Source organism: Miscanthus floridulus, chromosome 3 (genome assembly GCF_019320115.1).
Source record: "Miscanthus floridulus cultivar M001 chromosome 3, ASM1932011v1, whole genome shotgun sequence".
NCBI classification, from domain to species: domain Eukaryota; kingdom Viridiplantae; phylum Streptophyta; class Magnoliopsida; order Poales; family Poaceae; genus Miscanthus; species Miscanthus floridulus.
Window position 1 is genome coordinate 13,247,521 of NC_089582.1, and position 72,089 is coordinate 13,319,609.

General features: G+C 46.8%; 2 protein-coding genes and 2 pseudogenes across 2 annotated transcripts; 3 read left to right on the forward strand and 1 right to left on the reverse strand.

The window, feature by feature from the left end:
* The first annotated feature begins 10,777 nt into the window (after positions 1–10,777).
* Positions 10,778–12,355, forward strand: LOC136547613 (uncharacterized; annotated as a pseudogene).
* Positions 12,356–19,203: 6,848 nt separating this feature from the next.
* On the forward strand, positions 19,204–21,394 carry LOC136545021 (uncharacterized; annotated as a pseudogene).
* A 3,138-nt stretch (positions 21,395–24,532) lies between these two features.
* On the forward strand, positions 24,533–26,080 carry LOC136543181 (uncharacterized). Its single transcript, XM_066535706.1, has one exon. It carries the CDS (start codon positions 24,533–24,535, stop codon positions 26,078–26,080), a length of 1,548 nt encoding a protein of 515 aa, XP_066391803.1.
* A 10,643-nt stretch (positions 26,081–36,723) lies between these two features.
* On the reverse strand, positions 36,724–37,274 carry LOC136543182 (uncharacterized mitochondrial protein AtMg00810-like). The gene is made up of 2 exons (XM_066535707.1): positions 37,133–37,274; positions 36,724–37,022 (listed from the first exon to the last, which is right to left on the reverse strand). The coding sequence occupies exons 1-2, from the start codon at positions 37,272–37,274 to the stop codon at positions 36,724–36,726; spliced, it is 441 nt and encodes a 146-aa protein (XP_066391804.1).
* Positions 37,275–72,089: the final 34,815 nt, after the last annotated feature.

A 72,089-nucleotide genomic window follows, 5' to 3' on the forward strand; every position in this document is an offset into this window, starting at 1 on the left:
AGAATATGCAAGCTGTGCTTGGTGTCCCCTAGTTTATTTTTCTTAAGGGGGGTAGCCAAGTGAAAGAATTTGCAAGATGAAGTGTCCTACATTCTAGTTTGCGCAGCAGAAGCGTGGTGGTACCCAAAGATATGAGAGAAACTTAGAGTTTCAATGGGATTTGGTTAAAGGTACAAGGAAGGTTTAACCAAGATCATCAAGATTTTGATAGAGCTACTAGAGAAGTTTTCAAGTCAGTTTGGATAAAGGAACTTCAGCTAAGTGTTGAAGGAGTCCAAGAAAAGGTTGAAGTAAAACATAAGTATTAGCTTTACCAGATCAGGACAAGAACTTTATATCCACTAGGATGCACTTTATCAAGGTGTGGAATGTGTTCTTATGCATGAAGAAAAGTAGTGGCTTGTTCATTAAGTCAACTAAGGAAGCGTGAGTTGAACTACCCAACATGTATCCGGAGTTATCCATTATGGAGCATGGAAGTAATATCTTCTTGGAAGTAAAAGTGACATATAGGAGGATCACAAGAATCTACAGGGCATCTTCACTAAGTTGGTCTTGATCTTGTGATATCCTTGTTGGAATGAAATTGATTATGACTTGGAAAAGTGCTATCACTTAGAGAAGCAGAAGTCGCGATCGATGCCCTTAGCAACGGAGAATCATGCTAAGAAGGTTCGGGTGACGCCAAGGACAAAGAATTGTATTCCAAGTTTGAGCAACTTGATCGGAATCATGAATGTTTTGAAGAATGGTGGTAAATTCTCCTTCTGACCAAGAGATTCGTCAGGCTCAGTCGGAAGATAAGTATTTTAAGGAAGAAAATTGGTATTATAGGAAAGGTGCCTAGTGATTGGAGATACCAGAGTATTGTTTGGAGCATTTGTCAAAAATCTTGGAATTAGTTACATGTATGCAAAGTAAGACGGAATTCTTATCAAGACGATGGAACTACACGATGAAGTAAAGAACAGTCAAGAGACGAAGTATCCCTATCTCCTAGTCGACGTCTTCCGAATCTCGAGGACGAGATTCATCTTAAGGGGGGTAGAATTGTAACACCCTAAATTTTGCAACTTTGGAAATAGAGTTAAAAAGATTTAATTTGGAATTTTTGTGTGCATGAAAACATAGGAAAATAAAAATTTTCATTAATTTAAAATTTATTATAAGGTAGAAACGTGTTTGTTGCATTCATGCCAGTCGCACCTTGTGTTTCTATGTGCAAAATGTGTGTTTTTATACGTTTAGGAGACGAATATCTATCTCTAGGAATTTTCCAGCTTCTTTCTAGAATTTAATTCCTACCTCCTTCACCTTAATCTTTATGTTCCAAGTTTCCAATAATATTTTTATGAGCTCCAAATACTTTATTTGGGTTCATCATGTTCCAAAGTGTCTCTAAGAATTTTCCCCAAATTTTCGGAGGTCTCGGAGTATTTTTCGTGGCTTAAATATCAATTCTGGACTTTTCTAGAATTATTTTATCCACGAAATGAATTAATTCCGAAAATAATAAATCTCTCATTTATCCCAACGCTCAAAGCCCATGTGCAATAATCTTAATAAATCATAAAGGCCCATGCATTTATTTACTAATAGGCTGTAATGATTATTTAGGCCCATTAGTAAATGTGGAGGGGGTAACATCAATTAGTACCATATCGCTAGTTGACGTGGTTGTGGGGAGTTTTTCTTCCTATATATATCAACCAACCCCTTGGGCAAAGCACACCAAAACTACCGTAAGGGGAGCCTCTAGTTTGGGAAATCCCTCGTGTAGTAAATTATATTTTTCTCATCCTTCTCTCGCCGTCGCCCGTTGCCGTCGCTGTCGCCGTTGCCGCCGCGCTGCTCAGCCCGGCCATGCCCCATCGTTGCCTTGACATGCTCATCATCTTCTCGAGATCAGCCGGTAAGACCCATCGTCGCTGTCTTTCGTTGTCTGAGAATAGTCCAGCACTTTCGGTGGCTCTCACCATATTTATCTCTCATCTACTCGGTTGCTTCTCGTTGTTTCTATCGCAGCAGGACAACAAATCGAGCTGCTCTTGTCCTGATGCAGTGCGCCTACTTGATCAAGCGCCCTACAAACTAGCATGCATGCCCTAGTTTGCCTCGCCCAGCAACGTTTCTATCTGTACATGACCAACATATATATATCTGAGAGCGAACATTGCTGGCTTGCTGCCGTCGCCGCTCTGCCGACATGCATCATGGTGAGAACTGCTGCTGATCTCCATCACGTGAGGAGAAGACCATATGACGCGCTCGACCGTCGCCACTCTTTGCGTCATGTTTGGCCCGGCCGCCCGACGTCACTGTACTTACACGTCTTTCCTGGTCACCATGGCTCGCTATGCTCTCCCTGCCCGAACAGGTGAGGAAGCCAGGCGTTTGCTGCTTGCGGAGCCCTAAGGTATGTGTTCCAACTAGCCAGCAAACCGTCATGCAGATGCCCTGCAAATCTTTCTAGCTGGACATCATGTTCCTATATTCATCTCTGGCAGTGCATGCAGACCATACATCGTTTCGGTAAGTTGCTGTGCCTGGCCTGCCGATCTACCATCAGTTGTTGCCTGTGCCGAGCAGAAGCATGCAAGCCGCGTCATGCAGGCCTGGAAAGCCATGTACGGTATGGGCTCTGATGTTTTGCCTATAATCAATTCCATGTACTGTATGGTCGTTTTGTTCAAATGATTAGCTATCGGCGTACGTATCCATTGGCCAAGCACTGCAGTCCACCGGAGCCCTTTGCTCTCTGCTGTCATCTTGGTCTCCATGTCTCATATATGAACAATAATCATCAACCGGCAGTGAGCCTACATGCCAATCTGCTAACTAGCTTGATGACGTCATATGAGGTCATGCATGAGTTTTGTGGCCGTTTTTCTTTAAGAAAACAAATCCAACAATACTATAGAAATACACCACTTACAATCAATAATGGATCTCCACCGTTTCTTCGTTCTAACTCCGATTTGATCCGTTCAACTTGCGTTAGGTTCGTAATTTCATAATCTACGTGTTTACACTACTGTTCAGTATGTTTTTAACTTTTAAAATTCGTGATTAGATTTAATCTAATATTTGACTAAAAGAAATCTTATTTAAATCATATCTTCTGCGTCTTAGATCCGTTTTAGTCCATTCAAGTTGCGTTAGATTCATAGCATCAAGATCTACGCGTTAGTAACGGTGTTTATCATGTCACTAATACTGGAATTTCATGGTTTGAATCATATCTTAAATAATAATTATGCAACTAGATTTTATAAATAGAATATGATTTGTTTCACTTTAGTTTTATAAATCAAATCTAAATTTGACTTAAATTATAATCTCTATAAAATATCTTATATATGTTTTTATACCATTAAGACACATGAAGCTAACAGTTTTATGAGTAAATCTATCGATAGTTGTATCATTTTAACCGTAGCTTCGATTAGCGTGTTTTTCGCGTCTATGTGTTCGTAGCGAGACGTAGATTCGTTTTATAAAGTTTTCATCTTGATTTTATGTTTGGTGTAATGTTCTGATTTAGTTCTATTGTTTGCTTCGTGTATGATTGTATGGATGCTTGTGTGGTGCTTTATGATTACGTCCCGTCGGTGAGATATACGTGGTGATCAAGAAGAAGAAGAACGTTGAAGATTAAAGCTTACCGAAGGATCGGTGTTTTAAGGCAAGTATAGCATGGGATCTTCCTTGTTGCCCTATACACCTTTAATCATATAATTCATACTGCATGTGTCTACCTTGACTGCCACTAAGGATATCCTAGTCTTTTGTACTTGTACCTTGATACCTTTGGGGTATTGCATTGGGTAGCTTTGCTAGCGCTCAATTAAAGACCATGATCTGGTAACTTGACTAATGGTATATGCAATAAACATTTAAAAGATGTTTTTTAGCAACATGGAATAAGGGGGCTAGAGCATTGGGCTGTTTTTATGGTGCTCTAGATTCCTCTCCCTAAGGACTTATCTGTAAGTGATCATCCGGGACTTACAGTACAGCTGTGAGGGCTACATGGCTCTGGCTTTAGCTCAGTATGAGGACATTTTCTAGCTTGTTAGTGGTTACCTATATGGCGCAAGAGGGGTGTGTTCCGGGTTGGATATAGTGCGGCCTCTGTCCGTCAGTGTATAGGCTGCGCGTCATTGTGCCTGTCGGAAGGGGAGCCCTACATTCGTAGGCCACAGAAACCTAGCGGCCCTAACTTGTTAGACGAACCTTTGAAAGGCTTCATAGTGAACCCTGCCGACCTTCCTTGGTAGTGGGTCAAGAGGTTGGCCGCCTCGGGCGAAAGGGTAAATCACGACTCACAGTGAAAGTGTACAACCTCTGCAGAGTGTAAAACTGGTATATCAGCCGTGCTCACGGTCATGAGCGGCCTTGGAACCCTTATGGAATAGATGATGGACACTGATGATATGGATGATGAAGATGCTCACTAATGGTTAATTGTTTATGCTATTCATTATTCATATTTACCTGATCATGTGTTTATGGGCTTGTGATAAACTTGTTGCTACTCAATTGCTAAAAGATGACTTATTAAAAGCTAATCGCAGTTAAACCAGTGTCAGCCTTTTGAGCCTCATGAACCCCATGTTATATTTGTTGAGTACGACATGTACTTACGCTTGCTTTATTTTACACATATTTGGAAAATCCCGGATGGGTACCAGATTGCTAGAGTTTGGAGGAATTAGGCTTGTGATCAACCAGTCAGTTGTCCCTGTGGATTTGGAGTCTTCGCCTGAAGATTGGAGTTGTCTTTCCGCTATCTATACTCTGAGGTTATATTCTTTATACTAATACGCTATGTATTTAAGCGTTGTCTTTTGATATTACCCTTATTTATAGCTATATGTGAGATTTGACTTCCTGGGCTCACATATGGTGTGTATCTGGTTTTGTTCTTAAAACCGGGTGCTACATGGACGTTCCATGATTATATTATTATGGATCTAATTGCATCGTACAAATAAATGAAAGATGCAACTGCACTGCAAATGTCGTTTTTGTCTGTAATCACATAGTACCATTACCTAATACAGTCGCTGAACTATTTTTTTTTTTGAAATGAATCAGGCAAGAGAGCTGCCGACTATATTAAAAAGAAGAAGAACCCAAACCGGGCTACAACAACAACAACCACAGTAAGCAATGAAACCTAAAAAACAACAGAAGCAACAAACTCAAATATCAACAATGGCCGGTAGGATTGAGACCTCAACACGCGTCGAGCGACATCACTAAAAACCACAACTAACCACCATGATGCAACAGCAACAAAAGGCGACAAAGCGACATGAAGATATATACACCATCGTCATTGCCTGCGCCATCATTTACCGAGGATGTACCACACCGAGTCAACTGCTACCACGCAGGGCAAACCACCATGATCTGCTGCAAGCCATGTAGCCGTCCTGCCATCACCTGCGCTTGCGCTGCCTATCGACGTTGTCCCGCACCGGACTAACCCTTGCCGTGCAAGGCTAGCCACTGCAGTCCGCTGCAAGTTGCCAAGCCAAAAGCATGAACAACTGCCTCTGGTCGTCGCCAAGCCGCCCACCACCCTTAGTAACCAAGCCACAGGAAGCCACCATGCCGCCATCATCTTGAGGTCACGCACACACGATCGTCTATCTCCCAACCACGGCCATGCGTTGGCAGATGTCAGAAGAGAAGCCCACCACACCGCACCAAAGAGGCCACCGCCATGCAGGACCCCTCGCCGAAGTACCGCTATTGCACCTTACACACCAAACGACCGAAACACCGCACCGGATCCTCGACCTCCAAGGCAACAAACGTGTGGGGCCTCGCCACATCCACCGCCGCACACCACTCCTCGGACACACCACCTTAAATCGCATGGGGGCCTCTCCACTCCCTATCAATGAAATATGGTCGACAGTCCACCAAAGGGTTTGCCCATGGTAGTAGATGGATTGGTGGAGGTGCGCGAGATACAAACTAGATGGTGACACAGGCGCAGAGACAGCGATTTAGATAGGTTTAGGCCATCAAGTCGACGTAACACCTTACATCCTATGTCTTTGGTGGATTGTATATTATGATAAGGTATCTAGGGATCTGCCGACTAGAGGACCCATGCCCCTCCTTATATACTCTGGAGGTGTAGGGTTACAAGGAAAATATCCTAGTCGATTACATGGCAAGTATTCTATTTAGATTACAATATCTATAGTATCCGATCAGATCTTCTAGGTGCCTTGCGGTGTACGACGATCAGTGCCATGCGCCGCAACTATTGATGTCATGGGCTGGACCGTCCCTGATGATGCGGCCCATGTCCCTTGCCATAGGTACCTTGGGTTATATCCCTACAGCTAGTCCCCGAGCGCCTTGTATCCGCTGAGCAACGTCATTCGGATCATGTCCGAGCAATTCGAAGTGAAGCCGACCAGTTTAACTGCCGATCTGACCAATTTAATTGGTGATCTGAGCAGTGAAAATAGGAGCCAACCAGTTTAACTGGCAATCCGACCAGTTTAACAGGTTAACAAGCCTCGGACTTAGCCAAGTTAGGCTTTCTAGAAGGATGTAAGGGGCTCAAGATAAAATTTGAAAAGTCTTCCCCTTAGGAGGAGTGTAGCCACTCAGACTCCGTTTGCGAGGTCGAATGGTTATCATCCATGACTTAATAAATAAGGAGGATAAATTAGGAAAAAGCACTACATTCACCGCCAGGTGAAGCGTAGCCACTTAGTCCCCGAGTCTGGTGGTAGGTGAATAATTCACATAGTGCCAGGGTCAAAGAAGAGAAGACTCCAGATGCTAGCCGGTCACAACCAGTTCCCAGCTTAGCTGAAAACCATGAATAAGAAAAATTAGCACATGCACCGCAAGGTGCAATGTACACACGGTAGTCCGAGCCTGCTAGAAGATTAAAAAAAGGAATCTTGTAGCAGGGTCAAAAAAATTAACAGAAGCTTGCCCACGTCATCTGCCATGTACTTATCAAGACCTCGGACGTGTTGTCTAAGATCAGCACCTTGATTCGAATAGCATAGAGCAACTTGATAGCACACCGATAAGACGTAGCGAAATCCGACCACCAAGGGAGTCCGCAGCTTAGCTGGCGACTATTACACGAAGAATCAGAACACCGAAGAGTCCCCAGCTTAGCTGGCGAGCTCCAGCATAGCTGACAATGAAGCCCAAGCGACGAACAATCCAACCAGCTGGTCGGCGAAGAAGCAAGAACCGAGTAGTCCAACCACCTAGTCGGCGGCGAAGTGAGCGCCGAGTAGAAGTGAGCGCCGAATAGTCCGGCCAACTAGTTGGCGCGAAGTCTATGAACCTAGCGGTCTGACCAGTTGATCGGAGGAGAAGTCCGAACGCCATGTGGTGCGACCATCCGGACGATGATCCTTTTGTCCTCCCCGGGTGATCCAGTCCCCGAGCATAAAAAATAACTCTTTGACTGAACCAGGACCCCTGCAAAATAAATATGTAGAATGGGTTGTACATGATGTATCTTGACGAGCAGTTGTAGATAAACATTATGCTTATTTGGAGTTTGTTCATATTTTAAATATGAGTAACTTCCTTCCAGTTGGTTTTGTATCGCATCACCAGCTCCGACTAGCCCATATCACATAGCGTAGAGTGCTTAGCACCCATTTACACGTAAGAGCATAGGCGTCGCCGAGGAGCCGCCGCCGACCACCCATAACGCAGAGGGCTAGCACTCGTGCACGTGTAGGTGTGAGATCAAGAACAGGGCCGCTTCTAGATAACGCAAATGAGAACATGGTTGGTCAGCGAGTTGATGAAGAATATCTTAAAGACATTGTAAACACTAAGTGTTGTTTTGGAGATGTATTTATATTTAATATAGACAGCCCCGACCAGTTAGTTTGTTGCTGAGCCCCCAGCCCCGGCTAGCCCGTAAACCATAACGCGGAGCGCTGGAGCTCGTGTACGTATAGGAAGACAAGCATCACCGAGGAGCCGCTGCCGACCACCCATAACGCAGAGGGCTGGCGCTCGTGCACGTATAGGGAGAAACCGGAGACAGAGCCGTCTCTTGAAAACACAAGCGTAAACATGGCTATTTGGGTAGCCGTTGAACCGAAAACGTGTCATCTTTAAGATGGTATACATGGAGTTCAGTACAATGATCCAAAGTTCGTCAAGGACGCCGACGAAGGCAAGTAATCCGGTTAGTTATGTATAGCCTATCCATACACTGCTAATGGACTTTATATGTAGAAAGTATTTTTTATTTAGCAGCTCAAACATGATTGATAGCCACCTCTTGATTGTTGTACCTTGATTTCCTTGATGACGTAGGCTTACTCGCTAGACATGAATGAATTATGCTCTGTTTAGGCGATTATCATATTACTATTATGCATAGAACCAGTTACCAAATGTACCTCTATTAATTGTTTTACAAATTTCAACTATTTTCAAAATAAAATGGGTTGAAATACTGTTATATTATAGGATATAAATGCATAGGCAGAGGCTGGAGTTTTTCATTCCAAATCCATGTATCAACCAAAGTTCAAGAAGGCGCTAGGCGCTTTGTAGGCGCTGACTCATAGCCTAGAGCCTAGGCTACCCTAGGCGTTTTAAGATGTTTTTCTAGGCATTTTGCCAATTTAGCACACAACATATATATTATATACATAGCAGAAATGCTTAATAAATTAGTTAAATAGAGACGTAGAGTAGCTGAATACAGTATATAAAAGAGAGGACCAGTAGATATACCAGAGTGGCTTACTGGCTTAGGCTTAATAATCAATAGACAGCTTGTTCCTAGTTCCTACAGCAAGGATTGACAGCCTGTAAATACTCAATAGATAGCAAGCAGTTCACAAAAAAAATAGAAAATAGCAAGTTGACATTAGCAATCACAGAAAACAGATACATACATGCAGATTCAGATTCAGTCATTCAGGCATGTGTATTCAGTCATTCCATTCAGATTCAGTATTCAGTCATTCAGATTCAGAGTTTCATTCAGAAGTTTAGATTCAGGGCAGGGGAGGGGAGCAGCGAGCAGGGGAGAGGAGCACTGGAGGGGATCAGCCAGCGGGGGAGGGGACTGACCTTGCCACTTGCGGGCTGCTGCTTAGGGGGGACACCGTCGGGGAGGTGTGCGCTGGCGGGAGGACGACGCCAGCGAGAGGACGAGACCGGCGGGAGGGGTGCGCTGGCGAGGACGAGCTTCCAGGCGGGAGGGGTGCGCCGGCAAGGACGAGCTTCTAGGCGGGTACGAGCATGACCGGCGGGAGCAGCTTCCAGGCAAGGAGGAGCGCGGCCTGCGTGAACACCTGCCCGGCGAGGAGGAGCGCGGTCAGCTAGGAGAGCTTCCCGGTAGGGTTCCAGGGAGGTGAGCGGCCGTCCGAGTGCCAACTGCACGCGATTCTTCTTTTCCCCTTCTCCCCCTCTTATCCCTTCCGCGCGAGGCTTCTTTCCCACGCTCGAAGCCAGCCATGCACGCGCGCGTCCGCAGGGGTGGAAATATTCGCGCGCTTGCCCGCGGCGTCTGCCTCCATGCCGCTTAGGGCGCCTCCGCGCCGCCGAATCGCCGCCGAGGCGCCGCCTTGAGCCACCGAGGCTCTGCGCCCGCCTAGAGCTCCCCCTACCCCATAGGCCAGGCGGGGACCGTCGCCTAGCGACTAGTCACGCCTAGGTGAGCGCCTGGCGTCGCCTTTTTGAACTTTGGTATCAACTCGATGTACTGCTCCTGGAATGCAATAAAATTTTCTGTTTCAAAAAAAGTATATAAATGCATAACTCTGCGTTTGGATAACGCGATAAAGGGAGGTGGGAATGGGAAATAGAGGGTGTCGGAAATCATCTCCTGCGTTTGATTTGATAGATGGGATAATAGCGACGGAGATGAAATAGATATGGTGGTCTCGTATGGCACCAATAGGGATGGGTTATGGGCAAGATATGGTTGGTGCTACGGAAAATGGGTTGACTCAAAATGGTGTTTGGCTAGTTATGGGTGGTCAAAGAGAAGGATGGACCAAGAGATGTGTTGATCGTATGGATCAGTGATTCCACTTGTGTCCATGGTTTTTGAGACATATCCTACATGTCATAGGACGACCCCATAATGTTTTAGTGACGTCATATTGCCTAGGCATCTAAGCATATCCCCGCTATATAGGACACCAAAGCCTCAAAAAACTATGCATGTGCATGTCAGATTCACATCTACTGAGAACCGGCCAAACGGATTAACAAATCCATAAATAAGTTAGTTATGGGGACTTAAAAGTACATTTTAAAAGTTTGAGGATAAAGAAGAGGGCACTATGAGAAAAGTTTCTGACCCTCAATGCATTTTGCTGTGTTCTCCACTGTGCACTATCCAACTCCACTATTGACTTGCATGTTCCCTTTTCCACTAGGAGATTTGGACGTCGCTGAGTTCTTTATTTAGGTGTTGTGCACACCAATTCCTCGACACCCGTCTCCATCATTCTTAACCTGTCTCCTGAATGATCATAGCCTGTCTAACTTATGGAGCTCGCTGTCTTTAATATATTTTCATCTAACATCACAGATGCATTTAACATCCAGAATACCTCTCTATAGTAAACAGGGTAAAACTGCCACAGCTTTCATGCAGTTGTGTAAATTTTTTATTGTGGTAAAACGTTCATATATCCTTTACCTGAAAACAAATACAAGGTTCATATATCTGAAAATGTTTCATATTGCTTTCTCCTGAGCAGGGAACGAGTGCTACATATGCTTGACCCTAATGGTGGCAGAGATGGTCAGTTCCGTGGTTGCCCAGGAGACAGTTAGCCAAATCCTATCTGGTCTAGTTCATTGGTATGCGGAATCAAATGATGCAAACAGAAACTTTGAGAGGTTAGAGATGGCACACATCAGGCTGGAGGCTGCTCTTGAGACATCTAACAAGTGGCAGATCACAGATGCATCTTTGCTGCATTGGCGCAAGAAGCTGAATCGTGTTGCCAAAGAGTGTGATGACATGCTGCACAAATTCAAGCAAAGGATCCATGAAGACGAGCAGGTGGAACAAGAGCTGATGAACTCCTCCCTCCATAGCCGGATTGCACGCGCTACTAAGTCATTCATTTTCTCTGCCTTCAGTGACAAAAATGAGCCGAGCAGATCCATGGTTCAAAGGTTCGAGTGGTTTGCAGATGGAGCCAGTGAATTTCTGAGATACGTTGAAGTTGGTGGCACACCACGCTGTCACATGCCATTCAAGTCTCTTAACAGGAACCTTTTTGCTGGCATGCATGGAGCTCCAGCATAAGATTGTTTGGGGAAATAAGTACCCTTCTTATCTGCTATGGCTGGTCCCTTCCATCACTCCGGATCATGGGGTACAAGCCTGCCTGAAATTCGTCCATAAACATGATAATGCACCGGAGAACAACTTCTTTCTTTGTGCAATGCTGCAGATATCTGACAGCACAGACAGAGTTGGGACAGTAGTGAACTGCCTGCAGCTCTTTCCTAATTGTTTCCAGCCTACAATTGAAACCATCAAGAAAGAGCTCACTCAGCTTCCTACACAGGACTTCTCATGGGTGCAAGAAGCACTGGGACAATCTCCACAGCTTCTGCACTCAGTGGTTTCGTCCAGACCCATTGTGTTGCAAGAAGCAAGTCAAGCAACAAGGTCTGCAGAATAATAAGCCTCGTTGCATTGGTCAACCAGACATGGTAGGAATTCCAGATGTTTCTCTGGATTCATTCTAATGCACTTGGAGTGTCAAGTCCCGGTATCCGAGCACAACTACAAGCAGCAGACCACAACCTCGCCATCTCGACGCAGAAGTTCTACGCAGGACTACTCTCCATATCTGAAAGCTGGGCTCCTCTTCACGCCCCATGGTTCTACGAAGCATAGGCTTCCTGAAGAAAAGAACTCTGCAGTAGTGACGGTCTACGATGAAGAACAGCACAATGTGCATACTGACATTACCTTGGACCAGATGAATGAGATCATGCTGCCAAAGGCAACAGATTATTTCTACCAGAACCCCGAGGCGACATCCTGCTGCTTTGGAAGTCTAGACATGGCACTGAGTACATTGAGTTCGAGAAGCCAAGGATGGAGGAGATGCCATGTGCAGAACGACGGGCAATTTCTAGGGCAGGTAGTAGGAAAAGGAAGCTGCAGGTGCAACAAGATCAGGTGCAGGTGCTGGCGAGCTGGAATCGCAAGGTGGCTTCCTTCCTCAATTCGTGGGTTGCACATGCACCTGTCCAGCTGCGAGGCTTGATCCTGGACTGGATTCAGAGAGGAAAGGAAAGTCAGCTAGTAGTGCCACCGCCGCCACTGCACCTGAAAATCTGAATCAATCATGTTTAAATTAGATTAAATCGTACCATAGGCTCCGGAAGGAGATTAGACAATCATGGGATTTTTTTTTGCTTCATGTACTTGTGTGCAATCCATGATCGCAACCTGCTGTAAACATTGTCTTTTATTTATTTGGTTCGACTGGCACACAACCGGAGACGGCTTCTTTGCCAAGTGTCTCAGACTTTGCCGAGTGTTTTTTATCAGGCACTCGGTAAAGAGGTTGTTTGCCGAGTGCCAGAGAGAAAGCACTCGGCGAACAAATGGCACTCGGCAAAGAGGTGGTTTGCCGAGTGCCGAACACTCGGTAAAGACCAGGTTTGCCGAGTGTCAAACAATAACACTCGGCAAAGGGCCGCCGCCGTTAACGGCCGGCAGCCGCTATTAATCCTTTGCCGAGTGTCTTCTCCTAACACTCGGCAATCCATGAAAGTTTTATTCATATGTATGGTATATATTTATCTTGTCTCACACATGCAATCTCTTCTCCTTTGTGCAAAATCAATCGGCGGCATCGAACGATCCTCATGCTTCAGCGAATCCTTCACCAAATCAGTGATGATACTTGTGGTTGTAATGATACTTCTATTTGCAATTGTGGTTGACGATGATGGAGCACTTGGATTGCTTGTGAACTTATTTGTGATATATTGTGAGACATGTGACGTTTGTGATATATATGTGGTGTTGGTGATATATATGAGATGTTCATGATATATATGTGATGTTGGTGATGTTTGTTATATATATCTTCTGTTTGTTTGGATGGGATGTAAAAAACAAATAAAAAAGACATCACTCGGCAAAACATCACATATTTGCCGAGTGCCACGGTCCAGGCACTCGGCAAAGGTCGCCACTTTGCCGAGTGTCGCCGACAAGACACTCGGCAAAGTGGCCACCTTTGCCGAGTGTCTAAGTCAATGGCGCTCGGCAAATCGGGTACCTTTACCGAGTGCTTGACCTTAACTCTCGGCAAAGCCGCCGTCACGGTGGCGCTCGCCGTCACGGCCACTTTTCTTTGCCGAGTGTTGGATTGGCACTCGGCAAAGCCTTTGCCGAGTGCCCGATAAAGTGCACTCGGCAAAGAGGTCTTTGCCGATAAACTGTTTACCGAGCGCCCTTTGCCGAGTGTAACACTCGGGAAAGGCTTTGCTGAGTGTATATCGGCCTTTGTCGAGTGCCTCAGGCACTCGGCAAAGAAGCCGCCTCCGGTAGTGGCAATAATTGTCAATTTGATGCCCTCTAACACCTGTGAGCTCTAGATACTTCCACTGTCTTGTTTTTTGAGAGTCAACCAATTTTAAATTTAATAAAGTTTCTCTATACATAATAGTATATTTTGCAGGAAATATAATTGGAAATATTAATGTTCACACTATGTTTTATAAGTGTAGTGAAACTTGAAATTTATTGATTGAATCCTTGAAAGGCAAGACAATTTTTCTAGGACGAAGGGGGTAAGAGAATTTTTTTATTACACAGTACAACACAGACACTCATAAAGTACGCACACTCACCCTACCCCTATAAACATCTTCGAAGACTGAGATGGCAAATCCTCGAGATTGATGAAGTCACCACAGATGCCTTGTTGTCGATGGGAACATCGCCTACCAATGAAAACACAATGCCGTGAAATTATGAAATATTCGCTCCCACACAGGGATGAAAACGGATAGGATACGAACAGGTATCACTGATATTATATTTGTTTTCATATTTCTTTTCGAATTCGGATTCAGACACGGATAGCTATCAGATACATATACGAATACAGATTATCTCAGTTACGAATGCAAATATTGATTATCGAATACGGTATGAATCGGATTCGAAGAATGTTGGAAACAAATATCTATTCGGATAATGAGTAAAAGCAACATTTATATATATCATAGTTGCGTTACCCATTACACCACTCTCTGAGTACAAAACCCATCTAGATTAACCCTGAAGAGTAAAGCAACAAATAAGAGATAAGATACATATCTATTACCTAATAATAAAGAGGCAAAATTTCCATCACTTTTTCGGTTCCATTATTTTGGTCTGGCCCTCCCAAACAAATTAACTATGTGAATGTCCAAACTGTTTCTATTTGTATGTCTACAACCGTCCTATATGTTTTATATATGCCTAGCTTGGACACCTGAATAGCTACGAATTCTAATCCAAATAGGTTTCTTCGATTCTGAGTAAGCTGAATAGAAATCTTAATTCAAATAGAAACAGAAATAAAAATAAATAAAAGTAGTGTATCTTTTTCCGGTATTAAATCACAAAGAGTCCCGGTCCTTTTTCGATTTATTTATCCTAAATATTTTTTTTATCACTATCCTACATATTTAAGTATGGAGAGTCTGTTTCTTTGTACTAGCCCTGTTCATTTGTGACAAAAGCGCAAACCAGACCGGAACCAACCCTGATGAAACCGTGGCAGTTGAGCTTACGTGGGTTGGGTTGGTTCCGCTCTTAACCCAGTAAAGTCATGCAGAAAACGAGCGGGCTGCAGGTAGAACCCAAAAGTCCCCCCAAACCGCACAGCCCCGTGCTTCCCTCCCGCGACTTGCGACGTCCATGTTTACGCTCCAATAAAGCTCGTTTATTACTGAATCGAGCTTCCTGCTGCGATTTGAGTCCTTCCGCACCAAATCGAGCCTCTATTGTTTGAATAAGGTCCGTCACTACAAGCATTGAACTTTAATTTTTTTTCTCCACGAGATCGATTTTGATCAACGCTAATCGAGCATGCCACAACGTGAATCCAGCCACCATCGATGGAATCGAGTTCGTTGCAGCTTGAATCGACATTCAAGAACAAGTTATTGATGCAGTTTTCATTTCATTAAGAACAAAACTTATAAGAACCTGGTTGAACTGTTGGTCTACCTAATCAAATGCGAACTAATATCTTGAGGTGCTTGTTGTTAGTTCATTCGTCTTAATAAATTTGTGTCTCGACAGTATGAATACACAAAGTGTAACCCCTGATGAGTCTTGCAACGTGGAAACTAGAGAGAGGTCTCCCGTCATAATTATCGGTGGGCGGACAAGTACTTGACATATCAATAACTAACTCCTCGTCAACTTGAACTAAAGATTAAATAATAGATTTTTATGGATCCTCAAAGAAAGTCACAAAACTTAATATTTAACTGCACCAAAGCATGCATAGTATGAAATTGAAGTTATGATATATTTATAGCTTCTCGTTTTCCGTTGCAATCTAACAACTTATTTTCTCCTGTTGTAACGCACGGGTACATCAGCTACTACAAAACATAAAGGGCATACGTTGGTAACGGTGGGTAAGCGATAATTGATTGGGAAGACTAAACTACGTAATAGACATAACTTGCACTATAAAATATTTTTATATTATTTTTCATTATTTATCTTGGAAAACAAAATTAAAAAACACATGTGCTCGGGCCAAACACTATTGGTCCGCATGAAAAAACTAGCAGCAACGGCTTGCTGCAGTTTGCACTCCGCAACGCAAGAAGAATTTTGTCCCACCTTGCTAGCAGAGCGAAGGTCTAGTGTCCAGGTATGGGGTGGGGCAGCACACAAAGACACATGGCCTTTGTTCACCTAACACGTGGAACGAAGCTGAGATTGAGAATATTAATTAAATCGAAAATGTACTTTGCCGCCTATAGGCCAGATACTATTCGCCATGGACAGGTCCCCGGAATATCCAGGAATATCCAATATCCACTGGATAATTATGATATTACATACCCAGATATTCGATATATCCGCATAACGTATCTGATTTTTATCTGTCTGTATCTGAAAAGAATCCGAATACCTGAATAAATATCTAAATAGGCATTTATATTTATTCGGTTTGATAAATATCCGTACCATGTGCATCTCTATCCACAGAGAGTTAAATCCAGGACCTACTGAGACTCTTATAACCTCTAGGGTACATGTCCTTTCGTGGGAGTAACAGAATTTAAGTTACCTCATCTCAGTTTTTTTTGCTGAGAAAGCAAAATAAACAAAATTTAGATGTGAGAAAAAATAGACATGATTTTTAAAGAGATATTTGTAGGCAAATTGTTGTAACAGTGCTCGAGGTTAATAATCTTTTTTAAAACAGGAGATTAATAAGAACTTACAATTAGATTCCGAATGTCTTTTCTGGCTTACTTTGAGAACATACAAGGCAGAAGTGACATTTATAATCTCGATGAATGCTCTGCTTTTTTTTGATAAAGGGAGGATTTTATTAAATCACAATCTTTACATCAAGTAGATACAAGAATTGTGATCCCACTCTCGGCTTCTGTGAAAAGCGCACAGAGACTGAGCAAAAATTAAAACAATAGGGAAGCCTGGCACACCAACGATAATCGATTCTAAGACTAGATCATCACCCATGTGCACGGGAGAAAAACACCATGACCGCTTGTGTAAGTGTTGCAATGCCGCCGCATCCAAAGCCTGCGCAAAGAACTTATGAAGGATAACCCGTATGCCACGCCGAGAAGGCGCAGACTGTGACCCGGCCCAGGCTAGCTCGGCACTCACCCCATCGTCTGGAAAAGTTTCAGACTCTGGGCCGCATGGCCCTGGTGGGCTGGGGTCGGCGAAGAGAACAGCGGCGAAGGTGGTCAGCCAGACAGAGTGGCGGCTGCAGCTACGGCGCGCCACTGTGGAGAAGGAGGGCGAGCAGCCGGAGTTGGATGACAGAGGCCCAGCCTATGTATATATGTTGAGCTCTTCTCCCACCTCGAGCAGGCGCTCTCGAGGTACGTTTTGCTCCCCGCCTCACAGCCACAAGCATGCACAGCCTATATGTATATACGTTGAGCTCCGCCTCCACGGCTCCTCTGCCTGCTACTCAGCATTCAGAGTGCCTCTTACGGTAGTCAGCTTAACCAAACTAAACTCCATGAACTAAACAAGGGTTTGTTTGGCTACATCCTAATCTACTCCCATCCATACGGGTGAGAGAGATTTATATTTTAAAACATAGTTATTTTTCTACAGTACTTTAATTGTACCTAATCTATGTGAATTGAGATGTATTAGAGTGCAGCAAATGCAAACGAGCCCTAAGGGATGAGAAGACATTGGAAAATGGGGCAGAGAGGATATGTAGCGAGTCATTCAGGCAGCAGTAGACTAGTGGTGCCACGAAAATAAATTTACAATGGCTTGAATGTTGGCCTCATCTACTATAAAATGCACACTGACACTGACACTGACACTGACAAGCGGCTAAGACTTTTCCAAGTTCGTTGTCCACTGCCGAACGAGACTTGTCAAAGGAAAATTCAAAGTCAAATAAGTCTGTTGAGTGTTGGGGAAAAAGTTAAGTCTTCTGCATGGACTTGCTACTTGCTCGATTTTTATTATTTCTAAAAATCTTATTTACTTTTTTTAATCACTTTTTTGTTCTGTCAGTATATTCATCTGTAAACTGACAGGGAAATTGTCTTTCACATTTTCCAGTCGGTATTTCATATTTTCTATTGATTTCTCACCCATAAGGAAATTTCGGTATCCGGTAGTGTTAGAAAAAGTTCCATTCAATTTTTATTTTGATTCCTAACCATTTTGACTGTGCCAGATAACATAGCATGGCAAAAACACTTTGTCATGACACGTGCATTGGCATGGCAAAAATATGTTGCACACTGAACATGTAAGAAGTGTCTACTGCCGCATATTAACACCGAAAGCTTGCCACGCCATTTTGGACCCGTGTGGTAAGGCTACCATTCTACCTTTATAGAAATCACATCTTCTTCATAAGGTGTGGAATGAAAATTATTTTTATTGGAAAATTTCTCCTCATGGGATCCACACAACTTTCTAGTTTTCAGTTTTACATGAGGAGTCGTTAAGATACTTGAAAAATTTATAAAAACTTTCAGCACATATTAAGCATGTAAAGGGACTTGTTATCTTAGAAAAATCATCTGACAGAAATGGAGCTGGATGAAGTTAAGATTTGTATAAAATTGTAGCTCTCCAGAAGATCTACAACAATTTAGTTTTGAGTTTTCATTTTAAATTGTTAAAATGCTTAAATATTTGATACAAACTTTCAAAGGCATATTAGTCACGTACTAAAGTTTCACACCTTAGAAGAATAATATCTTTTCCATATCAGATAGACATGAAATTCATATGAAAATTATAACTTTCAGTGTATGATATGTATTCCAAGTGTAGTTCACCGCTTTGAACTTTGTGAAGGATGGGCTCTATCATGTATATGCTGCAACAAGAATAAACGTATGGTTGGTTGAACTTTTATAATTTTAACTAACTGATAGTGATCTGTTTAACCAAATTACACGGCATGAACCAAGGGGAGTGAGAATACAAGGAAAAATGGGACAAAGTAAAAATGTAGTGAGCCATTCAGGCATCAGTCAACTAGCGTGCCAAGAAAATAAACTTACAAAGACTTGAATGTTGGCCTCATCTACTATAAATTACAACTGACAGCAGGTTCTTTCTCGACTGCTGAGTGTTGACCAAGACTTGAAGCTTATCTTGTTTTACCCGCAAGACCAGGACATCTTCAAAGTTCCTGGTCCACTGCTGTGTAGAGGAAACATTTCTCCAAGATGCATTTCATTTTCTTTCCCAGTCTTCAGTTGTCACACCATGTTCATTTCACTAGAGACTCTCATCGTTGACTTATGTGAAATAAGTCTTCCTGAGGGACTTCCCTTACCTTACCTCTTCTTCCCTTGTAATTGTTGAGAACAAATCCTCCACTCCCCTTGCATCGTACTTGTTGCCCTCCTCTTCTCCCCTGCTCCCAGTCATTGACATCACTGTAAGTTCTTGTCTTGCCTCACTGTATGATCTTCTACCCTGAAGATAACTCTATACACACAGGATTACCTGCCCATGTGATTCAGTAAGAGGTAGGTTCTTACAAGTGCTAAGCTAATCTTCGCTAGTGATCCAATGTTCATATATTTAGTCTCTCATGTATATTGTTATATGTTGAATTTCCTGAGCTGGATCCTTGAATCCTAATGGCAGAGATTGTCAGTTCGGCAGTTGTCCAAGAGACTGTTAGCCAAGTCCCTCTCCTTGGCCACTCTATTATCTTCTAAAGTTCTGACCATATTTTACTCGACACTTCAAATATAATATTCAGAATATCTCTCTGTACCCAAGAAAGCCGTCCTCAGTTTTCATACAATTTGGTCGAGGTAGATTCTTCCATCCACACTTACATAATCTTTGCTTCGTATCCAAGTTAACATATCTATTCTTTTATGCACACTGCTATATATATTTTTTTCTTACTAGGGAAGGAGTGCTACAGAAGCTTGAATCTCAATGGTGGAGATGGTCAGTTCTGCGGTTATCCAGGAGTCAATTAGCCAAATTATATCTGGTCTGGTTCAAAAATATGAGGAGAAAGTGGAAACAAATGCAATCAGAAACATAGAGAGGCTAGAGATGGCACACATCAGGCTTGAGGCTGCTCTTGAGACATCAGAAAAGTGGCAGATCACTGACGCATCCTTGTTGCATTGGCGTAAGAAGCTGAAGCGTGCTGCTCAAGATTGTGGCGACACACACTCCACAAAGGCAAACAAAGAATCCTCGAAGAAGAAAAGATGGAACAGGAGGTAATGAATTCCTCCTTTCCCAAGGGGATCGCACATGCTACCAAGTCATTTGTTTTCTCCATCTTTAACCGCGACAACAAGGAGTTGAGCAGATCAGTTGTTAAACAATTTGAGTGGTATGCAGATGGAGCTAATGAATTCCTAAGATTCATAGAGTTTGGTGGCACACCATACTATCACATCATGCCTTTTGGCTCCCTTATCAAGAACCTTTTTGCAGGCAAAGAACTACACCATAAAATCGTTCGGGGTAACAATCCTTCGATACTACTATGGTTGGCGCCCTTTAGAACTGCAGAGCATGGAACAGAGGCTATCATGGTATTTATAAAAAAAGAAGGCACTGCACCAGAGGGTAATATCCACTTTAGTATGATAGTACAGCTTTCAGAGAGTACAGACATAGTTGGAATTGCAGTTAAGAGCTTGCAGTTGTTTGCCCCTCATGTCAAGTCTACAGTTGAAAATATTACCAAAGAACTTACTCAACTACCTACTCAAGACCTATCATGGGTGCCATTTGTTTATTCATACCAGAAAGAACATTGGGGTAATCTTCATAGCCTTGCGACTCAGTGGTTTCGCCCAAACCCGTTATGTTGCAAGCATCATGATCAGCATTGTGCTCAACCTTTTAACAACCAAGACATGGCAGGAATATCAGATGCTTTGCTAGAACCACTAATTGAATTTAATTTGCAGTGGCAAGTCTCACGGACTGTTTATAGGAAACGTAAGGCCTCTCTGTCTGGAGGTATAATGTCTCTGCAAGATTCTCCATATGTGAAAGCTGGAATTATGTTTTCACCCCATGGGTCTTCTGTAGACATGATACCAGAGAACAAAACTTCTGAAGCAAGGGAGATAGTTGGTGGAGATCAACATCTCTTGCATACAGACATTACCTTGCAACAACTAGGAGAGATCATGCTACCAGAGGCCATTGATTACTTCTGCCAGAATGCTGAAGCGACAGTGTACCAAATGGTTTGGAAGTCCAAGCATGGGGATGCACGCATTCAGGTTGAAAGGCCAAGCATGAGAACATTGAGAACAAGCATGCGAACACGGAGAACTATTGGGTATCCTACAAGAATAAAGCTATTTCAAGGACAGGAAGAGGAGCTTTGGAGCCGGACACATATGATCGCTCACTTGCTCGACTTATGGAGTAACCATGCACCCATCCAACTGCAAAGGCCGGTCATGGACTGGATGCAAAAAGAAAGGGAAATTAAGCTTGCAGAAAGAAAAGGAAAATCTTTCAGAAAAGATATCCTCAATGCTAGAGTTAGTACAGTATAAAGGTTTCATAGTTACATGAAAGTAGTCTTTATTCTGTTAGTAATGAAGTACTGAAGCACTATGTTGTATGTTAGGAAATTATGCAACTGTAGGACATCACATTTTCTTAGTCCCAATTTCTGTATTGATGTTATGTGTGTGTTTCACACAAATTAAGCATTTTCTGGGGATTACTAAATTACGTGGGAAACAATAATGCAATGCATTTGTAAGCCGAGACTTACATGGCACTTGTAATTTTTTTCAATGTTAATTTCATCTATCTCACTAAGAGCATCCGTATGAAATTTAGAAAACAAACCAAAAAAAAAAGCTCATGTAGACTCTCTAAACCACTCTCCATCATCCCGCTCTCCAAAACCACCCTTCTGGCTCTCCAATTTTGGAGAGGCTACATCACTTCCTAAATGCAATACATGGTAGTTTTCTCATGTTTTTTTACCTAAGGAAAATTGTGATAAATTATTAGAATATAGAGAACAAAAAATAGAGAGTTTGTTGGAGACACGAGAGATATACAAAAAGAAAAATTCATTGAATGGCTCACTAAATAGAGATATATAAAGAGAAAAATTCATCGACAGTTTTGGCATCAACGCCTACAATGACTTGCCGCCATCATCAAGCTCGAGGGGCTATGTCAACTCCATCGGCACCATGGTCTAGTACACCTTTGTCAACCATTTCGACTCGAGGGGCTCATCGACAACATTGGCCTTAACACCTACTTCCACCCTACTTCCACTACTATTACTACGTCGACTATGCCAAGCACGACTGAGGATTCGTTCATGAGCACCGGCCAAGAGGGACTCAGGGACCATACCGGAGGGCCAGCCGCTCTGGTGGGTGAAGCTTTTTGCCTGACGCTTGTGAGAATGACTCGGAGACGAAGGCCTCTGTGTGAGAAGGCCTTAGAGACAAAGGCCTTCATGCTGAGAAGGCCTAAGAGACGAAGACCTCCATACCAAGAAGATACCAAAAGACGAAGACCACCATACCGAGAAGATACCAAATACGAATGCCTCAGAGATGAAGACCCGCGCGCCGAGACGATCTCGGAGGAGAAGGTCCTGAAGGCGAAGGCCTGCGTGCCGAGCAAAGCCAATAAACCATGTCACAGAAGTGGAAGAAGGAGCCAAAGACCAAAGATGAAGACATCCGAAAGGTTGAGGCACTTGGAGCTACTTGATGCCTAAGGAATTAGAACATGTATAGGCAAGATCCGTGTGCGTGCTCTTTTCTCCATGCCCTTTTTTCCCACATGGTTTCCGGGATAGAGATTTTAGTGAGGCGCTCATGTGTAGGTTGCGAAGGGCGGTCCTCGCAACCCAGGTTCCAGTTGTATTGTGCCTCTTCTTATATGATCATCTACTACATCATGTAGTATTGGCAATAGCCTATTAGCTGAGGGGCTACTGTTGGCGGAGCCCATATGACTTATGGGCTGATTCCCCCCTAAAAGAGGCCCAACAGGAGTTAGTGTAGTAGCTTCGAAATCCTCGCCCGCCAAGGGGCCAGAAATGGAGTTGGATGAAGTTAAGATTTGTATAAAATTGTAGCTCTCCAGAAGATCTACAACAATTTAGTTTTGAGTTTTCAATTTAAATTGTTAAAATGCTTAAATATTTGATATAAACTTTCAAAGGCATATTAGTCACATACTAAAGTTTCACGCCTTAGAAGAATAATATCTTTTCCATATCAGATAGACATGAAATTCATATGAAAATTATAACTTTCAATGTATGATATGTATTCCAAGTGTAGTTCACCGCTTTGAACTTTGTGAGGGATGGGCTCTATCATATATATGCTGCAACAAGAATAAACGTATGGTTGGTTGAACTTTTATAATTTTAACTAACTGATAGTGATCTGTTTAACCAAATTACACGGCATGAACCAAGGGGAGTGAGAATACAAGGAAAAATGGGACAAAGTAAAAATGTAGTGAGCCATTCAGGCATCAGTCAACTAGCGTGCCAAGAAAATAAAGTTACAAAGACTCGAATGTTATCTACTATAAATTACAACCGACAGCAGGTTCTTTCTCGACTGCTGAGTGTTGACCAAGACTTGAAGCTTATCTTGTTTTACCCGCAAGACCAGGACATCTTCAAAGTTCCTGGTCCACTGCTTTTTTTTTTTTTGAATAAGGAAAGCTTTATTAATTTCAAGATCGTTACATCAAGATGATACAAAGACCTTGAAACACTTCCGGCCTCTGTATAACAAGGATACACACAGCCTTATAAAAGATCTTAAAACAAAAAGGCACACTAATAACGCTCAATCCGAAGACTAGACTACCACCCATGTGCCCGGGTAAAAAATTCCTTGGCCACCTGCGCCAAATGTTGAGATGCCGCTACAACCAAACCTTGCGAAGTTGGCTTCTGTAGGACAGCCCATGTACGAAGCCAGTGAATAATCGAGTATATAACCTGTAAAGGAAAAGAAGTGCATTTCTTCTCAAAAACTAGGTCATTCCTACATAACCAAAGCGACCAACACGTAGCTGCTGCTCCTAACAAAGCTAATGACTTCAGATCTTTACTAAGACCACAGAGCCAAGACCCAAACATGTTTGAAACACTATGTGGTTGAGACAAGCCTGAAGCCGCACGAATAATAGACCAAACAGCACGAGCGAAACGACACTCAAAAAACAGGTGCTTAATTGTTTCATCTTTGTGACAAAAGCAACACTGTTTACTACCATGCCAATTACGTTTAGCTAAGTTATCTTTGGTTAACACTACGCCTCTACGTAGGTACCACAGAAAAACCTTGATCTTCAAAGGAGCTTACCTCCAAGATGCATTTCATTTTCTTTCCCAGTCTTCAGTTGTCACACCATGTTCATTTCACTGGAGACTCTCGTCGTTGACTTATGTGAAATAAGTCTTCCTGAGGGACTTCCCTTACCTTACCTCTTCTTCCCTCGTAATTGTTGAGAACAAATCCTCCACTCCCCTTGCATCGTACTTGTTGCCCTCCTCTTCTCCCCTGCTCCCAGTCATTGACATCACTGTAAGTTCTTGTCTTGCCTCACTGTGTGATCTTCTACCCTGAAGATAACTCTATACACACAGGATTACCTGCCCATGTGATTCAGTAATAGGTAGGTTCTTACAAGTGCTAAGCTAATCTTCGCTAGTGATCCATTGTTCATATATTTAGTCTCTCATGTATATTGTTATATGTTGAATTTCCTGAGCAGGATCCTTGAATCCTAATGGCAGAGATTGTCAGTTCGGCAGTTGTCCAAGAGACAGTTAGCCAAGTCCTCTCTAATCTGGTTCGAAAATATGAGGAGAAAGATGAATCAAACAAGGACAGAAATTTGGAGAGGCTAGAGATGGCACACACCAGGCTGGAGGCTGTTCTTGAGACATCTGATAGGTGGCAGATCACTGACGCCTCCTTGTTGCGTTGGCGCTCGAAGTTGAAGCGAGTTGCCCAAGAGTGTGATGATACGCTGCACAACTGCAAACACAGGATCCTAGAAGATGAAGAGACAGAAAAGGAGGTGAGAAAATCCTCGTTTCCTAAACGTATAGCACATACTACAAGGTCATTTGTTTCCTCCATCTTTAGACCCAACAAAGACGGGTTGAACAGTTCCATTGCTAGAAGGTTTGAATGGTTTGCAGATGGTGCTATTGAGTTTCTAAGGTTTGTTGAGCTTGGTGGCACGCCATGTCATTACATGCCCTTTCACCCTCTTAACAGGCACCTTCTGGCAGGCAAGAAACTACAGCATAGAATCATTCAGCCAAACAAGTCCCCTCTGTTTCTACTGCTGGCGCCGTTTAATACTTCACAGTATGGAATAGAGGCTAGACTAGTCATTATTCAGAAAGATGGTAATGTAGGAGAGGATGGATTTTTACTTACTTTAATGCTACAGCTTTCAGAGAGTACCGACATAGTTGGCATTGCAATGAAGTGCCTACAGCTTTTTGCACCTCTTTTCAAGTCTACAGTTGAAACCATTAGGGGAAAACTTATGCAACTACCCACAGAAGACTTCTCGTGGGTGCCAAATGTGGATACACCCCAGAAAGAACACTGGGACAAAATTTTCAGTTTGGGCACACAATGGTTTCGCCCAAACCCGTTATGTTGCAAGCACCATCATCAGCACAAGCTCGGTCATGATAGCAAGTTAGACATATTGGGATTACGAGATGTGTCTCTAGAACCAGTTATTTCCGTAAATCTTCAATGCCATGTCCCACTATCGAGGTGCAACAAATATAGGGCCTTACTATCTGAATTCAAAAATTCCCTAGAATATTCTCCTTATCTGAAAGCTAGAATCCTTTTTGCACCCCATGGATATTTAGAAGATATCCTGCCTGTGGATACTAGTAGAGAGATAGTGCCAATCTACAGCGAAGAGCAACATTGCTTTCATACAGACTTCACCTTGGGACAACTGGAAGAGATAATGCTGCCCAAGGCAATTGATTACTTTTACAAGAATGGCAATGCGACAGTCTACAAAATGCTTTGGAGGCCTAAGCATGGCATTGCATACGTTCATGTTGAGAAGGCAAGCATCTTCATGCCAAGCACACATAGAATGATGCAGCGAAAAGATGAGGAGTCCAGGAATTGGTCATATGGGGTCTCTCACTGTGCCAACTTATGGGCTACTCATGCACCCATCTGGCTGAGGAGATCAATCAAGGACTGGATTCAGAAAGAAATGGAAAGGCAGTCAGTAAGAGCACTACCTACAGAAGTTATAAATCATATAACACGGATCGGTCAGTGAAACAACTATAGACAAAAAGCAGCAGAAGGGATGTCCTTGGTGTTGGAGTATGATCCGAATTCTAACATTAGCGCCTTGTTTAGTTGGTGTCCAACTTCTAAAAAGTTGCTACAGTACCTGTTACCTCGAATGTTTGCGGCCCGTGCATGAAGCATTAAATATAGACGAAAATAAAAACTAATTGCACAGTTTGGTGGGAAATTACGAGACGAACGTTTTGAACCTAATTAGTCCATATTTGAACATTATTTGCCAAATAAAAACGAACGTGCTACAGTAACCCCAAAATCCAAATTTCGTGAACTAAACAAGGGCTAGGTGGGGCAGGGTGTACTTGGTGTTGGAGTATGATCCGAATTCTAACATTAGGCGGGGCAGAGGGCCCCCGGTTCGGGTGATGTTATTAGCGGATTTGTTTTCATATTTGACTACAGTGTGTTCACTCTCTATTGGATTCAGGTTCTTTGTCTAGTGCCTAAGGCACTCGGTAAAAGCCAAATTGTATTCGGCAAAGCCTTTGTCGAGTACGGCACTCGACAAAGAATACACGGTAAAAAATTGATCGGCAAAGCCCTCTTTGATGAATGTCTTTTATCGGGCACTCGACAAAGAAAAGTAACCATTATGACGCCAGGCCCGTTGACGGTTGCTTTGCCAGAGTGTCAAAACTCCAGGCACTCGGCAAAGATTTTTTATGTTTTAAAAAAAAAATTCTTTACCGAGTGTCCTCCATCCGACCCTCGGTAAAGATATTTTATTTTTTTTTCTAAAAATTCTTTAAAGAGTGCCCCTGGCCGCCGCTCGCCTGGCGCCGAGAAGAGCCGTTGGGGTCACGACCTTGCAGGCCGCCGCCGGGGCCGGCCCCCGCTCGCCGCGCCGTTGCAAGCCACCGCTGGGGCCGAGCCGCCGCCACCGCCGGGACCGACCCCCCGCTCGCCGCGCCCTCGTGAACCGCCGCCTGGGCTGGGCTCCACTCGCTGAGCCCTCGCGAGCCACCGCTGGGGCCGAGCCACCACCGCTGGGGCCGGGCCCACGCTCGCCGCATCCTCGCAAGCCGCCGCAGGGGCTGAGCGCCGCCGCCGGGTGGAGGTGGAGGGCACCGCCGGAGGTTGAGGGCGCCGCCGCGCTGGAGGTGGATGGGGCCGGCCGGAGGTTGAGGACGCCGCCACGCTGGAGGTGTTTGGGGCAGGCTGGATGTGGAGGGCCGGCCGGAGGTTGAGGACGCCGCCGCGCTGGAGGTGTTTGGGGCCGGCTAGAGTGGAGGGAGAAGCGTCGCCGCGGGGTCGCGCGCGAGAGAGAGAGCGTGGCGTACACGGGGGCGTACGTGAGAGGGGGAAGGATATACTTCTCTGTGAAGAAGCACAGATGAAATGAACGGTCAAGATAATTCGCGTGGCCTTCGATCGGGCCGTCCATTCTTCCACGTTAGCGATCTAGGTGAAGAAGCACAGATGGATTCACGGGCGCTTTGGGTGAAAGGACGGCACAGTTTACCATGGCGCAGCGGTGTGGCGGCGATCCGTGTGGCTTGTGTGTGGCAGCCAAGCACGTGCCCACTAGAATCACGCCACGTCATAGCGGTTTTGGGAATCTGGGTGCGACGCTAGTTGTTTTGCCATCTAGGCACGGAGAACGGAGCGTAGTGGGTACTGGCGCTGCAGTAGCTGTCAGGCACGAGTGCGGGTGAAATTTTTTAGCGGGCTCGGCTGATTTACTGATGACCACCTCGTAAATAATTTTTTTTAATTTCTCTTTTTATCGAGGGCAGAATGCACTCGGCAAAGACATTAAAAAAAAATATTGAATCTTTGTCAAGCGTCAGGGGCACTTGGCAAAGTATTTTCTAAAAAAAATCTTTGCCGAGTGTCTAACAGCAGGTACTTGGTAAAGAAGAACGTGGTCGAACACAGTTACGCGGGCTAAAGAAATTCAAACGCAGTTTTGCATTATAAGATGATTTCAAATCAAAAAGTTAACAACTACAATGTTTCATAACTTTTCGAGATCTACAAAGTTTATTTTGGTTGCTTTTCCATCCGAGGTCGTTTGAAAAGTTCAAATTTTAAAATTTTGAAATTCAAACGCAGTTTTGCATGACAAGATGATTTCAAATCAAAAAGTTGCCAATTACAAAGTTTCATAACTTTTCGAGATCTACAAAGTTTATTTTGGTTGTTTGATCATCTGTTCATCTGACATGGTCGTTCTAACATTGTTCACAAATCTTATATATCTCTCTTGTAGTTTCATAAACTACAAGAGAGATATGTTAGATTTGTGAATAAATTTATTTTCACTTTGTTATATGAAGAAAAGACCAAAACAAACATTGTACATCTTGATGAGTTATACAACTTTGTAGTTGAAAATTTTTTCATTTCAATTAATTTACTGCTTCAAAATGTGCTTTGAAATTTTCTTTGCCTAGTGTAAAAAAAAACACTCGCCAAAGAGCTTCTTTGCCGAGTGTCAAAAAAAAACACTCGGCAAAGAAACTCTTCGCCGAGTGTTTTTTTTTACCGAGTGTTTTCTTTTTCGCACTCGGCAAAAAAGCTCTTTGCCGAGTGCCCGAAAAAAAACACTCGGCAATCCACTTGGCACTCGGCAAAGAGCCGGTCTCCGGTAGTAATATGTACTCTTACACCTAGAGGGACCCCGGTTCGGGTTATGTTATTAACAATTTCTTTTATAATTGACTGCAATGTGTTCTCTCTATATATAGATATTTTTTTTCTGAACGCAAGACTATGGAGTAGAGCTCCCCAATATATTTAACTGTAGCCTGAAATTCGCTCCCATAAGGAGTCGAATTCTAGACCTAAGGACTGCAACAAGAACCACCAAACCAACTCAGCTACAGGCCCATTCGCGCTCTATATATACATCTTGTAGGCCACATGGAAAAAGTTGATGACTCATTGTATCTGTTTGATTTTATGACCAAATATTTTCTAAGGGTGATAGCACCACATCATTCACGCATAAATTTCAAATTTGGAGGATGAAACTTTTGAAAAATATTAATTCACAATTAAGTAGCTAAACATCAGTACCATAAAAAAACAAGAACTATGATTTTTGGCCTCATCTCATAAAACTTTTAGATGTCGGTGCAAACATTGTATCAGTTACGTACTCACGTAATTTTAACAACACGCACATATAACAACAATATGGCTTATTAGAAATACCAGCGAAATTCACTTGTTTAACCTCAATTGTAGCCAAACCACTAAGTCACAGAAAAGCAGTGCATGCGTAATGTTAAGCTCTCTAGGCCTTTCCCTTGTGCAGCTCACAACTGTACACTAGATATCTATCCACCAGCCAATGAGAAGCTTGAAGCTCCTATTCGTCTTAGTCAAAAGGGGGGAAATAAAATCAGAGGAGGCCGTGCTCAGCATAGAGTTATCCCGGGAGACATGAACTAAATACAAATCAACCCCATAAGCAAAAATCCACATACGCACTAGAAGCCATTCTTTTTTTTTTAGAACACTAGAAGCCATTCCAAGAGACAATCAGGCAACATAGATGTAGATGTAGCCATCTTCTCTTAGCACCACCATCCGTAGCAAAAAAAGGGGATGAGAGGTACAGGTTGATGTGGAAGCTGGATTGGACTGAGCAAGGCGGAGCCAGAGAGCTAACGAGGAGCAAGGAAGCAACGACCATAGCTTGTGACCGCGACCAAACTCTCACCTTTAAATTTGCGAAGGAGATTTTCACCCTAATCTGGCCCATTTAAGCAAACATGACACCATTGCAAAGTATTACTAGCTCATAAGCACATGGCCTCTACACTTTAGTACATGTACATCACAATTTCTCCTAGCCTTTGTGCACCTTCCACCATCTCATAGCACAATCACAAATGATGGCATCTCACTGGTAGGCAACACACAGCTCGTAGAAGCAAAGCATGCTGTTGAGTTCAGTAGACATACAGTAAGGCGACTATGAGTGTAGAAGGCCAGGAGCTTTACAAAGGGGGATCGAGTGTACAACAGCAGGCTAGGAGCACACCATGGAGACCAGCATAGAGCTAGCGCCGGCTTGGTGCCACCACACGGCCATGCCCATGCACCCAAGCACCGGCACCCAGGGGCAATATCATACCAAGCTCCAATGAGCAGATTTTCAATTCTGCACAAATGTTACCACTTTAGGCCGCCCGTAGGCAATGACAAATTAACAGACACATTCCAACTTCCAGTGAGCAGATTCTGATGTTGTTGCCATTTTTGCCTTGTTGTCCATCTTTCAAACTAGCCTTTGTTTTCATGTATACATTTTTTAATCGAGTATGTAAATTAAAAAATAGATTGTTCGAATCCGCACAGTCACAGAACAGAAAAGGAACAGAAAATGAAGGATGCCAAAAAGCAAGGTTGCAGCAAGGAAGGGGCCACATGCGCTCTATCTCCCGTGATTAAGAGGATTTGAGATTATTTTTTATTTTGTTAGGTTAACTAATTATTTAATTTAATAATTAAAAATCAATGGCTCGGATTTATTTGAGGTATTACCTCCTAATAAGTAAAGGAAATACAGTAGCATTGTTCAATGAATAATCATCATTTGAGGCTAAATCCAAAAGTCAAAAACAAGATCCGTTCATTCATTTTCAATTCATACCTGAAATGAAACCCCAGCTGGTTCACTTTTCTACTTCTGCTTCCTCAAAAGTTTCTGACGTCACTATCTTTCTTCTCAGGTTGTTATCGTACCATCAGTAGGACATGACCCTCCAGAATTAATCTCTCTTTGTTCATGGTAATGCTTGGCTGCTACCATGCAATTCAACCGAGGGTAAGTCCTTAGAGTCGGTAAGCTAAATCCATGCTGGTGATCCAAAGTTCCTCTGTGAAACAGTAGAATTTCATTCAATAGTTTTTTTTTTGTTTGTTACAAAGATGTGAAAAATAGTGAGCATGAATCGCAAGCCAATTTGAACAGAGAAAGTACCGTCGACCACAGAAGCATGTCATACTGCTATAATTCCTGATATTTGTGTCATCATCACAAGTCCTTGCCATGTACCACACGGCGGTTTGAAGCTGTGTACACCATCATCTGAAACAAAGACCAATGCATCGCTGAGTACTTTCTTCACTGGTGCGTAAGGTAGAGATGTATTTATCAATCAAACAACAAAAAGACCTCCGAGATTTCCACGTTATATCTTGCTTTGTCCTCCGGTTCTTCCCCAATATTCACCTACCCTACATTTCACTTCGCACACAAAATGTTCACTAGTTCAAAATTTATGGCTGTTAGCAATTACTACAAAGCGACACATGCCAGCAGGAAGACTCTCATGTTGCTGTTTAAGTCAAAACGGCACAGTTTTAGGCAACGTTTTCGTTTTTATTTGGCAAATAGTGTTCAAACATGGACTAATTAGGCTTAAAACGTTCGTCTCGCAATTTCTCACCAAACTGTGCAATTAGTTTTTTTTATCTACATTTAATACTCTATACACGGGCCGCAAATATTCGATGTGATGGTTACTGTAGCACTTTTTTGAATTTTGGGTTGAAACTAAACATGGGCTTAGTCGTAGAGGCAGATTGCCGCAGAGGACGGACCTAGCTAGGGAACGAGACGCGGCAGGGCAGCTGTGGCCGGCCTGGAAGAGGATTTGGTGCACTCGATCTGCTCCCCATCTGGTCTACTGCTTCTTCTTTTTTTCTACCTCTTATCTGGATACAGTTATAGCATCTGTTCATACACACGCACGTCCACTCAACATACGCACACTACACACTACCCGTGTGTAAATAAACCTATAGCTATACTTAGATCTAAAAATCGCGTTCTTCTTGAGATCACCGAAATCCACTGATTTCGTAGGCGACGGACACGTCACGATCCAATCAGCTTCAGCTTCAGCTATGCGTGTCAGGGTTGAGTCGGACTACTCCTACATTAGAGCAGATTCAGTCGATGCGATTACAACAGTAGATCAAGAATAAATGGTTCCTACTTCCTATCCTAGCTAGTTTCTGGGTATATGGATGTCTGCATTGCAAAGTGCCAGACGGGATGTCTGGGACAGAGGCCAAAGGCTTCTCTGAGTTTTTTTATTCACTGTTGCATAAGGTAGAGAAGCCCAAGTTATATATCGTTTCGATGAAAATACATCTATTTTTTCAATCAAAATGCCCGCCACTTTATGCTTGTCGGCGATTACGCTTAGAATGTTAGACAAATTCAGTACAAATTTAATCCAGAAAAATATTAATAACAAGTTTCTGACATCAGACATGTGCATATGTGATCTAAGCGCAGAGAACATATACATGATACTAATAATCATGATTTTAATCACAGAAAACAAAGGACAGGTTTGCATCAGCATACCCAGCAGCACCAGAGCCAACGCTAGTTGACATAGCGGTTGTCGATGTAGCCGTCCCGCTTAATGCAATGCAGATGAGTTGCAGTGCCCATCACCACGCAAGTCGACGCCGCCGCGAAGTAGACGAAGTTGTGGATCGATCGAGCAGTCGTGTGGAAGACGTTCCCCAAAAACCTGATCGTCGGTCTTCACTCGAGCAGATAAACTCACGAACGGCGCCAGTTTCAGAGGTCTATTCTCCCTATTGCCTCGTGCACAGGAACCGGAAAAGGAATGGCAGAGAGCTGCGCAACAACAACGAATTGGTGTTCTTAGTTCTATCTCTTCTCCCGCGAACAAGAGGAGAAGTGCCTCTTTTATGCAGCAACGAAGGAAGACGAAAGTGAAGAGACAAGAGCATGAAAAGATAATGTCCATCATGACAGAATCCGTTACTAGGAACTCATGAAATTGATAAATCATTTGTCAGTTACTAGTAACGGAAACCACCACTACTACATAAATGATTTTGCGCGACACCCCCCCAAAGGCCACCGAAGCGGGCACCTATTTTTGCCCGTCACAGTAAATCCCACGATTTACTGAGGCAGGTATTTTTTGTTTACCGCGGCGGGCACTTTTGCCCGCCACGGATAATACTCTATTTACCGTGGCGGACGTTTTAAGACGTCCGCCACGGTAAATCGATTTACAGTGGCGGGCAGGCAACAAGGCCCGCTTCGGTAAATCGCGGAGGCCCAACCAGCCCATCCGAGGCCTGGAAGCTGTGTTCTTCATATAAATACAGCAACTTAGGGTTTCAGCCTCACTCCTCACCCTCACCCGCACCCGCACCTGCACGCAGCGCCGCGACTCGCCTCCTCCTCCGCGACTCGCCGCGCCCAGCGCCTCCTCCTCTCTCTCTCTACTCTCTCTCTCCACACTCCCTCGCTCCCAACAGCAGCAGCCCTGGTGAGGAGCTGCGTAGGACAACAACCCTCTCCGAGCTCGCGCGGCGGCGGCCCTCCGAGCTCGCGCGGCGCGGATCCACGGCGCCCATGGATCCCTTCGAGCTCGCAAGCACCACATCCCCTCCCTTCCTCCCATGGCGCAGATCCATGGCGGGGGAAGCGCAAGAGGCGGTCATGGCGCAAGGTGACGGCGACTTCTCTCCTTAGAGGTTCGTAGACCGAGGTCCATATCTGCAGGTCGAGGTCCAGATCCCTGGCCGTCTCCCTCTTTCTCTCTTCAATCTCCCTCACTCGTCCCTCTCTCCTCTTTGTAGGCCAGCCTCACGGGCGCGGCAGCGAGCTCGCGGGCTCCATCGGCACGGCACGGCACGGCGCGGCGGCGGCTGGCCTCGCGGGCTCCATCGGCACGGCGCGGATCCGGCACAAGGAGGGCGCTCGCGGGCTCCATCGGCGACGGCGGCGTTCGGCCCAGATCAGGGCCTGTGCGGTCCAGATCTGGGCTCGTGCGGGCTTTTTTTTGTTTTTTCTGGAGCATTTACCGCGGCGGGCAAAAAAACGCCCGCCGCTGTTTTATCTGATTTACCGTGACGTCTGTACTCTGGCGGACGTGTTTGTCGGCCTCAGTTAGTGCAAATCGCCCGCTGCGGAAAATAGGCACTGTAGCAGTGCACTAAGACATACATCATGAACCACTATCACATAATGGTCATCATGCACATAAAACTCATCAAATTGTAAGTTACACTGCATAAAGCACACAACAAATTACACCTAGCATTAACTTTGTTCTTGGAATTTTCTTTGATTTAATTGCTGGGACAAACCCAAATAAATCCAACAGATTATAACGCATCATGTGCCAAAGGGAATACTCTCTTTTTGCTGTTGAAGTGTTGAGTCAAAAAGGCAACAATTTTTCTTTTTGTCAAAGTCTAGCAAAAAAGCATGGTTAATTTCCTCAAACAAAGTCAAAAGAAAATAGCCTAGGCAAAGCTTAGTCAAAAAGCATTCCCTTGTAGGGATTCACCAAATCCATGCCCTCCTACCCCCTCCCCATGTCCACCCTCTCATTGTATTGAACATCAGTGTCTTCTATTTAAGTAGTCATCTTGCCTTGCAGAATGATTTTAACCTCAAGATATCTCTATTACACATCATAGTTATCCATCACTCCCATGCGATTTGATCAAAGGTGGGTCCTTACAGCTATTAAGCCAAATTTTTACTTGTGTGATCCAAAGTTCATATTCTAGCTAATCCCTCAGGTATACTATTATATGTCAAATTTCCTGAACAGGGAAAGGATACTGTGGATGCTTGAACCCTAATGGCACGGGTGGTCAGTTCTGCTGTTGTCCAAGAGTCAGTTAGCCAAATCCTATCTGGTTTATTTAAAAAATATGAGGTGAAACAGGATTCAACTTTGAGCAGAAACCTTGAGAAGCTAGAAATGGCATATATCGGGCTGGAGGCAGCTCTTGAGATATCAAAAAAGTGGCAGATCACTGATGAGTCCTTGTTGCGTTGGCACAGGAAGCTGAAGCATGCTGCTCAAGAGTGTCGTGAAACACTGCACAAATGCAAGCATAGAATCCTTGAAAAAGAACGGATGGAACAGGAAGTGAGGAACTCCTCCCGGCCCTGCCTAATCAGATTGTGCATGCTACCAAGTCATTGCTTGCTCCATATTTAATAGCAGCAACGAGTTGAACAGATCCATTGTTGAAAGATTTGACTGGTTCCCAGATGGTGCAACTGAGTTTCTGAGATTCATAGAGCTTGGTGGCACTCCACGCCGTCACATGCCCTTCGACCCCTTTGTCAACCACCTTTTTGCAGGTAAGGAACTGCATCATAAAATTGTACGTCGAAAGGAGTATCCATCTTTTCTACTATGGTTGGTGCCCTTCAACACTGCAGAGCGTGGAATTGAGGTTAGCCTTATATTTATACACAAAGGCAATAATGCACCGGGGGGTAACTTCTTCTTTAGTATAATACTTCAGCTTTCAGAGAGTATGGATATAGTTGGGACTACGATTAAGTGTTTGCCCCTCATTTCAAGTATACTGTTGAACTTATTAGGAAAACTTTCAGAACTACCTATTCAACTCTTCTCATGGGTGCCATTTGTTTACTCAAGCAAGAAAGAACATTGGGAGAATCTTCACATCCTTGTATCTCAATGGTTTCGCTCAGACCCACTATGTTGTAAGCAGTTTGGTCAGCATGAGCTTGGACATATTACCAACCTAGACATTTCAGGATTATCAAAAGTTTACCTAGAACCAGTAATTGAAGTGAATTTGCAGTGCCAAGCCTCACAGTCAATGTACAACAAACAGAAGAGCTCACTATGTCATGACTGTTGGCCCAAATAGATCTCAGATTCAGATTTGGGAACTACCAGACGGCAGCTTGGCACTTGGCCACTTGGATTGAAAAGAAATGCAATGGCTTAGTTTTTACAATGACACTGCCCCTGCTTTTATAGGCAGAGGGCCTCCTCACTTGCTCCATCATATTCTAACTACTAAAGTGGATGCTGAGCATATTCCTAATACTAGGCTTGAAAGCCAAGGAAAGTAAAAGTGCAGAAAAGTAAGATACAAGTGCTTTAGCACTAGGCCTATCTATCAATTCTCCCCCTAAGTCTTGTGTCGAGCACTGGAGGTGATCTACTATAGCCCAATCCTCTCCCGCATCTGCTGCAACTTGGACTTCCCCAGCGACTTGGTGAGAATGTCAGCAAGCTGATTAGTAGTGGCAATGTGGCAGGCCTTGATGCTCCCATCTTCTAAGCTGTCCCTGATGAAGTGATACTTGATGCAGATGTGCTTGCTTCTTTCATGAAAGATGGGGTTCTTGGCCAGAGCTAGAGCAGACTTGCTATCCACCTTCAGCTCAACCACATCCACCTTCCTGCCAAGGAGCTCTGCCAGCAACCTTGACAGCCATAGCTCCTGAGTTGCTACAGTAGTGGTGGCGATGTACTCTGCTTCATAGCTGAAGAGGGCCACCACCTTCTGCTTGAGGGACTGCAAGCTGACCAAGCAATCACCAAGGAAGAACATTGTCCTAGTTGTGCTCTTGCTGGTATCCACATCGCCGGTGAGGTCGCTGTCGCAGTAGCTGATGAACCGCACCAAGTCAGGAGCCCTTTCGTAGTGGAGACCGTAGTCGAGGGTGCCCACCACGTAGCGCAGGATTCGCTTGACGGCCTGCAGATGCTCCATCGTCGGCCGCTCCATGAACCGACTCATGTACCCGACGGCAAACGCGATGTCCGATCGGGTATGGACCAGGTAGCGCAAGCTCCCGATCAGCCACTAGTAATGGGTTGGATCAACCTCCTCTGTCGTGCTCTCCAAACTCAGCTTGAGCTTCTCCTCCAACGAGGTGTGGGCCAGATTGCAACATGTCATGCCACCGAGCTCGAGGATGCGCTTGGAATAGTGGGTTTGGAGGAGGTCGATCCCGCTGGCATCTTGGCGCACCTCGACACCGAGGTAGAAATAGAGGAGGTTGAGGTCGCCCATGTCGAATGTCTTCTTCATCTGTGCCTTGAACACCTCCACCTTCTGCTCTTCAGTGCTGGTGATGATGAGGTCATCGACGTAGACGCCGACTAGTAGGATGTTACGTCCGCTGCCCCGTCGGTACACCACCACCTCGTGTGTGTGCTCTGCTTGAAGCCCATCTTCTTGAGTTTGGCGTCGAGCTTCGCGTTCTAGGCACACGGTGCCTGGCGCAGGCCGTAGAGTGCCTTGCATAGATGGTACACCTTCCCTTCTTCTTCGGCGACGGCATAGCCAGGTGGCTGGCGCACGTAGACATCCTCCTTAAGGTTGCCATTGAGGAAGGCAAACTTCACGTCCATGTGGTGGACTTGTGAAAGCCCAAGTTTGGTTTTGGATAATTGATGAAACCTAAGTATAATAACCTTTGTCATGAGTGAAATGCAAAGATAGGTTGGCACACACCAAGTGATGGAGCTAAGTGATGGCCAAATGAGATGATCAATTGCTCCAACTTGAAAAAGAAGAAAGAGAAAAACAAAATGAGCTCAAGGCAAAGGTATATTTGCTAGAGCCATTTTGTTTTGCCACTCAAGACACCATAGAGGGTGTGAGTGGATTTATGATATGTAACTGTACTATAAAGAGGGGAAATCTTTAATTGCAATGCTGTCGGGTATCGATATTAGGGATACCCAAAGCAAGAAAGTTAGTGCCCATGCTGACTTCCCCGGATGGATCAAGATGTATTAAAAGGTCTCGCCCAACCCCAAGGCCACGGGCTCCGTCTCGCCCGACCCCAAGGCCGTGGGCTCCGTCTCGCCTGACCTCGAGGCCGCGGGCTCTGTCTCGCCTGACCTCGAGGCCACGGGTTCGTCTCGCCCGACCCCTTGGGTGTAGGCTCCGTCTCACCCAAGGTTGCGGGCTCCGTCTCGCACAACCCCAAGGATGCGGTTCCCATCTTGTCCAAGGCCGCGGGCTCCGTCTTGCCCAACCCCTTGCGTACGCGATCCGTCTCGCCCGACCCCAAGGACGTGGTTTTCATCTTGTCCGATGGGGACCCATACTGCTGCCAACCACTATAGGTCCAAGTGTATGGGTTTGGGTCAAAACTCTGATATCAGGGAAGACACTGACACGCCTCAATGTAACTCATGGCCATGACAGGCCATACATGGGATTTACATCAAGAATAGTGTCGAGCGTGCCTGTGCTATTCTGCCTAACCCTCGTATGGATGCTGACAGGCACGTCAGTTCTCCACGATGTCCGCCGGGATGAAGTGGAACGCCATGACCGGTAGATGACGCCTGCGCATGGCGCCAGTAACGAACAGGGCCATGACATGGAGCCGTCCCTATTGACATCTATAGGATCGGCGAGATCCGCATAAAGGAGAAGAAGGACCCAACAACCCTAGAAGCCTTCTTCTCTCTCTCGTTCTTTTCCTTTTCCTCTGCTATAACCTACGCTTTCTCTTTACCTATAAAAGAGGAAGCAGGGAGCCCCATGAAAAGGGACGCACAGAATCGAAACACAAGAGCACAACATGAGCACACGACTGAGCGGTAACCGAGCTCTTAGCACCCATTCACTCCTTCCACCAGAGACTTGGGATCCCCTCTCTCTCGCCTGTTTGTAACCCCTACTACAAACCAAGTGTCGGTAACACGAGCAGCAGCGAACTGGATGTAGGGACATTCCACTCGAACTAGTATAAACCCTTGTGTCCTCCGAGCACACCATCCGAGCTAGACACGCAAATACAAATTTACGCGTCGGTGGTCCAAAAACATAGACAAATGGTTATCTAGTGCCACTATGTATGAGTCTCATTTGCATATACTTTGCGCTTAGTGACGTGGTGAGATGCATGAGAAAGCCCTGAAAAATTCTTTGTGAGAAGCTATCTCTTGTGCTAATTTTGTTTGGTATATTTGGGATGAGATAGCACTTGTGAAGGGTGAAATAGAAAGGATAAGGAGGTGTTTATGTTGGTTCCTTGATAGGTTTGTAGAATTAGCTTGGGCTACTGTTGCTGGTCGCGGTTAGGCCAGCTGTTGCTAGGCTACTGCTGCCTATGTGCGCTTGGCCTGTGCTGCTCGCTGTGCGCGTGGGCCAAGCCCAACAGGAGGCGCGCGCGCTAGTAGTGAAGTGGGCTGGCCTATCAACTAGAACTGTGGTTGCTCGGGCCGCTTGCGTGCGCAGGCCTAGGTGTGTGCTGGGGGCGCTCGGGCATGGGAGCTTATCGCTCTGGGCCGGCCTGTTGTTGGTATTTGTCAACGCACATAGATAAATCCACAAGCGCATAGATACCGCTATAGCTTTCACCCAGGAGTATTCTAGACTATCGTATTTGTCCATAGGAAAATAGCTTTCACCCGTAAGGGCACGGCAGGTGGATAGACGGCTTCATTCTACTCTCTCTCTCTCTCTCGGTCTACTCTAGGTGGTGGACGGCGGTGGCTCCTCCCAACGGATGGCGGCATGGCAGGCAATAACGGGGCCAGATCTGGTTTGTGTGCTAGGAATGGGCTCACCGGTGGGCTCGGGAATGGGCTTGCCGGTGGGCTCGAGGATTTTCTTTGTTTTTTTATCGATTAACCGAGGTGGGCATTCTAAAGAGCCCGCCTCTATTAAATGATTAACCGAGGCGGTCATGGAAACCGCCTTGGTTAAGGCCACTACTAACCGTGACCTTTTGTACGAGGCGGTTGCGAAGACCGCCTCGGTTAACTCTTTTTGCTCGTCTTGGTTAAGATTCCTGTAGTAGTGAGTATTCCACAGTATCGTATTTATCCACAGGGAAACAATGGTTAAAGAAGCCGATAGTTCACCATCATGTATCTACTAACTAGTATACCAAGTAAACTAAAGTGAGAGTAAGTGATGATAATGATAAGAGTTATGAATAATAACACACACATAAGAGAATTCGATGGTAAAATAAATGAGAAATCTAGCTAAGTTGAGAGGATAACGGGTGACTTCAAGGTTCCTAAATACTTCTCTATTACTTTGGTTCTATAGGGTATAAATAATTCATGGGTAGATATAGCGATCACATAATAACACTTTGGAGCAACAGTACCTTTTCAACTCTCAGGGGGGTGAGAAAGCGTAGTTGGAGGAAGTCTTCCTAAAGCTCTACGAACATCAATCCTAACGTGATGGATTACAACGACCTGATAGAGCTGTCACCCCTAGGGCTACCACAACTAACCGTAGGATTGAGCGCAATCTCAGGTAACCTATAGTCTAGATACCATGTCTATACTATGGATTACTACTCTAGTCACATATGATAACTAAAGCACTCGATGCGAATGGAGATCCCATGCTAAGGTATGATAAACTATACTAACCATACACATGAAAGGCATAAACGTAGATAGAGAGGATAACTATATTAAAGCATAAGTCTTGCAAAGGTGAGATAGAAAGATATACCTGACCTCCGAAGATTTCTCCAGAACCTAAGCATGGCTCGACTCTCCCTAACTCTCAACTAGAGCTATTCTACTTCTACATCTTGAGAGCTTTGTGAAGATTTCTCTCTTGTGGTGTATTTTGATCTAAATGAGAGATGGCCTCCTGGAGGGGGTAGGGGGCGCCTTGTATAGGGGAGATGGAGTAGGGGGCAACAAATTGCCACATCATTGATCCACGTCAACTCCCTCGATCATCGTTGGATGAACCGACTTAAAACCACCTTAAAATTAACGGTGTAGATCTTGGAAACGCAAACAAGGCGGTGGAGAGCGAACGGGCTCCCCACTGGGCTGCCCGGCCCACCACTTTGGCAAGTGGGCCTCTCCTTTTGTGTGGTGGTCCCTAGACTCCATCTTGAGTTGCCTTTTGCAGTTTTCGTAAGTTGAATCACTTATTGTCATTGGTTGGCTTGTTTGGAGTGTATAAGAGTGGTTCCGAGGCCATTTTCTAGATAAATCCTCCTGCATACAAATATCTACCAAAACTTATGGAATCCATTAGTTTAAACCCCTAGACCTATGTTTGGTGATGGAATTAAGCATATATGTAGGATATGTTGATGGTTTATGATTGACATTCACCATGTTCGCTTGATCATATCAGTTATGATTATCAGCCATGATACAGTGTTTTTATCTCACAACAAAACAGCATTAGCCGATTTATAAGCCATAGAAACGATCGAGCGAACAGGCTGATTAACACCCGTCATCCTGCGTTTGGCCTGGTCAGGAGGTCGCGTGTGGCCTGGTTTGGGAATTTACTGCGCTGGTCGCATGGGCCTTCGCGCGTTTGCGTCGTGTTGGGCCGAGCGAGAGCGCACTGCTGCTGCTCGCGTGGTCTCCCTTGCCCCCCTGATTTTTTTAATTTTAACACTTTTTTCTAAACTAATTTTAAATCTAACACTCGGTTTTTTTAAAACTAACACTTTTTGGCCACGCCTATTGCCCTGGCGCGGCCAAATGCCTGTGCAGCGCCATGCATGGTGGCGCGGTAGAGGTCTGATGTGGCGGTGACCAGAAGCGCTGACCGCTGACGTGGCAAGGCTCTGCCGCGCCACCGATCTTGGCGTGGCAGTGTCGCGCCCTAATCCGTGGCACGGTAGAGCCGGGTATAACCTCCGCCGTGGCCCGCATGCCCGAGCAGTCGCCGTTCCCCGAGCAGCGCAGCAAGGCAACCTAGCCGCTGCGCCTACCTTTGCCCGCGCATGCCCGCCGCCATGCACGCCGTCCCCCACGGCCGCATCCGCCCACGCCAGCCAGGCCGCCCATGCCAGCAAGCCAGCCGTGTCCGCCCACCCACGCCAGCCAAGCAGCTAGGCCACTGGCCGCCCGGTGCGGCCGCCGCGCCCGCACATCGGCGCGCCTCCCCCTCCGGCCAGAACCTCCGGTCACGCACGACGGCTGCCCACCTAGGCCTACGCCCGCGCCCCCCGGCACGGTCCTACGCGCTGTAGCGAGGTACTCCACTAATATAGTTAGCACAGTTAATAAAGTTAGCAAAATTATGAAAGTATAGTTAGTATAGTTAGTAAAGTTAGTTAGTTTAGTTAGTATACGTAATATAATAAGTTAGTATAGGTAGTAAAGTTAGGTAGTTTAGTTAGTTAAGTTATTGACTCTAGTTGTACATTGGATTTAGTCTAATTTTTTTTGTAGTTAGCCTTGTATAGATGTTAATATTTGATTAGTTAGTATAGTTATAGTTAGAAAATGTATTAATGTTAGTATGGACATTACGTACAATGATTTCAACGACTTAATGAAGTTTCTTGAAATGCTTTTGCAGATGGATTGTTGTGTTAGAGTTTTGTACGGAGAAAGTGTTAGGAGAGAGGATGGTATGTTTGAGGATTTGGAAGAAGAATTGGAATGGTTTGATGAACCTCCTAGCTTCAACGACCTTTGTGTCTGTTTGAATATAAAGTTTGGCGGTGATTTCACACTGAAGGAGAGGTTTTATACTGGGAAGACTAGGGCACACTGTGTTCTCATGCCCTTGCGTGACCTTGCTCACTGGTCCCGCTACACTAGGGTTCTCCAAGGTTCCAATGTGCCCATGGCTGAGGTGGTGGTGGAGAATGGGTACAGGATATATGGTGTTCAGGATGGCCTGTCCATTGATGGTTTTGGAGGCAATGAAAAAGAATTAGGGGTCAAAGGGGAAGCAACTCAGGATAACATGGATTTGGACGGTCAATTGATGCAGGAGTAGTTTCATTCAACTATAGTAGGCTGTATAAGCAATGACTTTGATGTGAATGAGTTCGAATGGGAAGAGGAGGAGGAGGACAGGATCGGTGATGTAGTTAGTAGTGATTCAGACGATTCTGATGATGACCAAGAAGGTATAGATGCTATTGCAACAATGGCTGATGCCATGCCAGTACCGGTTCATACTATGCCATTACCAGTACCAACTGAGGTTTTGCAAGGTGTCCATGCTCAGGGTAGACTAGTCACATATTTGGCTGTAGATAATACCCCCTATGATTCATGGGCCAGAATTTATGATTCATGGGCCAGAATTAGCGAAGCGCAGCAGTATGTTCCACCACCACCTTACACAACGACTGAGCTTGATCAACTAAGGTCCAAGAACGTACCTTTCAGGGGCGTTATGAACTATAGGGATGTCAGCATGACAGATATGGCAGTTTGTGATACCGGTCTCGAGCTGTGTAGGAATTCATTGTATAACCATGAGAAAGAAACCCTTAGGAAGGGGATGATATTCAACACAATGTCAGAGATGAAACTCTTCCTTCAGGACTATGCTGTGTACCACCATAGACCGTACACCATCACTCATTCAGACTAGGAGTTGAGGTACCACTTGATATGCAAAAATGGTTGTCTATGGAGGTTAAATGCATGAAGGAGACAGAGTGATGGCAAGTGGAGGATAACTAAAGTTGTTGAACCCCACACTTGCCTAGACAATAGGGGGAAGGAAAATCATCAGCAGCTCACTGCACGTTACCTTGCCCATCGTATATTGGGGCTCGTTGATGACAATAATGACATCTCAGTGTCTTCTTTACAACAGTCCATATCTGGATTCGTTAGGTACAATGTGACGTACGGAAAGGCTTGGCGTGCTAAGCAAATTGCTCTGGTGATTTGATGGGGTACTTGGGAGGAAGCGTACAACAGGGTGCCCCACATCTTATGTGCAATGCATTATTACAACCCTAGCTTGAAATGGTTTGTGGACACCGGAGGGATGTTTTTTCGGGACCCATTGAGGCATGTCCTCTATTGTGTGTTCTGGTCGTTTGCGCAAACGGAACATGCATTCCAGTTTTGTCGGCCAGTCGTACTTGTTGATGGCACTTTCCTGACAGGAAAGTACAGGGGCACCTTGATGATGGCTGCTGCTGTTGATCCTGAGGACCAGATAGTACCCATGGCATTTGCTTTGGCAGAGGGAGAGAACAATGAATCATGGTCATGGTTCATGCGGCTTTTACGTGTGCAAGTGCTTGGCCCAACTCGCACTATATGTTTGATCTTCGGCCATCATGCAGGGCTTCTTAATGCTGCAGCTAAGCATATAGATGGGTTCCCACCTCTAGTACATAGATGGTGCATGAGACACTTTGTCGCTAATTTCTAGCAGCGTCAGCGGAAGCAGGAGGTATATGACAAGGTAAAGGCTCTATGTTGTGTACGTACATAGCTCTAGTTCAAGGAGACAAAGAGAGAACTAGACAAGATGGTAAATGCAGCGGGAAAGGCCTGGTTAGAGGCGCAGATGGAACAGAAGGCTCAGTGGGCGTTAGCATATGACGAGGGGGGTTTTAGGTATGGCATCATGACCACTAACTCCTTGGAGTCCTTCAACCGTGTATTCACCGGAGTTCGATCGTTGCCTGTGTCTGGAATTGTTGAGTCTCCTTTCATAAGTGCAACAAATATTTTGTGAAGAGGTGGGAGCTTGCACAGAGGAATATAGCTGAGCAGGGGTGTTTTGGAAAGGCCGGAGCTGAACATTTGAAGGAGGCCAAGAAATTGGCCAAGCAGCACACCGCCGAGCCGTATGGACCTCACCGCCATATCTTTAGTGTACGGGGCAAGGGTGGCACAAGCTTGGGCGGCGAACGTTATGGTGGACAAAACTACCGAGTTGATCTTGAAAAGGTAGAGTGCAGTTGCAACGTCCCTCAGATCATGCATGCCCCTTGTTCTCATATGATCACGACATGTAGGGTTCATGGGTACAACTATGAGGATCTACCATATATGTCACCCTTGTATCTCCGTTCGAACACCGTTAGTATTTGGGAGATGAGCTTCGAGCCATACCTTGACCAGACACAGTGGCCACCATATAATGGTTATAACTACGTGCCGCATCCGGATCTAATGAAGGTAGGAGGAAGAAGAAGCGACTGAAGGGGGACATGGACGCTATGAGAGGGTACAGCGAAGACATGTACAGCGGGGGAGACTTCAATGAGACCCGTGGCAGGAATCTTTGCTCCGTTTGCAAACAATCTAGTCACAAGGCTAGCCGGCATAGAAGACAGCAGGTGATTTCATATTTTGTAACAAGTAGTTCAAATTTTGCAACGCTACATAATGTTAATTTGAAAATTGTTAATTTGAATACTCTAACCCTTTGTTTATCATTTTGTAACAGGATGGCCCCTCCCACAGTGCACCAGCTGATCCCCCTTCTTGGTGTGGAGTACGACGACCCCCTTCTTCTACCGAACGACGAGGTTCATTACGTCGTGGGACTTAGTTCATTACGTCGAACTTATGTCGAACGAATATTGTCATCGAAAACTTGTAGACTCATAAACCAATGAAAATGTTGTATGGCAACTTGTCGTCCATTTATTTGCTTCATGTTTATTTTGTACAGCACTTGTAGTTTTGTATAGCACCGACAACAACTCAATTGTAGCTGGCCGTTGTCCGTCCGCGTCACTACCATGCTGTGGTCTATGGCGTGGTAGAACCATGCCTATGGAGCACCAGAACCTGGGCTATGGCACGGCAAATGATTACGTTCGTTTTAGAAATTTTGAACGCATGATACAAACAGATGTGATCACTTAAGATCTGTCGGTGTTTCGTACAAGCACCGGCAAGTAAATTTATAGTAATGCGCGTTAGGCTCGGATGGTGCGCTAAAGGACACAAGATTTATACTGGTTCGGGCGGAATGTTCCTACGTCCAGTTTGCTGCTGCTCGTGTTATTAGCACCGTGAACGATCTGTAGTAAGGGATACAAACTATCGAGAGAGGGACCGGTCCCAAGTCTCTGATGGAAGGGTTGAAAGGTGGTCAAGAGCTTCGTAGCCGCTTGACTGTGCGTATGAGTGCGTTCTCTTGTTCGGTGTTCTTTTTTCTTCGGTCCCTCTTGATGGAAGAAGCGCATCCCCTTTTATAGATGAAGGGGCCGGCTTTACAAGGGTAAGGGCTCCAGGACGCGTACTCTACTTAGTCTTGTGGCTCACGTCTACCTGGTCAGGTCCTCCACTCCGATGAGTGCGAAGGAAGATAAGTGTTTACAATGTTGTCGATGTCTCTGTAGGATGTCAGGTTAGTCACAGAATGCTGTCCTGCACAGGGTATGGGCTGCAGTACAGTGGTTTTGACTTATGAGCCTCCCCCAGCCTTGCTCCGCACGCCTTCTGGTTCTCATGAGTCCTCGTCGGGAGAATGCGAGGTCGGGGTCCGGTGTAGTGCCGTGGTCAAGGCCTTCTGACTGGGAGGACCTGAGGGGTCGGGAAGCGGGCGCCGCTCCCTCGGGTCACCGTGTGGTGATGGAATACCCATCGTTCGTGGAGATAGCAAATTCTTTCCTGGAGCGTAGCGGTTGTCGTATATCTTCGTCGGGTTCCGTGTCCTAGAGCTGAAGGCGGCGCCTACAACTCTATAGGGTGAGGTGCACGCACCTGTAATACCTTTTGGGCTCTGCGGCGCCCGGAAGGGTCTAAAGCATCAGTCCTGTCGTTCCCTGGCAGTCCTTTTCCTGCCAGGGCGCAGGGTATGGTCGTTCGAGCATTTTCTCGAAGTGGTTCGGAGTGCCCTCCGCGGGCTTCCGGCCACCTTTGCGGTCGGCAGTGGCCGCGAGTGAGTTGTCGCGCCGTTGCTTTTTATTTTTTCTTTTGGCGGGACGGTTGGAGGTGCCTTCGCTGGCGTCCTCGTCCCGCCTTGTCTTTCCGTCGGAGCGATCAAAGATGGCTCCGACCGCCTCTTCTCCAGAGGCGTGACTGGTGGCGATGTCCAGAAGTTCCTTGGTAGTTCGTGGGCCCCTGCGTCCCAGCTTGTGGACCAGGGACTCGCAGGTCGTCCCGGACAGAAAGGCTCCTATTACGTCGGCGTCGACGACGTTTGGGAGCTCATTGCACTGTCGGGAAAAGCGCCGGATGTACCCGCGGAGGGTTTCATCGGCCTTCTGACGGTAGTTCTTGAGGTCCCATGGGTTTCCAGGGCATTTATACGTGCCCTGGAAATTACCCACGAAGATCTCAGTCAGATCCGCCCAACTCTGAATAGTATTGGATGGTAGGTGCTCCAGCCATGCTTGTGCCGAGTCGGCCAAGAACAGCGGGAGATTGCGAATAATGAAGTCATCATCACTCGCACCACCGGCCTGACATGCAAGCCGATAGTCTTCGAGCCAAAGCCCGGGATTTGTTTCGCCAGAATATTTAGGAATGTTCGTAGGTGGTCGATACCTTAGAGGGAACGCAGCGTTGAGGATGTGCCGTCCAAAGGCCTGAGGGCCTGGCAGGACGGGGCTCGGGCTTCGGTCCTCGTTGCTGTCGTAGCGCCCGCCACATCGGGGATGATAGCCGCGGCGCGCTGCTTCTCCTTCGTCGCCGTGGGCACGTCTCCGGGCGTTGATGATGCTGCGTACGTCGCGGCCACGACCGAGGCATTGATGTACAGGGACGACGGAGGGCTGCCCGCCGGCTGGCGGCGTTTGGTGTACGGATGCGTCCTTGGTGGGACGCACTGAGGGCGTGCGCTGGCTGGTGTCGGGTTTGCGTCGTCGAGACAACGAACTTTCCGCCTGCTGCGCTGCTGCATGCTCGAGCAACGTGCGAATCTCCCGATAAGCGCGTCGATCCTCGGACGTCGCGGCCTCCGGGAGGCCATGCAACAAGGCGGTTGCTGCGGCGATGTTCTGGCTGGCTCGAGCAAAGTGAGGAAAGGCCCCATCGTCAGTGAGGATCCTTTGATGTACGGTGCGGGCCGTGGCGCGCGCGCCCCCCCCCATCTTTGCGGCGTTCAATCTCGCGATTGATGTCCGCGTATTCCCGTGCGAGCCCTTGCCCGGCCTCATCGATCTCTTGCTGACGAGCCCTTAGCTGCTCCATCCTTAGGTGAGATGGGGCCGTCCCTTCTTCCCCGGATCTGCTGTCAGGATTGTTTGTAGGGGTGGCCTCTTCCCTGGAGGCGCTTTCGACGTGACCCTCGGGGGTCTGGGTCACGTAGCATTCCCGGGAAGGGTGGTGGCTCTCCCTACTAGAATCTGAGCTAGAGAGCAATACAGGTTCCTCGTTGAGAAGCTCGTAGAGGGTCTCCGTATCCCGCTCAATCGCCCCCACGAACTCGATGTCCGTGGGTGGTTGAACCACACGTAGCACCAGAAGGAGGCCAGAGGTTGCCGCAACGTTGCGGAGACCGAACGGAAACGCTGTCGGGGCGCTCCATACGGACCCTTCTGGACACATGGTGGCGTTGTAAGAGGCCTCCTTGGGTGACGGGACTCCCCGGGAGTTGCCCGGTGGGCCCCTAAGCCTGAGACGGCTGAGGTTGATCGAAGGGGGAGATGGGGCGGCTGAGTGAGTCCGCGCCAGCTCTCCTCCTAGTGTGATGATGAAATCCAGGTCGCCGAAACGCACGGGTGCGCCCGGGGCCCAGGTGATTGCGTGGGTGGCCATCTGAGACCTGATTCGGAACGCGCAAAGCCCCTACCTGGCGCGCCAATTGTCGGTGTTTCGTACAAGCACCGGCAAGTAAATTTATAGTAATGTGCGTTAGGCTCGGATGGTGCGCTAAAGGACACAAGATTTATACTGGTTCGGGCGGAACGTCCCTACGTCCAGTTTGCTGCTGCTCGTGTTATTAGCACCGTGAACGATCTGTAGTAAGGGATACAAACTATCGAGAGAGGGACCGGTCCCAAGTCTCTAATGGAAGGGTTGAAAGGTGGTCAAGAGCTTCGTAGCCGCTTGACTGTGCGTATGAGTGCGTTCTCTTGTTCGGTGTTCTTTTTTCTTCGGTCCCTCTTGATGGAAGAAGCGCATCCCCTTTTATAGATGAAGGGGCCGGCTTTACAAGGGTAAGGGCTCCAGGACGCGTACTCTACTTAGTCTTGTGGCTCACGTCTACCTGGTCAGGTCCTCCACTCCGATGAGTGCGAAGGAAGATAAGTGTTTACAATGTTGTCGATGTCTCTGTAGGATGTCAGGTTAGTCATAGAATGCTGCCCTGCATAGGGTATGGGCTGCAGTATAGTGGTTTTGACTTATGAGCCTCCCCCAGCCTTGCTCCGCACGCCTTCTGGTTCTCATGAGTCCTCGTCGGGAGAATGCGAGGTCGGGGTCCGGTGTAGCGCCGTGGTCAAGGCCTTCTGACTGGGAGGACCTGAGGGGTCGGGAAGCGGGCGCCGCTCCCTCGGGTCACCGTGTGGTGACGGAATACCCATCGTTCGTGGAGATAGCAAATCCTTTCCTGGAGCGTAGCGGTTGTCGTATATCTTCGTCGGGTTCCGTGTCCCAGAGCTGAAGGCGGCGTCTACAACTCTATAGGGTGAGGTGCACGCACCTGTAATACCTTTTGGGCTCTGCGGCGCCCGGAAGGGTCTAAAGCATCAGTCCTGTCGTTCCCTGGCAGTCCTTTTCCTGCCAGGGTGCAGGGTATGGTCGTTCGAGCCATGGTTGACCCGAACGTCTTGTCTCGTCCTGTACCCATCATTATGAGGGATAGATATCGATCAGGGCGAAGCTCGTTCTGGGCTGTCGGGTGAGGCTGACCCCGCCCCTCCAGGGTCGGGCGAGACGGAATTCATCCCTCAGCCCTCGGGCGAGATCGAGCCTGCCCTCAAGGCGTCGGGCGAGGCGGAGTTTATCCCTCGGCCCTCGGGCGAGACCGAGCCCGTCCCGAAGGTGTCGGGCGAGGCGGAACCGAACTCCTATCACTCGAACAAGGGATGACATGGAGCCCTTATGCATCTAGAAGTTTTTCACGTTCGGTGGTCATCGGTTCCACCTTCTGGGGTGCCCTGGTATTAGGTCCCCGACAGTAGCCCCCGAGACTCCAGGTGATTCGGGTAGAACCGCCTGGAGGGTGTTTTTGATTTCGTTGAAGCTAATTTGCCGGAGGGTGCGCGCGAGCGCACCCGATGGGTGTAGCCCCCGAGCCCCCGGGTGACTCGAGTAGAGTCGCCCGGGGGGTTGTACCGGCCCCTTCGCGGGTAAGGCCGAAGGACTTAGTTTTTCATCGACTGGGTGTTTTTCCGAGTGGGTCGTGGCGTCCCGTTTACTGGGGACTGATTCGGGGCCGTCCTCACTGGTGCTTCTGCCCTTGGTGGCGGATTGTTCGTGGATTCCTTCTTAGTTGGGCCGGCCGGCGAGTTGCTAGGCCCTAGGTGGGCCAAAGAGAAAAGAAACAGGCCTTTGTGGCTTGTGCTTCCCCGGTGGGTGGAGAGTCCGGATTCGCTTGGGGAAGGCGAACCGTCCGCCGAGATTTTTTGGGATGAGAGGATAGGGACTGCAGGCGCGTGTCCCGCGCTGTGACGCGGTGGTGTGCGTGGCAGACCCGGAGATCGAGGCAGACGGTTGCCCTTCTCGCGTCCGTCGCCCCCTATAAAACCGCGGGGTTCGCCCCCAGGGTCCCGTGTTTCACTCCCCTTCCTTTGCGTTCTGAAACATCCGCCGCCAATCTTCCCAGCCTCTTGCGCTCGCATCGCCACCGTCGACCGGCCTGTGTTTGTGTTCCAGCCGCCGTTAAGCTCGCGCCTGCCATTCCCCCCTCCTGCTTCAATGGAGTTGTGGGGCAGATCAAGCATCACTTCCCGGCGTCTGGAGGGCCTCGTCCGCCGTGGCCTTCTCCGCCCACTATCCGCCATCCAGGAGTGGTTACTCCCCGGCGATGAGGGTGAGCCGGTGCCGCCTGAAGGGTATGTCGTCTCCTTTGCCATCTTCCATGAGCGGGGATTCGGGGTACCCGCGCATAGATTTCTTCGGGGGCTATTAGATTACTATGAGGTAGAGCTGCAGCATCTCACTCCCAATGGGATTCAGCATATGGCGGCGTTCGTTGCCCTGTGCGAGGGTTTCCTGGGGATCGATCCCCATTTTGATCTGTGGCGGTATTTCTTTAGCATTAGTCTATCGAAGAGGAAGATTGGGGGGAAAGAAGTGAATGCGCCGATGGGGTGTGCCAGCATTCATCTGCGCCATACCCGGTCGCAGGGTTACCCATACATGCGTCTGGCCACATCCAACAAGGGATGGCATTCGCAGTGGTTTTATGTTAAGGATGATGTGAGTGCCACCCTACCGAAGTACACCGGACGTCTTATTGTGGATGCTCCGGAGTCGTGGGGCTGGGGCGTCCCGACTAAAGACAAGAAACATATCTCTGACCTTCTCTCTGCCCTCCATGCCCTGAAGGGTCGGGGTGTAAAGGGGTCGGGAATTATCGGCGCCTACCACGCGAGGAGGGTGGCACCACTGATGGCGCGTGTGCTTCCCCTACATCGGATGATGCCTGGGATATCGTTCGAGGGGACGGTGCTCGTTGACGAGGCGCTCCCTTATTCAGAAGTGGCGCAGCGTATCAAGGAGGCGATGGAGCCGACGAAGGATTCCGCCGGCAGGGTCCTCGACATCGTGTATCCGGTGCCCGGGCATCCTCCAATGCGGCCGGAGCCTGGGTTCTTCGAATTCGTAAGCCCTCTTCTCCCGCATTCTTTTCTTTCTCCTGAATCTCCCTCTTTTAACACTTGCTTCTGTAATGTTGGGGCTAGCCGAGGGGGCTAGTCTTCAAGGATAGCCCAGCCCCGCTGCCGAAGGACAAGGTTGTGGCGGCGGTGAATCGACTCGTGGCCGAGCGGGACAAGAAGGCAAAGGAGGAGATGAAGAAGGCGAAACGACTGAAGCAGGAGGCACGAGATCGGGGAGAGGACGTGAGTAGTGAGGATGATGATGATGATGATGACGAGGTAGCCGTCGACATGGATTGGGGCATCCTGGAGGACGAGGACACGCTGACGAGTGGCCACCCATCCGTGCAGGGGCCCTTCCTGTTGATGCAAAAGTGGATCTACAAACACAAAGGGCTAATACCCGAATCGATATCCAAAGCGTGCCAGTCGATTTGACCTGCTAATCGACAAGGATGAAGATACGAACACTTTGGTCCTGACAACAGCGATACACCCGGAAGTCACGGCCAAGAGGTGTTCACGCGGAACTCGAGAATCGCCGAAGGTCGTACTGAAACGATGCAGCTCGCCGAATCAATGAGAACTCGTAAAAAAGGAAAAAAATATGCAAATTGACGAAGTCGCCGAAAAGTAAGTAGATGCAAATAGGAGTAAAAATTGGTTTTGATATTGATTGATATATCTCTATTACATTGCCCCTTACTCCATATTTATACCCTGATCTAAAGAGACACAACCAAACACAACTAGGACACCAATCCCATATCTAAGGAAACACGTGACTCTTACATGAATCATACTCTAACTAATATAGAAAAGGAAATCAACTTCTATCTATTTCCCTGTCCGCCTCAATTACGATGGAAATCTCACCGTCCTCCTTCCCATCGGCATACTCCCTATTTCATCGGCAGTAGTCTTCAAGTCTTCCTTCATCGGCATACTCCCTGTTTCATCGGCAGTAGTCTTCAAGCCTCCCTTCATCGGCATACTCCATGTTTCATCGGCAGTAGTCTTCAAGCCTCCCTTCATCGGCATCGACAACAACACCTCCAACCTCATCGGCAACGCCCGAGTCCAAATCAACCTTTCCATCGACCATCACCAGCTATCGGCAACCATCTTTACAAGCTGGCTTTCATCGGCTATCAAAGTATTCAATAACTTTCCCCTTGCCGATTAGTCCACTCCGATTATTTTGACACGTGCAAAAAACTGGTGTCAACACATGCCCCCCAATTTCGGAGTATAAAACCATTAATGCTCCGAAATTTACTCCAGATAACGCTTGCCTTCGCCCGATTACCGTAACTCATTCTCCAAGCCAAAACTTGATTTGTTATCAAATCCAATCAAATCTAATCTTGATTCACGCACTTCAGTAAATATCGCACAATCGCCAACCACTCTTGCCCTGATTATGGTTAAGATACCGAAACAATAACCCATCGGCAAGATCTTAACATGATAATGCTGCCATTTTCAGAATTAAAATATCCTGTATCGATATCCCTTCCAAGTCATGATTACTTGTCATCAACTCATCTGTACAATCCCCTGATTATCGCAGCGAACAGTTACCATATCCCTCTAAACCGCCTTGACCTATATGCGCGCGACATAGAGATAAGTCCAAAATACCCTTATTCCGGGCGGCTTATAAATAGATTTCTCCGGAACCCTCATTTTCTACCTTCAGCCTCCAATCCTTGGCATTCTCTCTCTCCGGCGGCGACTCCGACGAACAACCGCGCGACCCCAACCAACAAGAACCCTTCTCCGGCGCTAACTTCAAGTTTCCGGCTCGTACCTCCACCTTCCTCAAGACAATGGCCATCAACTTCGACGTCCCCGCGGTTCGCTCCACTTCCATTGCCCTTTACTTTGATCTTTTCGCAAATTCATTCAGTTGGTGATTTTTCCTTTCTTCTGTTCTCTGGATTCTATAACCTTAGGAACTGCGCAACAAATTAGTTATCCCAACCGATCAGCCGCACGTCCAATGCCTTGGACCAATGGGCAACCCAGATCCAACCGATCTGATCAATGCAGAGGTTAACAGAATCCCCTTTAGAGCCCAAAATTTCTCTCTGAATTTGTGGAAAGACACATTCCGATCTTGGCCCAAAACCACCAAAGGGTGGAAAGATTGGTACTTGAGGGTTAATAGATCGATGCAAGTATACTGGGCAGAACGAAGGTTAGACCAATGCATTAGGCTCTCTATTGCCGATATGCAGAAAAATGAATCAATGATAATTGCAGCTGCTTATTTCTGGTCAGACACGACCAACACTTTTATGTTTGGACATGGCCCAGCTACCCCTACCCTTGCCGATATCCACATGCTTACTGGCTTGGACATCTCAACTGCCGATGAAGGCTCCATTTATGGTAGAAAGTCTGAATATAGGGTGAATACCCGCAACATCGGCGGTTGGACAGGATATATTCAAGAATACCAGAAGACCGGGACACTTAACCAGAGGGAACATGCCACATTCCTGAATATGTGGTTAGAAAAATTTATCTTCTGTGGTCGATCAGTAGGACCAACCAACGCCTTCCTCCCTGCAGCTGAACTTTTGGCTAATGGCGTAAGGTTTCCTCTTGGCCGATACCTTCTGAGCTCCACTTATCATCTTCTTCATCAAGTGTCTCAGAAACTTTTGCTTGGCGAACCCATCGGCAACCTGGGAGGCCCGTGGTGGTTTATCAACATGTGGCTGAATGCCCATATGCACAAACGTTTGCAATGGGACTTTTTTGCTCAACAATTCCCACGAGAAATTGCTGAAGACTATGTGCTTGGGGATGATGAATCGGCAACACGCTCACCCCTCAATTTTGGTGAAGCCATAATTGTCCTTCCTGGAACAGAAGCCAACGAAGACCAAATCGGCAGATTCTTTCAAAGCTTCTACAATGGTCTTTCTCGTGATCATAGGGCCTGGGTGCCTTATATTGACGAAGAAAACAGATTCCCCCTTCTTTTCAACTTTGCCGATGAACACTCTGAATCAAGATAATGAGCTCATGATGGCTATCATCACTCCCAGGGCAATTCCAGTAAACACATTCGGCAGCGGGAAAAACACCAACATTACGTATGAATTTTACAACCCATCGGCAGTATCCCGCCAATTGGCCTTTGGGCAACTGCCAATCAAACTCTGCTTTGCCGATGTGATCAAACCCAGGGAAACAATCACCTGCGGAACAGATTGGAACAAGGTAGTACAACTCTCTCCCCGATGCCGATACTACAAGATGTTGATATATCCACCTGGACACCAATATCTTTCATCACCGAGTCATATAAGCAATGGTGGCGAGAGTGGAAAGAACAACTGTTCGCAACTTCTGCTCACACATATCGGCACATGATCGACCCTGAATATGCCATCCCTGACGACGCGGTAAGTTTCCTTTAACTCCCTTCTGCTTTTCCCTTCATATATCAGTAACTGACTCTCTTGTAACAGGTTAACAACCCAGCACCATCGGTGAGCAAAAGTGGGAAACCCTTCAATCTCCGACCTGTTTCCCCAACATCGCCGATCGGCTACAACGCTCCCACCTTAGCCGCTTTGACCCACCAGAAGATTCGTACCAAGACCATCACTTCCAAGTCCAAATTGGCTACATCCAGGGCTACTCCATCGGCTGCTGCTACAACCTTGGTCAAAGCATTTAAGGTAACAACCTTGTTTATTTTTACTTATGCCGATCACAAACCGTATTAACCTTAATCATCAGGGGGTAAGAGCTGCTACTGGATCGTCATCGGCAATTCCGCCGATATCAAGCACCACTTCTTTCGATGAACCTTCAGAGGTAGCTTCTTGACTTTACATTTTATCTGTTAAATATCATATCTTACACTTGTTTTGCAGCAACAATTGGGTACATCGGCAAACGTACCAGATGTCCAAGCTTCACAACCAACAAGTGTCGATGCCCCCCAGCCAATCGTTGCCGATGCCCAAGCAAAGCGCAAAGCTTTAACAGATACTGAAGCACAGCCAAAACGACAAAGGTCTATGCCGATCCCTACACCTGCCCCAATGTCATTGGTCATCATACCTCAAGAGCCCACCACCGATGAAGTCACAGAGGATATCCCATCGGCAAGCTCAGCCGATCCCCCACATGACATACTCCAGGTTGCTTCCTCCAGTCAAGCACAGGAAATTGCCTTGAAACAGGTAAACCGATCAACCTAGCTGATTTACAATACTCATACTTACCCCTAACTGATCTCCTTTTCTCTCTCTCAGGAACAAGATTCCCCGAACAGCCTATTTTCCTTTGCCATTGACATTTCTGACGACGATGGAGAGGAGACAAGTTCTTCCCTTGCACTGGGAACAATATCGGCAGAGACTAAATCCAAGTTGGAAACCCTCCTGAACTTGCTACAACAAGGTACCGCCCAACTGGTAGATGACTCGGATCCCGCAAAGGCAATTTTCAAAACAATTCGTGGCCAGGTCCCTGCCAATGTTGAAGAAGTACTTTTCCCAGCAGCTCACTTAGAAAGCCGCCAACTGCAATATCAACGGGCTGCTCAGCGCATTGCCGATAGAGCAGCTCAGGCTCAACTCAAGGAAGAGATGCTACAACTGAAACATATTGCCGATGAGAAGCACAAGGGCATCGGCAACTTGCAGAATTCGGGCGCTGAACTTAAGCAGAAAATCTTAGATTTATCAGCAAGGAAGATGGCTCTATTGGCTGAATTGAAAGAAGTCGAGGCAGCCTTAACTCATGCCCAACAAGAAGAAAGCCAGCTACCCGATGCCATCAAGGCCCTTCAGCAAGAAAGAGACATCCAGGCTCGCAAAGCCTTGGCCATGAAGAAAAAACTCAAGCCTAGTGGAGGGTGTTGCCGATGACGATATCAAAGAAATGGAAGAAGCCGACCAGATTCGCCTGCGTGCGATATTAGCTATCCAATCCTTGTTGAACGTGTAATCTTATTTATTGTATCGGCACTTTATGAGACATTGACATTCCTTGCATAATTCTAGCCGATAGTACTGTTATCGGCACTTATACTTTTATGCATCTATCCAGATACTAGGGTAATATTTCTTTAAATATTTTCCATTTAACGCTCTGGGAAACACAACCCCTTCGAGGGTTTCTAAAATATATGCATTACCAGGAACAGACTGATTTATCCGATATGGACCTTCCCAATTAGGAGACCACTTTCCAAACTTTGAACTTTTAGTCCCAATCGGTAAAATCAATTTCCAGACCAGATCTCCATCGGCAAACTCTTTTACTTTCACCTTCTTGTCATACCATCTAGCTACTCTTTTCTTATTTTCTTCGATACTAACTAAAGCCCTTAACCGATGACCCGCCACATCTTCCAACTCATCCTTCATAAGAGTATTATAATCATCGGCTGTCAGCTGATTTTGAGAACGTATTCGTCTAGAGCCAACCTTAATTTCCCAAGGCAATACTGCATCGTGTCCATATACTAACTGATAAGGCGTTACTTTGGTTGCACCATGACATGACATCCGATATGACCACAAGGCCTTCATTTAATACTGTATGCCACCTCCTAGGATTTTCTTCAATTTTGCGCTTAATGAGTTTGATGATCCCTTTGTTAGAAGCCTCAGCTTGACCATTAGCTTGAGCATAATATGGAGAAGAATTTAAAATTTTAATTCCCATACCTACAGCAAACTCATCAAATTCTCCTGATGTAAACATAGTGCCCTGATCGGTAGTGATAGTCTGAGGAATACCAAATCGGTAAACAATATGCTCTTTCACAAAATCAATCATATTGACCGATGTCACCTTTTTTAAAGGAATTGCCTCAACCCACTTTGTGAAATAATCGGTAGCAACCAGAATAAATTTATGTCCTTTACTCGATGGCGGATAAATCTGACCAATGAGATCAATAGCCCATCCCCGGAACTGGCCATGGTTTGATTATAGGATTCATAGCCGATGCAGGCGCTCTTTGAATATTACCAAACTTTTGACACCCCTGGCATCCCTTAAAATATTTAAAACAATCTTCAAGAATAGTCGGCCAATAGTACCCATTCCTTCTGATCATCCATTTCATCTTGAAAGCCTGATTGATGTGCCCCACATACTCCTTCATGAATTTCACCCATCAAGCTTTTCGATTCATCATTGCTAACACATCTAAGTAAAACTCCATCTATAGTTCGATAATATAATTCATCATCGAGGAGCACATATTTGGTAGCTTGGAACCTTATACGTCTCTCAACCTTTCTATATGGATCCTTTAAATAATCGACAATCTCTTTCCTCCAGTCATCGGTATCAACTGCCGATGTTAGCACTTCCTGAATAGGCTGATACCCTGAAGCATGCTGAGCTAGTCGATTAGCTTCCTCATTATGCAATCGAGAGATATGTTCAAGACGAAAACCTCTAAATCCTTTCAACAATTGCAAACATCTTTCATAATACGAAATCAAAGCTTCACTTCGGCATTCATAAATTCCAGCCAATTGATTTATAACTAGCATAGAATTATCAAAGATTTCAACAACATCGGCACGTATCTCCTTCAGCAATTCTAACCCTTTTATCAAGGCTTGGTATTCAGCTTGATTGTTTGTCGCTGTAGCAACAATCGGCAATGAAAACTCATACTTCCTTCCTTGAGGTGAAATTAACACAATGCCGATACCTGCTCCTTCACCACATGTGGACCCATCGAAGAAAAGTGTCCAGGGAGCAATCCCCAGAGAGTCCACTGTATTACAATGCTGAGTGACAAAATCAGCCATCACTTGCCCTTTAACTGCCTTAGTTGATTCGTAACGTAGTTCAAATTCTGATAATGCTAAAATCCATTTGCCGATTCTACCACTTAATATCGGCATCGACAACATATACTTGACCACATCGTCTTTGCATATGACCGTACATTCGGCAGATAACAAATAATGCCTTAATTTGACACAAGAAAAGTATAAACACAGACACAATTTTTCGATGGCCGAATACCTCGTCTCAGCATCCACTAATCTTCTGCTCAAATAATAAATAACACGTTCTTTCCCTTCAAATTCTTGAATAAGAGCTGAACCGATAACTGTATCATCAGTTGACAAATATAACCTGAAAGGCTTCCCATGTTGAGGTGGAACTAGCACTGGAGGATTTGATAAATATTTCTTAATTTCATCAAGGGCCTAATTGCTGTTCAACTCCCCATACAAATTCCTGATCAGCTTTCAATTTAAGTAGTGGGCTGAAAGCCTTGATCTTACCCGACAGATTAGATATGAATCTTCTAATGAAATTAATCTTACCGATCAAAGATTGCAATTCAGTCTTATTGGCAGGAGCAATCACCTTGTTAATTGCATCAATAGACTTCCTACTGATTTCAATGCCCCGCTGATGCACCATAAAACCCAAGAATTGTCCTGCCGATACACCGAATGCACATTTATTAGGATTCATCTTCAATCCATGCTTCCTTGTGCACTCCAGTATCTTTCGCAGATCGGCTAAATGTGCTGTGATATCTCCAGACTTAATCACTACATCATCAATGTAGATCTCCACTAATGTGCCGATGTACTTCATGAAAAATAAAGTTCATAGCTCTTTGATAAGTAGCACCGGCATTTTTCAAACCAAACGTCATGACTATCCACTCGAACAACCCCACATGACCTGGACATCTGAAAGCAGTCTTGGGAATATCTTCCTCAGCCATGAATATTTGATTGTAACCTGCATTACCATCCATGAAGCTGATAATTTGATGTCCAGCCGCAGCATCAATCAACAAATCAGCAATCGGCATTGGATAGCCATCCATCGGTGTGGCTTTGTTGAGATTCCTGAAATCAATACAGACACGAAGTTTTCCATTTTTCTTATAAACAGGAACCACATTAGAGATCCACTCTGCGTATCGACATTGCCGAATAAACTTTGCTTCAATTAATTTAGTTATTTCGGCCTTAATGTCAGGAAGTACATTAGGGTTGCATCGGCGCGCTGGCTGCTGATGTGGCCGAAATCCAGATTTGATAGGTAACCGATGTTCAACTATCGATCGGTCTAATCCAGGCATCTCAGTATAATCCCAAGCAAAACAATCTTTATATTCTTTTAACAAATCTGTTATTCGCTGCTTACACTTGGAATCTAACTTAGCACTAATAAAAGTAGGTCTTGACCTATCACCATCACCGATATCTACTTCTACTAAATCATCTGCCGATGTGAACCCTTGACCTAATTTTCCATCATCGGCAAACCTATCCATTAAAACTCCTCTTCAGAACCGACTGCTTGGATCGGTGGAATTTCATAATCAGCAACTCTAAGGAACTCTTTTTCCCAAGCTTCTCCTGATATGCATTTAGTTCGCTCATAAGTATCTGATTCTGCCGATGCAATGATATAAGAAGAATCACCAGGGACGACCTCAATCTTATCCCCAATCCACTGTACGAGGCATTGATGCATTGTAGAAGGAACACAACAATTAGCATGAATCCAATCCCTCCCTAGAAGCAGATTATATGCACCCTTGCCGTTGATAACAAAGAACGTCGTTGGCAAGGTTTTGCTGCCGATGGTCAATTCAACGCACACTGCCCCTTTAGCCGGTGACACATTGCCTTCAAAATCTTTCAACATCATATCGGTTTTGGTCAAGTCTTGATCTCCCTTACCAAGTTTCCGATACATCACGTAAGGCATAATATTAATCGCAGCCCCTCCATCAATAAGTACCTTAGACACAGGCTGCCCATCAACTCTGCCCTTCACAAATAAAGCCTTAAGATGCTGTCTCTCGTCATCGGTAGGTTTCTCAAAAACAGCCATCATTGGATCTAGTGTTAACTGAGCTACTTGATCAGAGAGAACAACTTCTTCCTCATTATCAGATAGTGCCAAAAACTCCATCGGCAACATGAATACCATATTAACATCTGCCGATGGACCCTTATTTTTGTGTTTTACCCTGCCACTGCTGATGACCAGGCCTTTCATTGGAGGAATTTTCCTCTTGGTATAAATCCTCCTGACGCTCACGTTGCATCCTCCTTCTCTGCGTCTTTGTCAGACCCTCTGGGCACCATCGAGGAAACTTGGTTTTCCAAACCGGCTGATAACAAGTCCTAGTTGGTTCTACACGACGTATATTAGGGTCCCTGTAGAATATTTCCTCATCGGGAACTCTTGCGTTTGCCATCTCCTCAAGCTCCTCTTGATTCCTTGGAAAATATCCAGCGCGTTTACCAAGCCTCTCATGTACACTAAGTCTGCCCCCCAGCCGATCATGCACTGATGCTCTGCCTCTGATCGGCTCATTGATAGACAAACCCTGATTACCAAGTTGAAACCTCCTTTCTGAGCGATTGACCCCGTAATAACCATTACACTCAGGGCAATTTTCAACAGTTGGCAATTTAATACCTTCTTCCCAGCAATGGATGAAAAACGGACATCTCCAATGATCTTTATGTCGATTCCATTCTTCCTGACGTCTCACTTCTTGCTGTTGTCGATATCGGTCATTACGTTGACGCCAACCCTCCTGCTGCCTTCGATGAGTAATCACAATGCCAGGTCGAGGAGGATTTTTGGAACTACTGCTTTCTCCTAGCAAACCCTTACTCTTTGCATCATCGGTAGTTATCCGATGTTGGGGGTCCACTGACGCGTTTTTCTCAGCAGCCTCTGACGTCAATACCTTGGTCTTTCCTTTGGCATCCAACATATTTGCTGGAAAAGGGTGTTGATCAATTTTCATCGGCTTCTGGGCCTTGGAAGTACCAAACTTAATTCTCCCAGATTCAATAGCCGATTGTAACTGTTGCCTGAATACCTTGCACTCATTTGTACTGTGTGAAGTTGCATTGTGCCATTTGCAGTACAAGATCTTCTTCAACTCTTCTGCCGATGGGATCACATGATTAGGTGACAGCTTAATTTGGCCCTCTTGAAGCAGAAGATCAAATATTTTATCGGCCTTGGTGATATCAAAGGTAAACTTTTCTGGCTCTTTTTGACCAAAGGGACATGATATCGGCTTTTTATTCTTAACCCACTCAGCTAAGCCGATAACTGGTTCTTCATCAGAGTCAGAATCTCCTACTTCTTCAACAAATGATACCTTTTTACTCCAATTCTTTTTAGGTTCAAAAACCCTAGTATCTTGATCAGAGATCCTTTGCACAAGATGACTGAGGCTTTCAAACTCCTGAGAAGCATATCTGTCTTTAAGATGTGGCAATAACCCTTGGAAAGCCAGATCGGCAAGCTGCCGATCATCCAGCACCAGGCTGTAGCACTTATTTTTTACATCTCGTAGCCTTTGTACAAAGCTCTCTACCGATTCATCATTACGCTGTCTCAATTTTACTAAATCGGTAAGCTTCTTTTCATGGATTCCAGCAAAGAAATACTTATGGAATTGTTTTTCTAGATCAACCCAAGTAATAATAGAATTTGGTGGTAATGAAATGAACCATGTAAATGCTGATCCAGACAAAGATGATGAAAATAATCGAACTCTTAATTCATCTCTGTTAGCTGCCTCTCCACATTGAATAATGAAGCGATTGACATGTTCCATTGTTGATGTATCATCTTGCCCAGAGAATTTAGTGAAATCCGGTACCTTGTACCGATTTGGGAGAGGAATTAAATCGTATGCAGGAGGGTATGGAGTCCGATAAGAATAAGTATTGACCTTGGGCTTTATCCCAAACTGATCCTTCATAATTTCTGCTATCTTATCGGCCCAAAAAGCATCAGCCTCCTGCTGACGAACTGGTTGAATTTCTACAGGAGGTGCCTGCTGACATCCCTCCACATATCTTTGTGGCCCACGATCTCCAGCAATCGGCATATTTGCCGTTACTTGTGGTCCATTAGCCTGTTGGAAAGGATTCATCGGCTGGGCTGCCGATGCTTGATTCTGGAAACCAGCTTGCATATGACCTTGTTGAATCCCTGCAACCTGCTGATTTCGCTGAACTGTATGTTGAACAGGTAACTGTCCTGACCAATCATTATTAGAACTCATCGGTACAAAACTTACCGATGGCTGGTAATTTGCTGATATTGTTGGATAATTATAACTGGTTTGAGGCATGAACTGAACCCCAGTTTGACTCATAGCAGGGGCTTTCTGCTGCATCGGCAGTAAGCTCGCCGATGGACTTGAATTGAATGTTTGAACCATAGGCATCTGGAAACCTCCTGGAGTTGGTTGCACAGAAGTAGTTGCGGCATATTGAGGCACTTGAGCCATCGGCGAAACGGCCGATGGTATAGGCGCTCTTCCTACTGCATCAAACCCTTGAGGTAATCTAGGATTGAAAGCAGATGACTCTGGAGGCATGCCATATCCCCACCAATTAGTAGGAATCTGGCTATTCTGAGACACAGGGCCTGACATAGCTGATGCCGATAGATCTGTATTAAGCTGAACTCGCCCTCCTGGTAGTACCTGATCTGATTGTATCGGTGTAGATTGAATATTAGGTGAGCCTGCCAATACTGGAGGGGAAGTAACTTCTGTACCCACAACGGCCGAAGGAGCCGATGGAGTTTTGACAGATGCCGGCTCTGGTTGATGATAGGCAGGCCCAACGTAATGTGGTGCCGCTTGTCCTTCTTTGAGAGTTCGAACCACAGCATTATGAACAGTATTGGACAGCACATTGGAATGATTAATCAAAGCATGATTTACTGCAGAATTAACCATCTCTTGAAGTTTACCAGGATTGGAGTCAAAGGTAACCTGCCGAGGCAACGGCAAATCTTGCTTCTGGATGACTTGTCCACTCTTGTTCAAGCTAAACGATCTCAGACAAAGCTGCTTGTATTCTTCTACAGCCTTTTCCATAGCCTGCCTCTGTTCTTCCTTGAGATCTTCTTCTGATACTGCGATAATGTTCCCTGAATCGATCTCGGGATTGAACATATTGATTGATTCGTCCCACCGGGCGTGCCAAAAGATGTGTTGATGCAAAAGTGGATCTGCAAACACAAAGGGCTAATACCCGAATCGATATCCAAAGCGTGCCAGTCGATTTGACCTGCTAATCGACAAGGATGAAGATACGAACACTTTGGTCCTGACAACAGCGATACGCCCGGAAGTCACGGCCAAGAGGTGCTCACGCGGAACTCGAGAATCGCCGAAGGTCGTACTGAAACGATGCAGCTCGCCGAATCAATGAGAACTCGTAAAAAAGGAAAAAATATGCAAATTGACGAAGTCGCCGAAAAGTAAGTAGATGCAAATAGGAGTAAAAATTGGTTTTGATATTGATTGATATATCTCTATTACATTGCCCCTTACTCCATATTTATACCCTGATCTAAAGAGACACAACCAAACACAACTAGGACACCAATCCCATATCTAAGGAAACACGTGACTCTTACATGAATCATACTCTAACTAATATAGAAAAGGAAATCAACTTCTATCTATTTCCCTGTCCGCCTCAATTACGATGGAAATCTCACCGTCCTCCTTCCCATCGGCATACTCCCTATTTCATCGGCAGTAGTCTTCAAGTCTTCCTTCATCGGCATACTCCCTGTTTCATCGGCAGTAGTCTTCAAGCCTCCCTTCATCGGCATACTCCATGTTTCATCGGCAGTAGTCTTCAAGCCTCCCTTCATCGGCATCGACAACAACACCTCCAACCTCATCGGCAACGCCCGAGTCCAAATCAACCTTTCCATCGACCATCACCAGCTATCGGCAACCATCTTTACAAGCTGGCTTTCATCGGCTATCAAAGTATTCAATAACTTTCCCCTTGCCGATTAGTCCACTCCGATTATTTTGACACATGCAAAAAATGGTGTCAACACTTCCCTTTCCACGCGGAGGGAAGTGGATCGATGAGGTCAGCGGAGGCCGGCGAGTCCGCTGCTTCGCATGGCATGCCGGCCGAGGACCGGTGCATGGGAGAGGGCGGGCCTGTCGCCGCCATCCCCGAGGCGATGATGGAGGGGAGCAGCTCCGGTGCTGCACCCCGTGAGACGATGGAGGGGGACGGCTCCGGTGCCGCGCCCGATGAGACGATGGAGAGGAGCGACTCCGGTGCCGCGCCCGACGAGATGAACCCCCCTGCCCCGGAGCAGGGGGCAGGCATGAAACGGTCCCGCCCAGATGAGTCAGGGCAGGGGTCTAGGGATCCATCCCCAAAACGCTTCCGCCGGCCGAGGACGTCAACGTAAGCTGTTGATTCCTCTGTTTTTATCCTTTTTCCATTTTTATTTTGACTTAATGGTTATTACCTTTGCGCAGGTTCTTGCGAACGGGTCACCCCTTGGGGCTGGCGCCCAAGAAGAGTCTCGCCCTTCAAGCGGGACAGACGGCGTCGCCTGGAGTCACCCCTATTTCAGGCAGGAGTGGTGCCGATGTCGGGGCCGCGTTGGCCGAGCCGACGGCGTCCATGGTGGCTCCCACGCCCGCGGAGGTTACTGAGCGAGCGGTCTCTTCGGTGGTAGATGTGGAACAGCCGGCCGAGGACCGCATACCACCGGTGAAGGTGGTCGTGACTGCCGCCAAGCCAGGATCAGCCGGACGCGGTCGTGGTGGCACCCGAGGGCGTGGTGCAATCCGCGTCGCCAGGCGCCCACGTGGATCCGCCCGTGGCGCTCGAAGCGGTCCAGACGGAGGAGGGTCCAGCCGGAGGGTCCTCGAGTGCGGCGGTGGTGCCGCACAGGGTCAGGAGGGAGCCGCCACCGACCCCTTTGTCGGGAGGAAGCCGCTCCCCTGCGCGGGGGAGCCGCCGCTCTAGTGGATGGCCGCTCAGGACCCGACGTCGGCTCTTTTCTCGCTCGATGATCATTCCGAGAGCATGGAGCGGGAGGGTCTTGACATCGGGATCTCGACCATGCTGAACGCCCTGGACCAGGCCAGAGGAGCCCTCCGTGAGATCGTTATCCCTACCACTCAGGTATTTTCTGGACTTTCTTCTTTTTTCATGTGTTTTTGTGTTTTCGTATTCCTGATATCAATCTTCTTCCTCCTCAGATTCTTGTTGCTCGTAGCCGGGATAAATCCCAATTCCTCCACGAATAGAAGGCGGAGAGGGATCGCCTTTCCAAGGAGGCCCGGCTGCGAGCAGACTTGGCCGCCCAGCTTGCTACTGCCCAGGAGCGGGAGGCCCAGGCGCGTCAGGATGCGGAGGAGGTGCACGGGATGTTCGAGGACCTGTCGGCGAGGTCTAAGCTGGATGGAGAGGAGATTGCCAGGCTCAAAAAAGAGCGAGACGAGCTGCTGCAGAGGAATGCCGCGGCCAATGAGAAGGCCGGCGAAGTCCTGAAGGAGCTGGAGATGGAGCGGGACCTCCGGCGGAAGGCCGAGAGTAGGGCCACAGCCCTTCAGCAAAAGGTGGACGAGGACGTCGAGGTGGTCCGCTCTCTCCGGGCGAAGCTCGATGACGCGGTGAAAGGAAAGTTGAGTGCTGAGAACATCGCCACCAAGCTGGAGAAAGAGGCTGCCTATACGCGAAGGGCCCTTCAGGTTGAGAGCGATGAGCACGATCTTCTACAAGCTGCAGTCGGGGTGGTCCTTAACGCCCTGAATGTGACGGAGCCGGTGGAAACCAGCCCGCTCGCGGCCCGTGTCGGAGGTATCATGGCTCGGGTGGGCCAACTTGAGGAGAGTGCCTTTCACGCCGGGATTACCCAGGCCTTCACTGTCGCCCACGCCCATTATGAGAAGGAAATAAACCTGAAGGTGATGAGCGAAGGCTTTCCGTCCACCTACAAGGATGAAGAGCTGGAGGAAATGGAGAAGATGGTCGCTCCCCTTGCGAAGAACCTGGCAGACAGTCTGAAAGAAATGGTTCTCCCTTCGCGGGAGTAATTAATCGAACAATTTTGAGAATAGCTTATATGTAATATGTGGACAAGTGTCGGTACTTTTCGAGTCTGGATGCGGTTTCATGATTTTGCCTCGTAATTTTGTTTTGTTTGATTTTTTGTGATCTTACCAACCTGTTCCCCCGAATCTTGCCGCTGGTCGTGATGCGAGGAGATTGTTTCGAAAGAAAGAAAGGAGGTGGCCGTACCTTAACCAGCCCCCGAGTAAGGTCCGACCCCCTGCATTTGCTGGGGTCGGGGGTTACTGGAGGTCGGAACTGTGGTTTTGGCGACAGGGTCGACGAAGTCCATGAATGATATCGCAATATTCCCCGCCCTGTCTTCCAACAGAAATCCCCAAATGAGGATTCTATGGGCTCGGCAAGGTGGGGCCTTCGAACCTATGCCCCTATATTAATAGGCTCGAACCCCCGAGCCTTGTTAGGGTCTGATAGGGGTCGGCCGTTATTTGTGTGTTACCCTGTCCTGGGTTTTCGCAATCGGAGGGGCTGAGTGAATGACACTTGCCTCGACGGCTCGAGTATCGTGCTCAACGAGCTCACTAACGGGTACGTTCATGTGGAGTCTGGGTCCATCATTTGGTGATGGGGTCGGCAGAGCCCTCTGGGGGCACTCCACAACTTCTTAACCCGCCTCCCGGCAGATGCCTGAGTCGTTCGATAAGCTCAGGGGGCCCGATGGCCTCTCCTCGATGGAGATTCTGTGGGTTTGGCTCGAGGTTAGAATCGAACGAGAGAAGGTCGAGACGTCCCGGTTCGCTTCTGAGCGAGGTTGGCAGGGCCACTGGGGCTCGTCTCGGTTATCTCTCCCTGGCTCTGTTTGGCGTGAGGCGGCCTCGAGCCCTTTGCGGGCCGACCTTCGAACCTCAGCCTGTGGTTGCCTATATCGAAATGAGGCAACAGCCGTTTCGTGGTGCGACACGAATCGTTGGGATGCAATTTTTTGCATATGAAATGTTTTGAATGCAAGATTTAATTGAAAGTAAAGGCGGTGACGTTACCTTGGTGGTATGAGTGGCGGAAAAGCTCCTACCAGATGGGTTCGGGCCCTGACGTTTGTGACGAGGTTGGAAAAACCTGCGTAAGAATTGCTATTCTTTGTTTTCGTGTCTAGATGACAATCCGAGCTGTTTGATTAACTTGGGCAACCTGACAGCTTCTCCTTTGGGGGAGATTCTGTAGGCGGACCCCTCTGATCCCCTCTTTGGGAAGGCAGACGTCGAAACTAGAGACGCGAGAGACGTTGAGCATGATTTTTTTGGTGAATAGAAACACCATAGCAATCGGGGCGTAGGGTTTGCTAGTTCGTCCAATTTTACTCAAAGCTTTGTGCCTGTATGTCGCGCCCTTAGTTTCAAGCGTACGAAGGGGTCGGGTGGAGAGGATGTCTAGATTGGTAGTCATCCTCGACAGCCCCCGAGTGATGCTCGCGTCCCTGCTATTTGATGGGGTCGGAATCTTGCGAACAAATTTTAACGCATAAAGTGAGAAAGCTGAGAGGCTTATCTTTCTTTGGTCGTTCGTTCGTCGTGTCTTCTGGGCCAAACGGTCGACCTAGGAGATCTGAAAGGTCCCGTCGCTGGGTCATCCGTGGTCCTGCATGGGGAGGCGAAAAAGTTGTCTGCCTATGTGGGTGCCTTAATCGCCGCATCCGGAGCGGGTCAGTGGCGGGCCATACCCAGGCGGTGTTCAGTTTGACCAAAGAGGGACGCCTCGTAGACCGGGGTTCGTCCCATCACCTCTGGCGCGTCCCCTCAGATATCAATCAGCATTGATTGCATATTAAAAAAGGGGAAGGGAGAGGGTTTTTCGTCCGACCTTTCGCCTTTCCTTAGTTACAGCGCTTCCTCTTTAAATAGGGAGGGGGAGAGGAGTTCTCATCCCACCTCCCCCTCTGCCTCCGAGCCGCTATCTCTCCTTCTTCTTCCTTTCTGCCAAACGCGTCCGTGCGTCGCGGTGGTTCCTGAGTGAGGAAGAGTTATGCCAGAGAGAGATAGAGAACTTACAAACTTGCTCGTGAGTCTGGTGCGTGATGTCGAGCCGGAGGTTATCCAATGTAGATGAGATGGTGCGCGCGGCCCTTGCTGAGGAGTCGCTGCTGCTGAAGGAAAAAAGGCGTCGGTGGGCGTCGTACGTCGTTGACTGCGCCGTCGTTCGCCGCGCTCCTCCCTTGGCGAGAGGCGTTTCCTGCCCATACGCCGTTGTCAGGGTTATGGCTGGGAATGATGGCGTAGTCCCCAGACGCCATGGTGGTGGCGTTGCTGCCGGGGTTGCGGCTGACGATGATGGCGTAATCCCCGGACGCTCCGGCGGAGGCGTCGCAGATGGTGGCGCCTTCGAGGATCCAGCGAAGATGTCGCCGATGGAGAGCGTGGCGCGACGACCGCAGTAGTACTTGTGGTAGAGCTGAACCGAGACTATAATGAAATAACGTTGTGGGGAAGCCCCCGAGTAAACAGTCCTCAGAGTATATTGTTCCTTTTTTGTAATGACATCGCTTTGTAAGTGGTGAATTTGTGCAAAAAATGAACAAAATTACATCCTTTGCTTATGGCAAGTCATTTTAACGCTTTCCAACTCTTCTCATGGTCTGAGTCATAGGAAGCTAGGAACATCCTGGGAACTAATTCTGATTGAACTGGTGAGCAAAGAGGTTGCAGCCGCTGGGGCGTGGGTGTCTCGCAGTCCTACTAGTTGTATTCAGAATTGGTTCCCAGGATCTTAGCCCTCGAGACTCGTTTACGAGGCGAATGGAAAACTTAGAGAATGTTTGTAAGTATATCACATGGATTTTTTACAAACGTAATACTTGTATTACACATGACATATGTTACGATCACATGCCAGCCCCCGAGTGAGGTCTGACCCCTCGCGATTTGCAGGGGTCGGAAGTCACTAAGGATCGGGGTTCTGTTAAGACAAAAACTGATAAGGAAAAGTGTAAGCTTATTTTAAGGATAGAAACGACGTAGCTGCTCAATGTTCCAGGCGTTGGTGAAGACCTCGCCTTTGATGGTTTTCAACCGGTAGGCGCCTGGGCGAAGTATTTCCGCGATGATGTAGGGCCCTTCCTAGGGCGGGGAGAGTTTGTGGCGATCCTTGTTGCTCTGCACAAGACGGAGGACGAGGTCTCCGACGTTGAAGGCTCGACCCCGCACCCGTCGGCTGTGGTACCGCCGTAACGCTTGCTGGTACTTAGCTGAACGGAGGAGGGCGATGTCACGGGCCTCATCCAGTTGGTCCATGGCGTCTTGGTGAGATGCCTCGGCTCCCTGTTCGTCATATGCTCTGATTCTTGGTGCTCCATAGTCGAGGTCCGTCGGGAGAACAGCCTTGGAACCGTAGATCATGAAGAAGGGTGTGTAGCCGGTGGCCCGGCTAGGAGTCGTCCTTAGGCTCCAGAGCACAGCTGGGAGCTCAGCGAGCCAACGCGCGCCGAACTTGTTCAACCGGTTGAAAATTCTGGGTTTGAGGCCTTGAAGAAGCATGCCGTTTGCGCGCTCGACCTGTCCGTTCGTCTGGGGGTGCGCGATGGCTGCCCAATCGATTCAGATGTGATGTTCATCATAGAAACGAACGAATTTCCTACCGGTGAACTGCGTGCCGTTGTCTGTGATGATGGAGTTCGGTACTCCAAAGCGATGGATGATGTCGAGAAAGAACAGCACAGCTTGCTCGGATTTGATTGTGGATATTGGCCGAGCTTCAATCCATTTTGTGAACTTGTCTATGGTGACAAGCAGGTGGGTAAAGCCCCCGGGTGCCTTTTTAAGTGGCCCAACCAGGTCAAGCCCCCAGACCGCAAAGGGCCACGTGATGGGGATCATCTGGAGAGCTTGGGCCGGGAGGTGTGTTTGCCGAGCGTAGTATTGGCACCCTTCGCAGGTGCGTACAATTTGCTCGGCGTCGGCTACTGCAGTGGGCCAATAGAAACCCTGTCGGAATGCCTTCCCAACCAAGGTTCTTGGTGCGGCATGGTGACCGCATGCTCCACCGTGGATGTCGCTCAGTAGGAGTTTCCCCTGTTCGCTAGGGATACAAAGTTGCAGAATTCTGATGTGACTTCGTTTGTAGAGTTCGCCCTCTACAAGAACGAAGGATTTGGCGCGTCGCGCGAGCCGTCGGGCTTCTGTCTTGTCGGTTGGTAGTACGTCGTGGAGGAGATAGTCGAGGTAAAGCGTTCTCCAGTCATTGGGAAGATCGGACTCCATTGCTGGGTCTTCTTCAAGCTCCATGACCTCAGGGTCGGGAGGAGCAGTTGGCAGATTGGCCCTGGGGGTCGAACTTGAAGGGCCATCGTCGGCTTGTTCCGACCCCGCATAGCGTACCGAGGGTTTGTGTTGATCACTGGCAAAGACGCCTGTTGGAACTGGCTCTCGGTTGGATGCTGCTTTTGCGAGTGTGTTGGCCGCTTCGTTGAGACGTCTGGGGATATGATTGAGTTCGAGGCCGTCGAATTTGTCCTCCAGACGTCGGACCTCTTGACAGTATGCCTCCATCTTGATATCGTGGCAGCCTGACTCTTTCATGACCTGGTTGACGACCAGCTGAGAGTCGCCCCTGACATCGAGGCGTCGGATGCCCAGTTCGATGGCGATTCGTACGCCATTGATGAGCTGCTTCGTATTCTGCAGCATTGTTTGATGAGGGAAAATGAAGCCGAACCATGTACCTCATATGTACCCCGAGGGGGGATACAAAGACTAGTCCTGCTCCAGCGCCCTTCTTCATCAGCGATCCGTCGAAGTACATTATCCAGTACTCTTGGTCGGTGGCTGCTGGTGGCATCTGGACCTCGGTCCACTCCGCGATGAAGTCAGCTAGCGCCTGAGATTTGATCGCCTGTTCGGGGGACATAAGAAATGCCCTGATCCATTAGCTCGAGTGCCCACTTTGCGGTTCTTCCCAGTAGCGTCATGGCTACGAACGACCTCGCCGAGGGGGAAAGACGTCACTACTGTTACGGGGTGTGACTCGAAGTAGTGGCGTAGCTTCCTTTTGGTGATGAGGACGGTGTAGAGGAGTTTCTGGATCTGGGAGTAGCGGGTTTTGGAGTCGGATAACACCTCGCTGATGAAATATACAGGGCGCTTGCACCTTGAAGGCGTGCCCCTCTTCCTCCCGCTCTACTATTAAGGCCGAGCTAACCACTTGGGTGGTGGCCGATATATATAGTAGGAGAGATTCTCCATCGCATGGAGGAACTAGGACCGGTGGCTTAGTTAAAAATTGTTTAACCATGTCAAGTGCCTTCTGAGCCTCGGCTGTTCACTCGAAACGGTCCGTTTTCTTCAGGAGTCGATAAAGGGGGAGTCCTCGTTCGCCGAGGCGTGAAATGAATCGGCTGAGGGCGGCAAGGCACCCGGTGATCCGCTGAACCCCCTTTATGTTTTGGATCGGGCCCATCCTCGTGATGGCTGATATCTTCTCTGGGTTGGCCTCGATGCCACGCTCGGAGACGATGAAGCCGAGCAGCATGCCCCTCGGGACCCCGAAAACACATTTTTCGGGATTGAGCTTGATGCATTCGCTCGGAGTTTCGCAAAGGTGCGTTCAAGATCGGCGACAAGGTGGTCAGCCCGCTTGGACTTGACTACAATGTCGTCGACATAGGCCTCAATGGTTCGCCCAATGAGATCTCCGAAGCAACTAAGCATACAGCGCTGGTACGTTGCCCCAGCGTTCTTCAGACCAAACGGCATTGAAACGTAGCAAAATGATCCAAAGGGCGTGATAAAAGATGTCGCGAGCTGGTCGGACTCTTTCATCGTGATTTGATGATAGCCTGAGTATGCGTCAAGGAAACAGAGGGTTTCGCACCCCGAGGTGGAATCGACTATTTGGTCTATTCG

Bases quoted from the DNA above. Each gene is read 5' to 3' on its own strand.
- LOC136543181 (XM_066535706.1), top strand. From the start codon at position 24,533: ATGGCAGAGATTGTCAGTTCGGCAGTTGTCCAAGAGACAGTTAGCCAA.
- LOC136543182 (XM_066535707.1), bottom strand. From the start codon at position 37,274: ATGGACGTGAAGTTTGCCTTCCTCAATGGCAACCTTAAGGAGGATGTC. The intron at 37,023-37,132 runs GTGCCTAGAACG...ACATCCTACTAG, and splicing joins CGGCCTGCGCCAGGCACCGT to TCGGCGTCTACGTCGATGAC.